Source organism: Scardinius erythrophthalmus (assembly GCF_964197995.2).
Source record: "Scardinius erythrophthalmus genome assembly, chromosome: 1".
NCBI lineage: Eukaryota > Metazoa > Chordata > Actinopteri > Cypriniformes > Leuciscidae > Scardinius > Scardinius erythrophthalmus.
The window spans coordinates 61980708-62052796 of NC_138221.1; the positions used below are offsets into that span (position 1 = coordinate 61980708).

The 72089-nt window shown below is 40.4% G+C and overlaps 2 protein-coding genes and 1 pseudogene across 3 annotated transcripts; all 3 read left to right on the forward strand.

The window, feature by feature from the left end:
- Nucleotides 1-17618: 17618 nt before the first annotated feature.
- On the forward strand, nucleotides 17619-23508 carry LOC308702808 (tripartite motif-containing protein 16-like). The gene is made up of 5 exons (XM_081385911.1): nucleotides 17619-18253; nucleotides 20574-20669; nucleotides 20765-20998; nucleotides 21895-22054; nucleotides 22732-23508. The coding sequence occupies exons 1-5, from the start codon at nucleotides 17681-17683 to the stop codon at nucleotides 23247-23249; spliced, it is 1581 nt and encodes a 526-aa protein (XP_081242037.1). The 5' UTR covers nucleotides 17619-17680; the 3' UTR covers nucleotides 23250-23508.
- Nucleotides 23509-24999: 1491 nt separating this feature from the next.
- On the forward strand, nucleotides 25000-41336 carry LOC308696377 (outer dynein arm-docking complex subunit 4-like; annotated as a pseudogene). The gene is made up of 13 exons: nucleotides 25000-25119; nucleotides 25226-25298; nucleotides 31698-31822; nucleotides 35017-35170; nucleotides 35282-35343; nucleotides 35487-35864; nucleotides 37110-37238; nucleotides 37335-37413; nucleotides 38393-38479; nucleotides 38589-38785; nucleotides 38972-39072; nucleotides 39210-39246; nucleotides 41203-41336. The product of its transcript is annotated as an outer dynein arm-docking complex subunit 4-like (transcript).
- A 5466-nt stretch (nucleotides 41337-46802) lies between these two features.
- On the forward strand, nucleotides 46803-59026 carry LOC308702665 (tripartite motif-containing protein 16-like protein). The gene is made up of 9 exons (XM_081385683.1): nucleotides 46803-46927; nucleotides 47442-48208; nucleotides 49369-49464; nucleotides 49560-49793; nucleotides 50619-50778; nucleotides 51240-51287; nucleotides 51532-53302; nucleotides 53916-54228; nucleotides 54331-59026. The coding sequence occupies exons 2-7, from the start codon at nucleotides 47636-47638 to the stop codon at nucleotides 52053-52055; spliced, it is 1635 nt and encodes a 544-aa protein (XP_081241809.1). The 5' UTR covers nucleotides 46803-46927; nucleotides 47442-47635; the 3' UTR covers nucleotides 52056-53302; nucleotides 53916-54228; nucleotides 54331-59026.
- Nucleotides 59027-72089: the final 13063 nt, after the last annotated feature.

Here is a 72089-nt window from a genome sequence, read left to right on the forward strand (position 1 = left end):
AATCTGATCAAGTTCTGTTCAAGCAGACTAAATAATAATGGTCTGGAAAAGAATAGTGTCAGAATGTCTCTGTTTAGAACAAAGACCCCTTATAAATCCACAACATCAGACAAAGCATGTATATTAATGACATATAGGTATGACATCAGCAGTTTGAATAGGTTTTTGAATTTTTTTTCTGCCACACACTAAAACACGAGAGGAGGTTGGACATGCTTTTCATTTACACTATATAAATGTGACCAGATGACAGCCATCTGTTCAATACTGCATCTCTATTTGACATTTTGCCATGGATCTCCAGTGGCTAATATTTTATCTTGCCTCAGTCGGTAAGTCAGTTCTTAAATGTCTAACTGTTTCTGTTGTTGTGTTGTGCAGTTTTGCCCCTGGTGTTAGAGGATGAGTGTATGTCATGTAGTCACATGACAGATGAATTTGCACAAAAATACTGCAGTTTGGTTTGATCCAGAGCCTTTTGATTTGATATGTATATTTAATTTTGCTATCTACACTTATGAAAAATAAGTGAGCTTAATTGCATTCACTTGTAGTGTATGTCAGATCTTAAATATATTTTAAAAAACTACTTGCTGATAATATGAATAAAATAAAAGGCCACTTAAGTGCACTTAAAGAGAGACTCATATGTTTCTTAACACACTTAAAGTAACACTAAGTAACTTTTCAACCTTCATAATATATTTCCAAAACCCTTGTGATGGTACATCGACTTAAAATAGGTTGAATGACACATCTGCCATAACCTGACGGGGTTTGTATAGTTTTTAATCGTACTTTTAAACTTCGGGGTTCGGGTAGTAACACCCGCGAGAACAAAAAGAACTACAAAATTCGACTGCTTTACGGCATAGGCTACCTCACTTCCCCCAACACGTCCTCACATGCTGTTGGACTTGTAAGTATATTGCTTATATTGTATATCACTCGGACAAGCTTTCACTCGTTGGTGTGAGCTAAAAAGCACCTGGCGTTCTTGTTGATGGATTAGTGCTAGTAGAAATCTTCGGAGGCTAGCTGTGCTTGTTCGATGTCCGACGATTTGTAACGCGTTGTGTTTATTCCCCAATCGAACTCGTGTAACTGTCTGTCACACGTTATACCGTCCACAGCATTACTTGATAGACAAAAATAGTACAAGAATGAGCATCAAACAGAAACAACCCGCTTACGGGTTTTTGTTCGAGGCGCACATACAATACAGACTGCCGACAGTTAAACAGGGCGCGCGCAGCTCTTAAAGGGGCCACACCTTATTTCCACTCGTTACAGCTAACATCCAATAGTGTAAATCGCGGCAGCAGCTTCAGGTTGGTAGTCCAAAGGCATTGTTGTTTATCTTTACTTCCGGGGTTTTTCCCACCGGAGCCTCACTTTCGATTTCAAAATGGCGGCTGCGTGAAATCAGCGTATTGTTTGACCAAAACGGAAATCCTACATAATGGGGCTTTAAAGGAGAACTCCGGTCATTTTTTTTGTAAATTTGGAGTGCTGTGTCAGTACAGAGAACAACGACAAAAATCGGTGTTGCCTACACCGTGTTATCCTCTTTTTAAAATTTGCACCCTGTTGACTTAAATGGGGCAATGTTTAAACCTGCTTTTAGCCTCTTAACATCCTTGATGTGTCATTACAAGTGCCCAGCCATGTGAGTGATTCCTTTCAGAGTGAACATGGTGAATCTGACTGCAGTAGATGTGAAAGATATTAATATTAAAAATATATTAATATTAAAAATATTAATAAAATTGATGTTAATTCAGCCAGCGCACATACCTGTATTTACTTCCTGTTTTTGGTCGAAGTCCACAGTAGTCAATTGTCGAGTTCATGCGCGTGATGATAGGTATCTAAGCAACAGCATGATAAATACATGACATAAATAGAATAGAATAGAAATTACATTATTTTAGTTTATCATATGCTTGTCAGTACATTTAGCTGTGACTTTATTTATATATTAAAGGCACACTATGCATTTTTCCATTGCAGAGACGGCTCTGCGCGAGTGGTATTTACGACAGTAACGTTAAATACAAGTACTCCACAGCGACTCTAGGGGTCGTTGTTTGACAAAAATGGAAAAATGCATAGTGTGCCTTTAAAGACAGTAGATGTAATTATGCAATTACATATAAGGATGTACTTAAGTCCTACTTAAGTGGGTCAAAACACTTTAAGTTCAGCTAACTGCTTAAAGTATAATGCGTTTTCATTTAATTTTCAGTTAGCATGCATTTAAGTTTTCGCAAAACATTACATTCAGTTTGCACTTAAGTATATTCTTTGAAAGTATTATTTCTGCAATCAGTACTCTTTAAAAAGTATGCTAAAGTGTATACCTCTTTTTTTTTTTTTTTTACAAGGGTAACATCAACAGGTAAGAACAGTTATGGTCACTGTGATTTTGCAGAGTTAGACATGTTCGGTTCAACATATTTTATTGATCCTGGAACAACATTCCTGTCCGAAAATGTACTTATAACCCTATCCCTTCCCCTAAACCTAACCCTACCCATAACTTATCCCTAAAACCATCATTTCCGATGGTGAATAACACTGATGTTGAAGCACCTAACCCTGGCTGTAAGCCTAAACTTGACATAAACTGTAAACTCGACCCTCAAATCTGATTGTTTGATTGGATTATTGTTCCAGGATCAACAAAGATGTTGATGCAAAAACATGTTTTACTTGGAAAAACCACGTTCACCGAACAGGTTATAAGCATAGTTGCCTTTTATATCTTCCTTTTAGCATTGTTATTATTGGAACAAACACACTAGTTGAGAAGTATATTTATGAAAGAATGAATGTTGAACAGAGAAAAAGGTGTAAATGAAGGACATGAAGTGTCATCTGTGCAGGGTGTGTGTCTGCTGCTGAAAACTGTAGTTATAGGGCACTTATCGAGCATCTCGGCTTGGACAACAGTGACGAGATGACGTCCCTACGGCCCGTGCATAACTGGACAACTCCTACCAATATTTATATGAACCTGCTTGTGACCTCCATCACAGAAGTGGTATAAATCCAGCATGATTTACTTGAATGTCAATGACACAGGACGTCACGCCGTTGTATTATCATCACTCAACATTTCTTTCTTTCTAAAGGATGAAAAAGCCCAGAGCATCTCAACACAAATCACAATTCAATTTGTAAGTGCTTTCAGAACCCTTTTCACACAGTTTTACTCAACTTATAAAACCATGACATGTGTAATCAGATGTTTTATCTGGAAACAATGATGATAATATTTGTTGATACACTGTCAAGCTATTATTAACAGGCCATCTGAACATAATTTTTGGCGTCGCCCAATAACTATTTGACTGATGAACCAAAGCGAGTCATTGAAAGGTCTAATTTATTTTAAGTCACATATTATATATGTAGATATTAATAAATACAAACAAAGTTACACTTTAATTCTTTTTTTTTTTTTAAGCCACTTATTAAACTTGTTTCATTGGACCAAGTCGGTTTACCACAAGTTATAATTACTGTTAATGTTATACCCAAAACTTTGCAGGGTTGGAACAGTGAGTTCACCGTATGGAATCCTCATGACTTCTGTGGGATCAATGTCTCTTCAGTTAAAAAAGATATGGTTTGGATTCCAGACATCAACATAATTGAAAGGTATGACAATTTTTTTGCAATTCAGCATGGTTTGCTAAGTAACTAAGGAATGAAGGAAAGAAGGGTTTTACAAAAACTTTCAGAACTGACAACTTTCCAGCATTTAGTGAAACCAAACACGTTCTGGCTGCATGTAGCACCTACTGCTCTGCAGATCCCAAAGTTAGGAAATAAAGATCTCCTAGTCTGTTTTTATCAAGATCCATTACATAATATTATAAGTGAAAAAAAGCTCTGAATCTCCATAGTCTTTAAAGGGTTGATTAGTTCATCCAAAGATGAAAATTCAGACATCATTTTCTCACCCTCATTTTGTCTTAAACCCACAATACTTTCATTCCCTTAGAGTGAATATATGTGAATAAAAGCCTAAATTAAACCTGCTTATCATTTAAAGTTGTTATATTCCTTCAGAAGACTTGGATTAAACCGCTCAAATCAAATGGATTACTTTTACGATGTCTTTATGAACTTAATGAAGCTTGAACATTTTGTTTGAATGGACTTTTAATGGAGGGACAGAAATCTCAAATTCTATAAAAAAAGATTCTTCATTTATGTTTCGAAGATGAATGAAAGCATTGGAACAACATGAGGTTGAGTAATGGATGCCAGCATTTTTATTTTTTGGTTGATCTGTACCTTTTAAAGTTTGCATTTGATTTTATTGAACTACTTTTCTTCTTTTTCTTTCTATTTAGCATCAAGACAGAGTTTGCGACACTAGAGAATCAACATGTGCAGTTGCTTTGTCAAGGCATTGTTCTCACATCTAACACTTTAGCTCTGACCTCGGCCTGCAAGATGGACCTTCACCAGTTTCCCTTTGACGTCCAAAGCTGCAATTTCACCCTTCAGTCTCCAATACATTCAAGTACATCTGAAACTCCGAAATCAATGATGATCAGGGTTGGGCAAAATTCAAAAATGATGAATTCAGTTAATGAACGTGAAATTGAGTGGAATTGGCCCCACACACAGGATGTTGAATTGGCATTTGAATTGAAATAAAGGAAGAGAAATATATTAAATTACAATCCAGGAGAAATTAAACAATCAAAAACATCATTAATTTGGACAAAAACTGCATTTTGGTGCACAACCCTGATGTTGGCAAACATGATTTTTAACCCTAGAATGCATGAACCAAAAAAGTACACAAATGCATAAAGGGGGTCAAAATGACCCGTATTCAAATGAATGGTTTTCTTTGAAAATAGGTGTCCTATTAATTAAATAACTGATGATACACAAATGTTTTCATATATTAAACATGTTTATTTGTCCACTTTCCTTGTAGGCTATATATGCATTACAAAAGCTGAACTTTATTCTTTATAAAATTCAGTTGTTCTTTTTCTTAACAAACTCATTTAGATTTAACTTTACAAACATTTAAACTTTACTTCCCACGTCTCCCTCAGACCATGTGAAAATGATCTTTTCAGAAAGAGACAGAACATTCTAAATAAAATGTGCACATTTCTAAGCAAACTTTTGGGAAGTTTTTTTATAGCCTTTTCTGTAGCCTTTCTCTAGTCTACTCATATACTGTCTGAGTAGGTTTTACATTTGATGAAGAACTATTACAAAATATACATGTGTATAGTATGAATATTATCAAGCATGAATGTGTGTGGTATGAATGCAGTCTGAATGTACTACATCCGCCACCATTGTCATGTGAGGTAAAATGATTTATGTAATTTCCATAAATTTTACCACTCCTCTCCCATGGTTTATGGATAGTAAAGTGTCCATTGTATGTGACCTTCAGAATCATGGCAGAAATAGAAGGTCAACTGGTGAATACGGTTCAGTTTGACCCCCTTTATGCATTCATGTGGTAGTGAGACAAACAAACAAATCCCATCCTATGCATATTTGAAATTAAAGTAATTGAAATGTCTGTTGTTGATTTTCTCTCAGGCAAGGAGCTCCTAATTAACCCTTTCTCTGATGCATCATTCCTGACCCTCAGCTCCAAGAAGGCCTTTCAGACTCAGGGAGAGTGGGAACTCCTCAGTATAAATATTTCTAAAAGCAGTGCCAATCCTATAGGACCAGACCAGGATCAGCTGATATATACGGTACAGAGCAGAACGATAAGAATCACATAATTATAGATTATCATTAACGTGAATGGTGCACTTCAAATTAAACTAACTTTAGCTGGAAAATATCTTTATTCAAGAACCGCTATAAAGCCAAAACAACCCTTTGAAACAATCTACATTGTTAAAAGCGCTATATAAATGAAGAAGACTTGACTTGACTTCAAGTCACTTCAGTATAAGTCTCAACAGAAAAACAATGATGTAACTGTGACGATTAGGCTTGGACACAATGACACTTGTACTGCTCAATAAACCTGTGTAGTCTTCTCACCTGATACCTGAGTCTGGTATATTCCCTGACAACATTGTCATTTAACTGTTAAATAACACGCAGTTAAGTGTCCAAAATCATTACATTCAGATCACACTTAAGTATATTCTTTCAAAGTATATTATTTCCATAATAAGTACTCTTTTTAAAAGTATGCTAAAGTATTCTTTTTCACCTTTCAGATAAAAATTTCCTTCATTATATAGTTCATTTATATAATGTATAAATTGTATACATTATACATTATATATGTGTAATGTGTAAGTGTGAATATTTTGTATAACTTCGTAGCATGCATTTAACAGCTATTACGACACAATTTCACACAGTATTCTCTTGAATCGTTTATCTGATATTGGTATCACTGGTATTCCTTATGCCTGGTTTACTTCATACCTTTCAAACCGCACACAGTTTGTACAACTAAAAAAATTTCATTCCCAACCTTCTTCGGTTAGCTGTGGTGTCCCCCAAGGTTCTGTCCTAGGCCCCCTATTGTTCCTAATTTACCTTCTCCCACTCGGCAATATCTTTTCAAAATTCAGTATTAAATTTCACTGTTACGCTGATGATACACAGCTTTACATATCTACAAACCCTGATTCCATTCTCCCTCCCGCCTGTCTTACCAACTGCCTTCATGAAATAAATGTTTGGTTTTCTGCCAATTTCCTCAAACTTAATGGCAGTAAGACTGAAGTACTCCTCATTGGTACTAATTCTAGTCATGAAGTTTTTCATTATCCATTGACGGTTCTTCCACTTCTCCCTCCCGCCAGGTTAGGAACTTGGGGGTCATCTTTGACATTACCCTTTAATTTGAAGCTCACATTAATAACATAACCAGGTCTTGTTATTTTAATCTCCGCAATATTGCTCGCCTCCGTCCATTTCTCACTCCGCATAGTTCCTCTATTCTTGTTCATTCGCTTGTCACCTCCCGCATTGATTATTGTAACTCTCTATTATCTGGTTTACCACACAGATCTCTTCATAAACTCCAGCTGATTCAGAATTCTGCAGCTCGTATCATAACCCGGACTTCACCTATTCAACACATCACCCCATCACTTCAACAGCTACATTGGCTTCCTATCAACTTTCGGATTGAATTTAAAATTCTCCTCCTCACATACAAATCTCTTCATTACCTTGCTCCACCTTACCTTTCAGACCTCTTACAGCCCTAAACTCTCCGTTCCTCTTCATTGGGTCTCCTCCATACACCTTCTGCTCGCCTTGCCACCATGGGCCATATAGGGCCTTTAGTCGTGTTTCTCCTCGTCTTTGGAATTCTCTCCCAGTCAACATCCGTAATTCAGACTCATTAGCTCAATTTAAAGTCAAACTTAAAACTCATTTATTCAGAACTGCGTATTACTTTGTGCACTCAAGTCCAGTACTTTTTTTTTATTGCTGTTTTTTATTGACATTGTTATTTACTGTTATTTTCTGTTTTAATATTGTTACTGTTGCTACTTGTTGTATGGTGACCTTGAATGGTTTGAAAGGTGCCTTAAATAAAATGCATTATTATTATTATTATTACAAAATACGAAAACCACTGCTAGAGAAAACAAGTTTTTCAGTAATATAACTTTTGACTTAAAACCTTACAGATAAGATACAGACCTTGTAACACCTAGCTCCGGTCTCCCATGTTAATGTAAAGCTGCTCTGATAAAGCATTTAAAGAAGTTTCTGTTCTTGCAGATCACCATGCAGAGGAGACCTGTACTGTACGTCATTATTTTTCTGATGCCAGTATTGTACTTCCTTGTGCTGGATTTGGCCTCATTCTTCATCGATTCAAGTGGAGGAGAGCTGCTTAGTTTTAAAGTAACTTTGCTTCTGGCTATTTCTGTGTTACTGCTGCTTCTTAAAGACATGCTGCCCTCGACCGCCAGTAATATCCCTCTGATTGGTGAGTTCATTAGAGTAGAGAGTGTGTGTAGCAAATCAGCATATTCTAATTATTTCTGAAGGATCATGTGACACTGACTGTAGTAATGATGTTGAAAAGTCAGTATATCTATAACAGAATAGATTATATTTGCAAATATATTAAAATAGAAAACAATTCTTTACGTTATAACACAATATTACTGCTTTTTATTGCAAATGCAGCATTGGAGAGCATAAGACACTGCTTTCAAAAACATATTTCCCCCCAAAAAAAACTTCTGACATTTTTTTGTTTATTTATTATAATAAAAAAAAAATATGTTTTTTTTTTCAGGGATGTATTGTGTTGTCATCTTCACTCTCATGGGCATCAGTGTTCTGGAGACTATTTTTGTGAATTTTCTGATGGCTAAAGGAAATCAGACAGTTTCAGTAGCAGCAATGGAAAGCACATCTGCTCTTTCTGGTAAATATTCACCCAACATCTAATAACGAGGGGCATTTTATTAGTTAGTTATCCATGCACATTCCCATTATTCATCTTAATGTGATTTGGAGGTTGGCATCTTTGCTCCATGAACTTATTGTTCAAGAGCTGTAAATGCTATCTGAGCTTTCTATATCTGAACTTTTTGCAGCAGGCAGGGAAAAATGAAAATTTATTTCACTCTTTTATGAGTTCTTCAAAAGAAATTGATCCTTGATAAAACATCTTATATTTCAAATAAATACATGTATAATTCCTCTCACAGAGAGCGTAAAGGACACAACGGGCCCTTCAGACTCAGTAGCAGACAGCAGTGAAGAGCGGCTGTACACTCTTAACGTTCTGAAGCAGATCCTCATGGAGTTTCAGGCTCATCGAAACCATCAAGAGAGGAAACCCCTGTGCTGGACCAGAGTGGCAACAATAATACATGTTATCTTCTTTCTTCTGTACGTAACCTCTGTTATTGTGTTTCTGATATCACTGTCTATGGCTTGGTTCACATGAGTAAATATCCTCTTATAGGCTTGTACATGAGATGCAGGCTTTCATAACTTCCGCATGTTTCATTAGAAATATTAAAACATAGATAAGCCAATAGTTTTCCTTTTTAGTTACTGTACTGTACATTCTACTGAAGTACATTAACTTGAAAATTAGCTTCAAAAGGGGATTTTTGCAGCAATGCCATTTTCTTAGTGTGAAGATCATTTTAATAATTTGAAGAACCTTTTTTTCCGCTATATAAAGAAACTGGGAAATGGAAAGATTCCATTTGTGGGTTCATGGACCCACAGGTGCAAGAGTGTAAGTATGTAATTTGTGAAAATAAAAATTCAAATACAACATAAATTGCAATCCATTGCTAAATGCAAATTTTAAGTACATGATAAAAATGATAGTTATATAATATCTTTGATAACACAGTTTTGGTAAATTTATCTGACTTTTATTTAGGTTTATTTTTACCAATTGCATTTTTGGATGTCACATTTAAATAAGATAATAATACTATTTTGACATAAAAAATAGAAAAAGGATGAAAATATTCCATTCTTTATTATCAAGTTTCACAAAAACAGCTTCTTAAAACATTTGCTGCATTTTTTTAGGGCTAGGCAACAGTTAATCACATCTAAAATAAAAGTTTGTTTTTACGTGTGTACTGTGTATAATTAAATACACACTCATGTATATATTTAAGAAATATGGGCATGTATTTACTGTATATTTATACATAATTTATATTATATATAAATAGTTTATATATTAATAACATATTTTTCTTAAATATATGCATGTGTGTGTATTTATATATACAAAATAATTATACACAGTACACACACATATGTATTGTAAACACAAACTTTTATGCTGGATGTGATTAATCGTTGCCCAGCCCTAATTGTTTTTATTGTTGTAACAAGTTGAGCAAGCCTGAATCTGCACGGGGACACAAGGCTCAAAATTAATTTATGCACTTTCTGTGCAGCACAAAGACTGAAGACAGACAATAATTTCCTTCTTCAGCACGGCATAATCATTTGCCTGGTCCTTTGGGAGGAATAAATAGATCCGCTGTGGCTCTCCCATCTCGGTTTGATCTCAGTCCTCTCGGGTAGCTATAACCTTGAAAATATGGAGGAACGTTTATGTTTTTGGACATTGCAATGATGCCATAATAATTCTGGACATGCCTAATTCTTTGATCTTATCATGTGTATAAGATTTTAACTTATGATTATTTAATATTTATCATATATCTGTGAAGCTACAACAATTTTTCTGTAATCAGTTATTCTGAAGGATATTGAAATCACATAGTGCATAATAACATTTTGAACTCCTGCTTGACTCAGACACACACAGATATCAACACTCAGCATATGAATCTCAACAATGGTGACAATCAAAAGTTAATGTCGCAATGCATGCTGGGTTCAGTATAAAACTCCCAGCGTGCACTGCTGCATGAATAAAAAAATAAAAAAATGATTGCCACCATTGTTGAGAGACGTGATGATTTTTTTAATCTCTGTGTTTCTACAAGACAGTGTAGCTCTGTTTCGTTAAAAAAAACATCATTGTAACTCATTGCTGTAGTTTCACAGTGGTGGTAATGTAACACTTTTGATAAAGGATTGAACTCTGATTGAGATTAATGAATGAACGGGCTATATGATGATTTTGTCATCATAATCTGTATAACCGCAATCATTCACAAACCGTGTGTGTGCACAAGTGTGGCTTGCAAAAACACTGTTCAAGCAGCAAGAGAATCAGCATCCCAACTAAAGCAAACACTGATCTCCATAATGGTAACTTCAACCCATACATTTTGAATAAAAAATCTCAATAACAACTTCTGTAGATGTATGACAGAAATAAAGTTATACTTGTGTAATATATGTGTAATAATGATGTGATAATGTAATAATGTGTAATGGCTGGAAGTCATTTGTAGTTCTTGTGTTTCCCTATTTTCTGTGTTCCTCTTTCCTTCAGTGATTCTGCTTGTTAACAGCAGGTGTTCATCACTAATGCTCAACAATCACTTACATATTCACTTAATTATCTCACTGCAACACTGTGTCAATGTTACTTTTTACTCTTTGCAGTGTGGATTTTCCTGTGGGGTTGAAAGGGTTAACAGATAAAAAGACACCCACGAAACATTTTAACAGTAATAAACGGTAAGTTATAAAACAGGTTTATACTGGCAACACTGTTGCTAGTAGTTTACTGTAAAATGTAGTTCTGTGGGTCACCATTGTGCTGAAGAGTAGAGCCTGTGCTTCAGTCCAGGAGAACATCTAGAAACATTGATGATTTGCTGCATGTTGCTTTATTTAACAGGCGGTGACTGTGTAGTTGCTGGTCCAGTAGAAATCTCTTTATTTACAATATTTTTTTGTGGTTTCAGATGAAATAAGTTCACATTAATACTTTTCCCACATTATTAGTGCATTGTAAATGCTAATACATTTAAGTTGGTCAGTTTAAGGCAGTCGGTTTCTGCAAGTGAAATTAGTTAACCGAGTTCTAATTTAGTGCATTTTTACAGTAACATACTGTAGATTACAGTAAAGAACTGTACAATTAACAGTAAATTATTGGCAACAGTGTTGCCAGTATTTTACTGTAAAAAAAATAAATAAAAAACCTGGTAAGGTCTAACTGTCACGGTGTGGTGCAGGCAGAAGAAGGCGAAGAAGAGTCAAAAGTTCCAATGCAAACTTTGACTCACAATATAAATCAAACATCTACAATGACATAGATCGGACAATGAACAAGGTAACACATAGGGCTTAAATTAGCGGTCGACCGATATATCGCCAAGGCCGAAGTTTAAGTTTAAGTTTTTCTGATTGGCCGATGTGTTGGAAGCGGGACTTTTATTTTGATGGGCGACGCTGAGAACACAGCGCTCACATTCTCCGTCTTCATTAGTTTACGATCTTTGTCAGTCATATCTAATACTTTGTTAGACAGAACTGGTAAACAAAGAAAGTAAATGGTAAAGTGCATTTGCTTTTATATTATTTGTAACAGAAAAGGCAAACAATCAGGCTGAAATACTTTCTCATTTGCCGTCAACATTCAGTAAATGCGCATCTACATAATTTAAACAAATCTCTGAATACCTAATAAACATTTCATTTCACAAACCTTGCAGATTTAATCAAATCCAGCTGTGATATCTTGAGAAGTGTGCATTTGTAGCCTGCATAAACGTGTTAGTGATGGTGCGAAGTGAATGTGAACAGAAGATCAGCCTCACAGGAGACGCGATCGAAAAACTTTAAATCCTTCATTTTAAAATATGCTGGGATATATCCAGATGCCCACTGTCATATTCATATCGTTTTCACTGTGTGCTGTATCATGAATCATTCTCTATAAAGGTGCTTTGAAACAATATCCATTGTTAAAAGCGCTATATAAATAACTGTACATTTTTTTTAAATAATTAAAAATGCTGTAGTCTTAAAGGGATAGTTCACCCAAAAATGAAAATTCTGTCAGTAATTACTCACCCTCATGTTGTTCCAACCCCGTAAGACCTTCGTTCATCGGAACACAAATTAAGATATTTTTCATTAAATCTGAGAGCTGGTTCACTGCTCCATAGGCTTCTAAAGATGTTATAACTTGCTGGCCCAGAAAATGCATTAAAGACATTGTAATAAGGTTCGTAATGATGTATATATATAGGAAGGAAGAAGACAGGGGTCGGCTGACTGGGACGCTCACTTTATTGACTGTTTCTCACAAACAAAACGATGCGCACAAAGCGCCTTCACCGTGTCACAGCACAGCTTTCAGACAAAACAATATTCTCAGCACGATTTCTCTTTCGACTCTCCAGCAGCGTCCTTGTGAGGTCCCAGTCCAAACTCTCTCGTCCTCTCTCTCGCTCTCCTCGGCTTTATGCGGTCTCTCCACGCCAATTACTGCAATCAGACACAGGTGTTCATCATCTGCACTTGACCTACTTACTCACCGCTCGGCCCCCACCTTTTTCTCCCGCTCCAGACCTCGCGAAACCACGCCCCCCTCGCCACATACCCCCACCGCCCGACTCAGGCCGGGGAGCCATCCGGCCTGCAGCCTCCCCCCCCCTCCTCCTGGAGAGGAAGTCAGCCACAGTCATCTGTGCACCCGGCCTGTGGATCACCTGGAACTTAAACGGCTGTAAAGCTAGATACCAACGGGTGATCCGCGCGTTGGTATCCTTCATGCGGTGGAGCCACTGCAGGGGAGCGTGGTCCGAACAGAGGGTGAACTCCCGTCCCAAGAGGTAGTAGCGGAGTGTGAGAACGGCCCACCTGATGGCTAGGCACTCTTTTTCGATGGTGCTGTACATCGTCTCTCTCTTCGAGAGCTTCCGACTGATGTACAGCACCGGCCGCTCCTCACCCTCCACCTCCTGGGACAGGACCGCGCCCATCCCCCTGTCCGATGCGTCGGTCTGCAGAATAAAAGGGAGAGAAAAGTTAGGGGCATGTAAGAGTGGGCCACCACACAAAGCAGCCTTTATCTGAGTGAAAGCCTGCTGACACTGCTCCGTCCACTGAAACGTATCTGGTACCTCCTTTTTAGTCAGATCAGTCAACGGGCTGGCGAGGTCCGAATAATTAGGCACAAACCTTCTATAATATCCTGCCAGCCCCAAGAACTGTCTAACCTCCTTTTTGGTCTTGGGTCTTGGACAAGTTGCAACTGCTGCCGTCTTATCAATTTGGGGACGCACCTGTCCATGACCCAAGTGGAAGCCCAGATATCTAACTTCCACCCCCGGCTCTGTCTCAACGTGGTGCTGAATGAGATCTGTACGACCAGGCAGAGGCGAGAACACATCGGCAAATTCTGCTTGTAAATTCTTTATGTCAGTGAGTTGGGATGGTGAGAGGTGGTCTCCCCCAGGGTCCAGAGCGAGGGATTGAGTTTTGATAAGCGCTTCTGGACCGAGATCCTCCTCTCCGCTCACCACCATCGCCAACAACACTGACTCCACCTCCGACCATTTTTTAAGGAGATTGAGGTGGTATATTTGATGTGCCCCGCCCCTATCTGTTCGTATTACCTCATAGTTGAGATCCCCAACTCGCCGTGTGACCTCGAAGGGTCCTTGCCACTTTGCGAGTAATTTCGAACTAGAAGTGGGAAGTAATACAAGCACTTTTTCTCCCGGTGTAAATTGACGCAGTCTAGCCCCCCTGTTGTACAACCGACTTTGTCTGTCCTGAGCCTGTAACAAATTCTCCATGGATAGCCGCCCCAAAGTGTGGAGTTTTGTTCTCAGGTCCATGACATACTGAATTTCATTTTTGCTATTTGAAGGTCCGTCCTCCCAAGTTTCTCTAAGGACGTCCAACACCCCGCGAAGTTGACGTCCATAGAGAAGCTCGAAGGGGGAAAACCCCGTGGAGGCTTGGGGGACCTCTCGTACAGCGAACAAGAGGGGTTCTAACCATTTATCCCAATTTTTGGCGTCTTCCTGTACGAACTTTCGAATCATGGTTTTTAACGTGCGATTAAACCGTTCGACCAGCCCGTCTGTCTGTGGGTGATAGACACTGGTACGAATTGCTTTAATGCCCAATAACTCGTAAAGTTCGCGTATGGTTCGTGACATAAACGCCGTGCCTTGATCGGTGAGAATCTCTTTCGGGATTCCCACCCGGGAGATCAATGAAAACAGAGCACTCGCCACACTTTTAGCGGAAATAGTGCGGAGTGGAACTGCTTCGGGATACCGCGTTGCATAGTCCACCAGGACTAATGCAAAGCGGTGTCCCCGTGCTGACCGTTCTAATGGCCCGACGAGGTCCATACCAATTCGCTCGAAGGGGGCCTGCATTAAAGGAAGGGGGCACAAAGGTGCTTTTGGGTTAGCCGGTGGGTTTACCAACTGACATTCACGACAAGACGCACACCACTTGCGCACGTTCTCGTGAATGCCCTGCCAAAAGAATCGGGCCATGAGACGATTTAGTGTCGCTGTTTGTCCTAAATGCCCGGCCATTGGATTACAGTGAGCCGCCTGGAAAAGCATTTCCCGGCGGCTTCGAGGAACTAACAACTGAGTTGTATCTTGTTTTGACTGGGCGTCTTGGGTCACCCGATACAACTTATCTTTTAAAATTGAAAAATAAGGATAGGAGAGCGGTTGGTCAGGGTGGAGAAGCTGGCCATCGATGGATCGAACCTGATCAAAAGCATGTTTTAGTGTCTCATCCTGGGACTGCTCCAGGGGAAAATCATCGCGTTCCGGAAAGTTAATTCCTCCCGAAACGCTCTGTTCCCCTGAAACAGTACCCAGAGGTTCTAACTCAGCTTCACCCAGCTGAGCAACCGCCTCTTTTCCTTCCGGTTTTTCCCAAGAAGCATCCGTACACAAAATCCCTAATAATTTATTAAAGTCTGGCCAATCAGTTCCCAAAATTAACGGATGCCGGAGGTGCGGATTAATTGCTACCTCCACACTATGTTTTTGTCCCCTAAATTGAATTTCCACGGGCAATCTAGGATAATCCACCACATCCCCGTGCACACACCTTACCCTAACCATGCGGCCATTATCCAATGCCTCGGACTGAATCAGGCTTTGATGCATAGAGGTTTGGTTACAGCCTGAATCCACCAAAGCCTGATAGGTACCCCCCTTGATACTCACAGGTATCTGATACTGGCCAGCTTGATCGGGGGCAGCTCGTGGGGCGTCGGGGACCCCGATCAGTGTCCCCACCTCCATCACTGGACACCGATCTATAAAGTGACCCGGGTCCCCGCAGCGCCAACAAGCCGGCCCAGGCTTCCCCTCTGCTCTGTGGGTAGGAAGCGGGTCAAGGAATTGGCGTGGAGAGAGCGCCGCCGCCGCTTGCGGAGGACCCGATTCAGAAAACGATCCCCCTCCCCGGGTAAAGGCTCTGGATGGAGCCGCCGGCTCACTCTGGCTCCCCATCCTCCACCGTGGTAGAGGTTTCGGCGGTGGTCCTCCCCGAGTCCTGGGGAGGGGGACGGGCCTAGAGGGAGAGGGAGAGAGAGAGAGAGGAAGAGAGGCAGATGGAAGAGGTTCGCCGACCCCTGGACACGCCACCATCTGATCCTCCGCCAGCTGGATGGCCTGGTTCAGCGACGTCGGGCGGTGGCACTGGACCCACTCTGCAGTCCTCTTTGGCAGTCGCGAGATGAACTGCTCCAGTACCACTCGATCTATGATACCCTCGACGTCGCTTCCATCGGCCATCAGCCACTTGCGGCAAGAGTCCCGGAGCTGTTGTGCCATGATGAAGGGCCGGCCGGACTCGTCGAGGCTCAGGGTCCTGAAGCGCTGACGGTGTTGTTCTGGGGTCCGGCCGACCCGCTGTAGGATGGCACGTTTCAGGTCTTCATAGACCAGGAGGTTCCGGACTGGCAGTTGGTGTGCGGCTACTTGTGCTTCCCCGGAAAGCAACGGGATGAGCCGCATTGGCCAGTCCGTAGAGGGCCATCCCCTGTCCTCCGCTGACCGCTCGAAGAGGTCCAGAAAAGCCTCCGGGTCATCCTGCGGCCCCATTTTGTTCAGCGGCAGCGGTGAGGACGCAGGTGTTTGGGGGACGGCCTTAACCTCCCGGTCTATCCAGCTCCGGAACAGCTCGCGGTCTTCATGCTGGCCTCGGAGGAGTGCTTCAAAGCGATGGTCTTGCTCCTCCTTTATGGCCAGCAGCTGTCGATGTTGTTCCTGGTGAAGACCGGCGAGCGTTTGTATGATGTCCGCAAATGGCGAGGCTGGCGGGTTTTGCATGGCGGCGATGATCTTCCTCCTTCCTGGGTTTCGGCACCACTGTAATAAGGTTCGTAATGATGTATATATATAGGAAGGAAGAAGACAGGGGTCGGCTGACTGGGACGCTCACTTTATTGACTGTTTCTCACAAACAAAACGATGCGCACAAAGCGCCTTCACCGTGTCACAGCACAGCTTTCAGACAAAACAATATTCTCAGCACGATTTCTCTTTTGACTCTCCAGCAGCGTCCTTGTGAGGTCCCAGTCCAAACTCTCTCGTCCTCTCTCTCGCTCTCCTCGGCTTTATGCGGTCTCTCCACGCCAATTACTGCAATCAGACACAGGTGTTCATCATCTGCACTTGACCTACTTACTCACCGCTCGGCCCCCACCTTTTTCTCCCGCTCCAGACCTCGCGAAACCACGCCCCCCTCGCCACAGACATCATTAATATAGTCCAAGTGACTACAGTGGCTCAATCTTAAGTTTATAAAGCGACGAGAATACTTTTTGTGCGAAAAAAAAAAAAAAATAACGACTTTATTCCACTATTCATTTCCTTCTCTCTGGGCCTCGAGTTTTTTCACGTAGTGTTTTAGCGCAGCGCGTCTGTGTTGCACGTCACCACGTACAGTAGGCTCACTATTGGCTGACGCTGGTCATGTGTGTGAGAGTTTAGAATTTTGAGTTTGTCATTCATAAATAAAACTTCTCTCTGTTATTCATGTGCTTTGAACTCGTAATTCAATGTTTTCGACTCCACTAGGACACATAAACACAGCAGTAAAGTGACTCTCCTTCACCAGGAATGAGGAAGCTGCTTTACAGACACTCCTGTTTTACACATGTCACTCAAACACAGAAGCAGGAAACTATTTCAACTCCTCAGTTCAGAGAAACAGAAACAGAAGTATTGTTGAGCTGTTGTGTGTTTGTGTCTCTCTGTATTCATGCAGTAAAATGGCAGAAGCCAGATTTTCTCAGGATGAGTTCACGTGTCCAGTGTGTCTGGATCTCCTGAAGGAACCAGTGGCTATCCCCTGTGGACACAGTTACTGTAAGATCTGTATTACAGACTGCTGGGATCAGGAGGATGAGAAGAGAGTCTACAGCTGCCCTCAGTGTAGACAGACCTTCAGTCCAAGACCTGCTTTAGCTAAAAACACCATTCTGGCTGAACTGGTGGAGAAACTGAAGAAGACTAAACTTCCTGCTGACTGTTACGCTGGAGCTGGAGACGTGCAGTGTGACGTCTGTACTGGAAGAAAATACAAAGCCGTCAAGTCCTGTCTGGTGTGTCAGGAATCTTACTGTCAAACTAATTTTGACCGTCATGAGGAATTTCACTCTCGTAAGCCACACAAAGTGATTGATGCCACTGGACGACTGCAGGACATGATCTGCCGTAAACATGATAAAGAGCTAGAAATGTTCTGTATCACTGATCAACAGTGCATCTGTGTGTGGTGTAAGGAGAGTGAACATAAAAACCACAACACTGTATCAACTGCAGCACAGAGGACAGAGAAACAGGTATGAACTGAGAGGGATTGATCATGCAGAAATGAAAGTGTCTTTATTTACTCACTCATTTACTCATGTTGTCCCAAACCGGTTTGACTGAGTTTCTTCTGTTGATTGTAAATATGACATTTTGAAAAATGTCTCGTCTGTTTTGTTTATTTTTCTATTTCAATGGAGTAAAAAAGTTTCAAGCTCCAAAAAGGAGAAAAAGCATAAAAGTAATCTAAACAACTAGTGGTTAAAGAAAGAAGTACGCTTACTGTAAGTGTATTGATGCCTGAATTGACATGCACTTGTAGTGTACTTCAAATTAAAAGTATATACAAATAAATAAATAAATAAAAACTGTACTTGCAGAAAATATAATATTAATGAAATGAAAGGCCACTTAAGTGCACTTAAAAAGTGTCAACTTTCATGACTGTTTCATAAGTACACTTTATAAAGTACACTTTTTTATAATGTAAAATGAAAAGTTTTACTTTAAAGTACATTTTAATAATATTTACTCATTTCAATTTAACTCAATAAAATTATGAAATTACATTATATACTTAAATCTTACTTAAGTGGGTCAAAAAGTCTCTCTTAAGTTCTGCTAATTGCTTTATATGTAAATTTAAACAAAATTAATTAATTTAATTTAATAGCAATTAACATGCAATTACGTCGTGTCTGAAAACATTACGTTCAGTTCACACTTATTTCACAATTATATTCTTTTAAAGTATATAATTTCCAAAATAAGTGCAGTCTTTGAAATATGCTACTTTTAAAAGAGCCACATTTTTTATTCACAAATAAAATAAAATAAAATCATTGATAAACTCATGTATGTGGAGCCCAAATCAAATATGATGACATTAACCCTCTGGGCTTCTTCGTATTATAGTCACACTTAGCTTCCTCCCGCCCGAAAACGGGCGAAGCCTTAAAATCTTACTTTACTTTTTCCCAGGATAACCAATCAAATATATTTTTGTTCTATAATGTTTTCTGATTATTATTTAGAATTTTTGGAATTTTTTATGATATTTTGCATTAATTATATAATTTTTATGAGCTATTTTTTCCATTGGAATTAATATATTATTTTTTATTTTTTTATTTTTTTTTTATTTTTCAATAAATGCAACATTTCACATCAAAATAGAGTGCAGGCCTAAAAAAAAAAAATTTCAACTGAGAAGAGCGCCATCTAGTGGCTTCAAAATGTATTAATTTGTGTCATGTCCTATAACCGCCTATAGGCGGCCTATAGCTTTTTTATTTATTTATTTGATTTATTCCCATTCGGAAAGAAAAAAAAATATTACTAAGCAACCACTGAATGGAACAACACAAATTATATATCATTTTAAAGCTTAGGATCTCAGCTTTTTAATGCATCTAATTACATTTATTAACTCCTAACGAGTGCTGAGTAATCCCTCTAAAACCGAGTGTACCGCCAGCAGGCGCCACCTAGCTGCGAAAATATTCTTTACCATATTTTTTAAAAATCTTGCCTTGATTAACACAAAGTTGATGTCATTTGAAAGCTTAGAGTCTGAACTTTACAGTGAATGTATCCTTTTTGAGTTATTTGCTGATAAATAGAATTTCATTATATACTTAAATCTTACTTAAGTGAGTCAAAAAGTCACTCTTAAGCTCAGCTAATTGCTTTATATGTATATTTAAACTATAATACATTTTCATTTAATTTAATTAACATGCAATTACGTGTCTGAAAACATTTAGTTCAGTTCACACTCATTTCACAATTGTATTCTTTTAAAGTATATAATTTCCAAAATAAGTGCACTTTTTAAAATATGCTACTTTTAAAAGAGCCACATTTTTTATCACAAATCAAATCATTGATAAACTCTTGTATGTCTCACCCAAATCAAATATGATCTAAACACATCAAACTTCACTGGTGTTTGTGTCATGACATCATGGTGTTTAGTCATGTGACTGTGACATGAAAGAACCAATGAGGTTTGATGTTATTGACGTGTCACCATATTTTATTTGGCCTCTGTAAACCGCTGAGACATTCTTCTAAATATCTTCTGTTGTGTCTCACAATAGACAGAAAGTCATACAGGTTTGGAGCGACATGAGGGAGAGTAAATGATGAGACTAATGATATAAAACTAGGCACTGATGAAATACTGCTGACATTCATTTCAGGAAACCATGAATCTGTGGTTTGAACCAGACAGTAAAAACTTACCATGCAAGATCTTTAACCACTTCACCAACTCTGGATTCATGTAACTTTAATGTTTGTATGACAGTAGTTTTATGTGTCATTCCCTGTCATTGGTTTGTCCTCCAGAAACAGCTGAAGGAGACGCAGATGAAGATCCGTCAGAGAATCCAGCAGAGACAGAAAGATCTTCAGCATCTGAGAGAGGCTGTGAAGTCTCATAAGGTGAGTCTGGAGAAGAAGAGAAGTTTGAGACGTCTCAGTTTGGACTCTGTCAGTCGTGCTGAAGCCACTGTGTGATTGTGATGTGTGTGTAACAGCGCTCTGCACAGACAGCAGTGGAGGACAGTGAGAGGATCTTCACTGAGATCATCCGCTCCATTGAGAGAAGCCGCTCTGAGGTCACACAGCGGATCAGAGATCAGGAAAAGACTGCAGTGAGTCGAGCTGAAGGACGACTGGAGCGACTGGAGCAGGAGATCAATGATCTGAGGAGGAGAGACGCTGAGCTGGAGCAGCTTTCACACACACAAGATCACATCCAGTTCCTGCAGGTAACAGAGATCTAGAACAACAGGATCATAGTGGACTTGAGCAAGATCCTGCTATGACAGAGAAACATTTCATGAGAGCAGAATGAGCCGTTGACTGAGATGTTGTCAGGAATTCAGTCAGATTCAGTCAAGTGTTGTGTTATCATATAATCATCAGTCAGACTCTCATCTGATCATCTTCTGTTTAAAGAGACACACTTACAAAGCCCTGGGAAATGTACCATTAAATATTAACTCATTTTTCCTTCTGGTTTCTTCTGTCTTGATGAAATCAGTAAACTTGATGGAATCAATATCCAGCCAACTAGATTTTTCATCCTCTTTTGATGAAATCTTTTATTTCTACTAAAATAATTTCAGTAATTGGCACCAAAATTGGGTCAGGTGATCTTCAAAGTTGATAATATTGATAATGTTGATAAAATTAAACAAACAGTTTTCAATAGAAATTACTTTTTAGTTTATCATAAATGTGTGTCAGTTCATTCAGCATTAACTTTAACCACCAAAGACAATAGAAATAATTCTGAAATTAAATATAAAGATACTTAAATCCTACTTAAGATGGTCAAAAAGCTCTCTAAATATTAGCTAATTGCATTTAATATAAATTTAAACTATAAGACATTCATTTAATTAAAATAATTAAGTGTCTGAAAGCATTACATTCAATCTGCTCTTAAGTATATATATTTATATATTATTATTAAGTGTCAGATACTGGAGTTTGTAGCATTAAATGATGAATATGAAGAATGTGCTGATTGTGTGAAAGTACTGGATTGAAGCGAGTCACTGAAGAGAAGTGAAGTCAACAAGAGCCGCTCAGATCTGATATAGTGCAGGTTATTGGCTGAAGTGTGGAGATGATGAGTTTTGATTTATGTTTTCTGTAGAGTTTCCAGTCTCTCTCAGCACCTCCTGAATCTACAGACGAACCCGACGTTTCCTTCAGTTCTCTCTCCTCTTTTGATGGCGTGAGAGAATCTGTCCGTCAGCTGAGAGACAAACTGGAGGATTTCTGCAAAGAGGAGATCAAGAAGATCTCAGACGGAGGTAAAGTCCTGCGCCTCGTTTATACAGACGTGTGGAGAAAGATCCCAAATCTGAATGTACAACCGTTTCTGAAATGTTCCAACGATTTATAAAACGTCCATTTTAACAAAAATGTAATTAAATGCATCCCAGTTTTAAATCAGTTATTAATAAATTAAATTCAAGTCCATCAAATCCTCCTACAGAACGGCCACAAATATCTCTTGATGATTCAGAAATACGGACTCATCATCGTGGACAAGCGTTTATACACACATGACGGAGGATGAAATCCATGGAATTTAGGATCAATCCGATGTGTGTGTTTTATAAATGAAGCCTCTGGAGATTATTAATCTGCTCTCAGAAATGAGTCCATCATCTAATATTATAGAGCATCATATTATAAATGTCTCAGAAATGAATGTATTTTATCTTGTCATTTCTCTTCACACTGTTCATGTCTGTTTTTTTCTACAGTCACTTTCACCAACATGAATCCCAAGACCAGGAACGACTTCCTACAATATATTTTTATATTTTTATAATTTTTATAACTGATCATTTGCACAGGATATTTGGTCAGCTGTACTGAGACACTGATGATACATTGAACACTGATTCATGAAGAGTTCAGATACATTAAAAGATCAGACAGATTCATAATTCCTGTTTCTGATGTGTTTTCTCTCCATCAGATTCCCATCAGCTCACTCTGGATCTGAACACAGTGAATAAACACCTCAGTCTGTCTGAGAGGAACAGAGTGATTACTGTCACTAACACAGAGCAGCCGTATCCTGATCATCCAGACAGATTTGATCAATACTCTCAAGTGTTGTGTAGAGAGAGTGTGTGTGGACGCTGTTACTGGGAGATTGAGTGGACTGGGAGTTGTGTGTATATATCAGTGTCATATAAGAGCATCAGCAGGAAGGGACGGGGTAATGAGTGTTTGTTTGGATTTAATGATCAGTCCTGGAGTTTGTCCTGCTCTTCCTCCAGTTACATATTCTGGCACAATAACATACACACTGTTCTCCCTGTAAAGTCCATCAGCAGAAGAATAGGAGTGTATGTGGATCACAGTGCAGGAACTCTGTCCTTCTACAGCGTCTCTGACACAATGAGCCTCATCCACACAGTCCAGACCACATTCACTCAGACGCTCTATCCTGGGTTTTGGGTTGGTTCTGGATCAGTGAAACTGTGTTGATGTTTCAGAACAGATTGTAGAGAGATTTTACCCATAATACTTTGAGCTGCACGATAAATCAGTAACAGTGAGATACAGAGACTCTTATTTTAATTTTCTTTAATATCTTAACTTCTGCCACAGAAATAACAGAATAAATGTGTTTGATAAAGTTGTTGATGTAAAATAGTTATTTCCAGATATGGAGAAATGTGTCAGTGTTGTTGTTGCAAAAAGCAGTGAGCTCTAGTTCTGAATAAAAAGAAAAGAGAATTAAGGGAAAATATTTCCTCTGTGCTTTTTTTTTTCTCTCTCTGTCTTCTTCTTCTTGCTTTTCTATATGAGTATGTGGAGAGTCTGATCATCATGAGAACATGATTAAACCTGTGTAAAATCAGGGCATTTTTGTGTAGATGTAGCGAGGGCAGGGAGAGACACGATTCAAATTGCTTATATATATTTGCTTGACTCAAACAAACAATAAATAGACAGAGACAATTTCACACAGAGCTCTTGCTGAAGACACAGAAGCTGACGTTGTTTTGTTTATTATTATTTTTTTTTTAGTTCAATTACAGACGAGTACAATGCAACAAAAAACAAAACAAATACAAGACATTGTAAATACAGTTCACAATGTATAAAATAAATAATAACAACAAGAACCAAAATATAAAATGAACATGTAGCCTATGTAAAATAATAATAATAATAAAAAATAAATAATAATAATAATAAAATACAGAAATAAAAGTGCTTTATAATATCAGTTATATGAATTTGAAAAGCTTTAAAATTTTTATTGTTTTTTCTAAGCTTATTGTTTTGTGATCTCATGTTTGGAAGAGTTTCAAAGTATATTGTGAGATCGGTGTTATAAAAGGTAATATACGAGGGTTTCTTTTGAGTTATTTTTGTCTTATGAATATAAAACTTCGCCAAAATAATTAAAAGATTAATAATATAATTTTGTTTTTCAGAAGAAAAATATGGGTTTTGAAAACAAAGTAAAATGTCATGAAGTTCTAAATTAAGTCCAAAAAGAAATAGAAAAAGGGCAATACAAAAATAAATGTTCAATATCTTCAAGTGATGTGTTACAAAGTATATTTATCAAAAACAGTATTGATATATCTACTAATGGCTGCATTTACAGGATATGAATAATTTTGCACATTACTTCTTTTACTTTATTAGAAATAAAATATTTATAGGGTAATGTCCAAATGCTGTGCCAAGATATACAATAAGGTTTAAGCCATTTTGATTTACATGGAGGACTGGATCCGACATTAAAGGAATTTCTTATAAAATTGTTATTAAAACCTTTATCAAATAAGGAGAGACCAGTTGTTTATTTGTAAATGAGAAATAATTTAATAAAGTAATTAAGGCTATCCCTAATGGCATAATAATCTGAACCAAATTTTCAGATTTAGATATTAATAATACAACCTTACAAAATCCTCAACTTTTGGGGGGTCTATATATATATATATATATATATTAAGAAACGTTTGTTGAATTAAAGATTATTTTAGATAATATTTTACGTTTTATAAACGATATATCATTTATTGACATTACGCATAAACGTTTCGAATTGAATGTCGTAGTATGTGTTGGCATGTCAATCAAAGTTCCTAACGCAGTTCATTGGCCCCACTGGGTTTTGTTAGGAGCGTTTCTAGGATACGAGCGGATGGGACGGTTGCTCTTACTGATGTGTACTGAAAGGTTTTGATATAATTCTGCTTAGACTACGATTAAAATGTCCGATAACGAGGGAGAACAAGCCGGGCCAAAGAGTACCTTTACCACCTATATATCTGAAGGTGACCAGCTGTTTCAGAAGGGCGAGTATGTCAAAGCTATCGAGTGCTTTTCCACGGTGAGCTAATAACTGCGAAACACATATTGCATTGCTTACGTTCAGACGAAATTAAATTGATTGCTTTATTTTACATTTTATAAGCGTCTTCTCTGCTATCCAACAGGCTTTAAGTTTACAGCCGGATGATAAGAGCTGTCGAGGCGGCTTGGAAGTTGGCTCAAACTCTTGTCCTCACAGTAAGAGCACGCGCGACGTGGGGTTTTGGTAGTGCACGCGGGTTGATTGCGGGCGACAGAACGGGAGATCAGTTGGTGTTCTATGCTGGAAGGACCTTGTTTTTTTCCTAATTTTCTTTTTAGTAGTAGAAGTAAAATAATATTAAATTAGTGTTGAGATAAGGTAGTGATATTGGAGGCCTATGGCTTCAGGGAGTGGAAGGGATGATGATGAGGATGGTGGGTGGCATACGGTGGTTAAGGAAAAGGGGGGTTCTAAGAGGGAGGCATCGAGTGAAAGACCTGAAATGTCAGGAGATGAAGGAAATAAAGTTAGGAGAACAGGAAGTTCTGAAGAGTTAGTTGTGCTGTTTAAAGTCAAGGGAGCTAATCAAGGAGATGCAGGATTCAGAGCAATTAATCCATTAAAGGTTACTAATGCTTTGGAGAGTCAGATAGGTAAGGATTTTCAGGCCAAGATATTATATAATGGAATGTTAAGAGTTTGTTGCAAAAATAGGAAACAGTATGGTGATGCTAGAGGTGTGGGGAAGTTGGTGGTTAAGGTGGAGACTTTGGTCCCAAGAGGAAGCAAGCAGGGTGTCAAGGGAATAGTATATGGAGTGTTTGCTGGCTTATCTGAGAAGGAGATCTTAGAAAATGTTAAGGGAGCCCAAGTTACTGATGTGGTAAGATTTAAGCGTAGAGATGGAGCTGGGGATCCGCCCATCATGTTAACGTTTACAGATGGTGTATTGCCACAGAGAGTGTTTCTAGGAAGTATGGCATATTATGTGAGGGAGTACATTAAACCACCGTTGCGCTGCTATAATTGTCAGAAGTTTGGGCATGTTGCTGGATCGTGTCGGGGCAAAAGAAAGTGTGCAAAGTGTGGTGGAGATCATATAATACAAAATTGTAAGGCAGAGACTCCTAAGTGCCCTAACTGTGATGGGGTTCATGCAGCAGGGTTTCACGGTTGTAAGCACTTTGTCCAAGCTAGGCGGGTGCAGGTTGTGAAGGATCAGAACAAGGTAACTTATGCAGAGGCGGTTCAAAGAGTGGCTAGAGAAAGCGGAAACGGAAGTTCTGTTGAAAGAGAGGCGCTAGGATGCCAGGTCCCTATGTCCAATCTACCATCTGTACCTTCATCTGACATGATCATTTTTAGTAAGGAGTCATTTTTGTCTTTTGTTTCTGATGTGTTGGTGGGAACTAAGAAAGCAGCAAACCGGTCGGATGTCATTAGGTTAGTTGTGGGTGCAGCTGAAAGGTATCTGAGTATAAAGCAGGTGCCAGAAAAGTTACATCAATACATGATGGAGAGTCAGTGTATAAACAGGTCACAGTTATCGAAGGCTAGCAGTATGGAGGACGTTAGTGAGGTGGATGATGAGGATCCTCATTAATATTTTAATGTGGTATATTCTTCAATGGAACGCCCGGAGTCTGATTGGAAATGGTCAGGAGTTAAAAAGGTTTGTAGATGATTTTAAAGAAGTACCTGCTTTGATATGTATCCAAGAAACATGGCTAAAGCCCTGTCTAGATTTTGTAATTCCAGGTTATGAATGTTTGAGATTAGACAGGCTTGATAGATCAGGCGGGGGTTGTGCAACCTTTGTTAAGAATGGGTTGCAGTATAGAAAGGTTGACATTAATTCTAATATTGAGTGTTTGGTTGTGGAGGTTTGGAGTAGTATCAGTTCTATTACTGTGATCAACCATTATAACCCCTGTCAACCTTTGGTATTGTTAGATTTTGAGGAGATAATGGAGAAGGTAAGGTGTCCTGTTATATGGATTGGGGATTTTAATGCACACAATCCAATATGGGGGAGTGATTTCAGGGATAAAAATGGTGTTGTAGTAGAAGAATTTTTAGATAAATATGAGTTGGTAGTGTTAAATGACGGAAGACCAACTAGGTATAATATTGGGAGAAATACCTACAGCCATATAGATTTATCAATTGCCTCATCAAACTTAGCTAGAATTGGTGAGTGGGATGTTATAGATTCATATACGTTAGGTAGTGATCATTACCCAATTTTATGTAGGTTTGGTAGGGATTTGAGAAGAGAAGTGGAAAAGAATGTCCCTAGATATAACTTTTCTCAGGCTAAATGGGATAAATACCAGGAGAAAGCTCAAAGCTTAGTAGGAAATGTTGATAGTTAGGGTTCTGTAGATAACTGGAATACTTCAATTAGTCTCCTGATGCATGAGGCTGCTTGTTATACTATACCTGTGAAGCAGGACCCTAGGCCACGTGTGCTGGTTCCTTGGTGGAATAAAGAATGTGATGAGGCTGTAAGGAGTAGGAATAAAGCATATAGAAGGTTAAGAAAGTATCCTATATTGGTTAATGCAATAGAGTACAAACGTCTAAGGGCAGTAACAAGACGAGTTATAAAGGATGCAAAAAGAGATAGTTGGAGGAAGTTTTGTGGTACGTTAGGTCCTGAAACACCAGTAAGGCATTTGTGGGCAGCGGTACGCAGAATGTCAGGGGTATATAAAAGAAGATTGTTACCCGTGCTACAGAAGGGAGAGGTAGTAGCAGTTTCCAATAAGGAAAAAGCAGACATGTTTGTTGAGAGTTTTCAAGCTGTGCATAGATCAGAGAGTATGGGGGTTGAGAGGTGTAGGAAGAGGGCTGAATTGATGGAAGTTAATCAGTGGAAGTTAGAGAGGAGTTTGGAAAATGAAAATCCTATTAATTTGTTCTTTTCTTTAAAAGAATTAAAGGATGCAATTATGTCTGGAGCAAATACTACCCCGGGGAGAGATAGGCTGTCTTATGAGTTATTTAAATATCTGGATGATTTTGTACTTGAAGAAATCTTAGCTTTGTTTAATACTGTGTGGGCAGAGGGTCATTTGCCCAAGGAGTGGAAACATGCCGTTGTGGTCCCTGTCTTGAAACCAGGGAAAGAGGCATCTGACCCTAATTCATACCGTCCTATAGCACTCACAGCAGTGACCTGTAAGATTATGGAGAGGATGGTAACTAACAGATTAGTATATTTTTTAGAAACTAGAGGACAATTTGTTGATGTTCAGAATGGTTTTAGAAATGGAAGATCTACAATGGAGTCAGTTGCAGTTTTGGATCAAGATATTAAAAGGGCATTTAGTAATAAGGAAATAGTAGTGAGTGTATTTCTGGATATTGAAAAGGCTTATGATTCTTTGTGGAAGGAGGGATTGATGATTAAAATTTTTGACATGGGAGTTAGGGGACGAATGTTTAATTGGTTAAAGGACTTTTTAATGAAAAGAACAATTCAAGTAAAGGTTGGTAGTGTTAGTTCAAAGACTGTGGACATAGAGAATGGAACCCCACAGGGAAGTGTAATAAGTCCAGTTTTATTTAATATAATGATTAATGATATCTTTGGTGGAATAGAGAGAGGATTCGGGTTATCTTTATTTGCAGATGACGGGGCCGTTTGGAAAAGAGGGCGCAATGTAGAGTTTGTTTTAAAACAGGTTCAAAGAGTGTTAGTTTCTGTAGAGGAATGGGGAAATACATGGGGTTTCAAAATCTCTGCTTCTAAGACTAAATATATGGTATTTGGTTTTAAAAGAAAGTTACCTAAAATAGGGCTATATATGTATGGGTCTCCATTGGAGAAGGTAAAGGTTTTTAAATTTTTGGGTATTTGGTTTGAAGAGCGTATGACTTGGGCCGTGCATGTAGGTAAAATTGTGTTGAAGTGTGAAAAAGTTTTAAATGTGATGAGAAGTCTGGCTGGGTGTGGGTGGGGGGCTAATAGGGAGACAATGATGCTAATTTTTCAGGCTATGATCAGATCTGCTCTTGATTATGGGTGCTTTGTATATGGATCTGCTTCCAAAACTGTTCTGGCTAGGTTGGATGTGGTGCAGGCAAGAGCTTTGAGGCTTTGCTGTGGGGCCTTCAGAACTACCCCAGTACCTGCCCTGCTCATTGAAATGGGAGAAATGCCCTTATGGTTAAGGCGCATTAAGCTAGGGTTACAGTACTGGGTAAAACTTAGTGGGTGTAAACGTACCTTCCCCGCAAGGTGTCTGTTGCAAGAGGTTGCTGGAGATAATAGATACAATAATTTTTTTGTCATAATAAATAAGTGGGCAGGGAAGATGAGCATGGATCAGGGAAGTATCGTAGAACACACAAGTTGGTTACCTATGCCCTATTGGGTGATGCCTGAAGTGTGTGTTGAGCTTGGTTTTCTTCAGGAAAAGGATAAATGTGAGGTGGCACCAAAAATAGAGGAATATCTTAATTCAATCAGTGAGAGCACTTTGATTATTTTTACAGATGGATCTAGAGATCTAGCTAGTGGGAAAGCTGGATTTGGGGTATATGTGGAACAGTTAGGGTTGGAATTTGGTCAACGTATTTCTAATGGAAGTTCTGTTCTTACTGTTGAATTAATGGCAATTTTATGGGCTCTATGGTGGATTGAGGAAGTAAAACCTAGAGAAGTCATTATTTGTTCTGATTCTGCAGCTGCTCTAGAAAATTTAAAAGTAGGAAAATCTAAAGCTCGTCCTGACATTGTATATGACATCTTGAATGTGTTTTTTAGAATTAGGTTTGAGTGTAATATCAGTTTTTGCTGGGTTCCCGGGCATGCTGGGGTGAGGGGGAATGAGCGGGTGGATGAAATAGCAAAGGAGAGCTTAGGAAGAGAAGTAGATGTCCATGTATTATTAGGGAGAGTGGAACTGAGGGAACAAATTAAAGAGGGTTTAATAAATGAATGGCAGAGAGGGTGGGAAAAGGAAATTAGGGGTAGACACTACTTTTCCATACAACCTAATGTTAGGAAAAGAGGTTCATTTAACATTTTGTCACGTAGGGACTCAGTTAAAATGTGTAGATTGAGGTTGGGGCACTGTGGGTTAAATTATTCTTTGTGCATTGTAGGAAAGCATGTTTCTGGCTTGTGTGAATGTGGGAGTCTGGAGACAGTAGGTCATGTTTTCCTAGAATGCAGAAAGTATAGGGCAGAAAGAAATATATTCTTTATTAAATTGACAGGACTTGGAGTTAAGGCCTTTTCTCTTTTCTCTTTGTTTGGTCACAGTGTTAAGCCAGGGTTCTCAAGTCTCACGCATTGGCCGTGAGACACACGCAATTCAACCAGTTCACACGCTCACACGCCACACCGTGTATTTCTCACGCTGAAAAGGCAATGCCAACCAAGTTGTCCTACAAGCTTTATATATAACGTTGTATATGAGGCGCGGGCACACAAAGTGAAGTTTCCTGCCGCCAGCACGTATCTCGGCCAGATTGCGTTCGTTACTAGGCAACATAGATGCGCGAACACACGGAAGTTGACGGAACATTCTCGGCCACCGTACGTTCGTTACTAGGTAACCAACAACATCGCGCGAACACACGTCGTGATGGAGAAGGTAAGTTGGACGAAAGCTCGTCTAACATTTTTAAGGCTGGAACATTTCATATATAGCCCATAGTATACATTATTATTGATGCAGTCAAAAACTCTACAACTACTTTGCAACCAGGCCAGAAGCTTTGGCTCAGTTTGGCTAGCTTACATTATCTGAAACTAAGGGAAATGTTAGTGGGTATGGGAAGGAATGAAGATGTATTTCTTCATTTTATTTTAAATAAATTTAAATGTATTTATTTTATTTTAAATTATATTATATATTATACTGTATTAATAGTATTTCTGGTTACATTAAGACATACATATTAAAGCAAGAGTGCTCTGGGTAATATTTTATATCCTGTCAAAACATAACGTTACTTTAATCATTGATTGCCATGCATTTGTATTTTTCAAACACTAGCAACACAAAACACATTTCATAAGCTGGAGTGTGTACTCTTGTGTGTACACACACACACACACACACACACACACACACACACACACACACACACAAACACACTAACATACCTTAATAATATGTCATTTGTTCTCAATGTCCCACCACACAATAAATCATTATACCATTTCGACTAGACACATTCAAAATGCAAAAATATTTGTTTTTCCAAACTGTTTGGAGCAATTTGTTATATTTTTGTAATTTTTGTAACTTAGTTGTAATTTTGAAATATAACATTAAAGAGTATATTTGATGTGATTAATTGCTCTGTCATTTATCAGATTTACCAATTGTTATTTTTAATTTGTGCTGGTTAATTATGAACAAGGGGTAAAATTGGGGGGCGGGGCTCCATTAGGGCTCCTCCCCCAACCGCATGTGATCTCACTCCAAGATTTTGATAAAACTTGAGAACCCTGGTTAAGCATAAACTGATCTCCAAGGCAGTTATTCAGTTCTTACATGATACAGGACTGTATGTAAGAATTTAAGCCTAACTTTGACCTGTGGAGGGCAGTAATACGTTCAGAAGCGTCTACACTGCCGGAATACTATAAGAAGAAGAAGAAGAAGATAAGAGCTGTCTGGTCGCCAGATCCAGGTGTTATGTGAAATTAGGTGATGCAGAGAGCGCGCTGAAAGACGCCGAGACCTCCCTCAAAGACAACAAAAACTACTTCAAGGTGTGTTCATCCGTCCTTTTTTCCTTTTGTCTCATCGTTTGTTCCAAAAGTTCCCAGCAGCCACAGCTCTGACTCTGAGTCACTGTATGTGCACCAAGGGGCAACATTCTCATCTGAAAAATGAAGCCTACCCGGAAGTGCGAAAAACTGCAATACATCGAAAATCCGCTAGGGGAAGGTCCCAAAAGGGAGCAAATGTCCATAGCCCCCATGTTAAAATGTCCGTTTTCACAGCATAAATTCATGCTTTTACAGGTTGGTCCCATGGACTTTTATTGTATTTTTCGATAGGTTCCGAGTGCCTGACAACCATGAGGGCAGTGAATTTTTTTCTAACTCGTTAGTTTAGATCGTATTTAGATATAAAATGTAGGACAATAAGGGCGTGGTTAACTTTGATTGACAGCTTGATTGACAGCTGACAAGGCAGCGCCACGGAGAATGACAACATAAGAAGCGCCATTTTTTTATACAGTTGACATATAATACTACTGTTTCTGTATCATGAAATTTAGTTTTAAGAGTTTTTCAGGCGAGAATGTAGTTGTTTAAAGCTCAAATCTGTGGTTTATTTATAAAGATTTATGAAAATTGTATCCAGTTGTGAGATCCAGCGATGACCGGGTGCTCGGCGCGATGTACCCCGCCTGGAACAGCCTTTGCTCGGCTAGACGTTCTGAGGTGCCGCGGTCTCTGGCGTCTCTGTAGTGGTTAAACATGATTAGTCTTGTGTATATCTAACGGGCGATCTTTGGTCTCGTAACGTAAATCTATAATTTGTTCCCTGGGCAATCGTTTTGGCTGAGTAAGTTTCATAACTTTATATTGTTTATAAGCTATTTAACTGTACCGTTGTATGGTTAGACTAGATCGAGCGCTGACTTTTTATGTTTGACTGAATTGTTTGCTTTGTTTGTATAGCTTCTTGTAACTTTACCTTTTACTTTTATATTGATAAAACTGAAATATATCAAAAAGAGACTGGGTTGAGTTTTGTCATATTAATACAACGAATATGATCTAATGTTGTTTACTGCAACATCTGTTGTTTAGTACAAATGCACATATTGCCTGGACCATATTAAAATTTTTTATATTTTTATATTAGGCTATATTTAAAACGAAAAGAGGCAGGTTTGTGTTTTATATTTCGTTTTGTTATAAAAAGGCAAACGTTATGTGCAGTGAATAACATTTGTGTGGCTATAATGTTTAAGATTTCTTTAAATGAAAACGAAAAGAGTTAGTTTGGTGTTTTACATAGATGGTGTTGGTGTTTTATAACATATTTCGTTGCCTAAAATATACACAGAGATAAGCAGAGTGAGCTGAGTGACGCGCGCTGCGTCAGAAGGTGGGCGGGGTTAGGATTTCCCAAGATTTTCCAAGATGGCGCCGCCCATACCCCCCATAAACGGCTTCAAAACCGTTCTTCAGAAAGTCTATGGGTGACGTCACAGACGCTTTGTCCATATTTTTTACAGTCTATAGGATTGTTCAACTTCATGCAGCTCTGCGCAGACCGATCGGCGGCTGACTTAAAGCAGTGCATGCCGGTTAGAAATTTTGTCCGACTTGATACAGCCCCGACACCACGTGACTGTGACGTATGCCATCAAAGTACCGCGAGAGGGATTCGAGAGTAGCCGGAGAACTCAGCCAGCGCAGCTTCTCAAGAGCGGCTGCATGAGGGCTGATGACGACACAGCTGTTCCACGATTGGCCGGATTCACCGCATGACAACGATCACGTGTGTTTCGTGTTTATTCGAACAACTTTAGTTCCTCTAAAGCTCACAAATCAGTTTTTTATAACAGTAAACACTCTTCATGTCGTTGCGATGTTATATTGTGTCATGTTTATCAAATGAAAACTGATTAAAAAACGTAGACTCCACTTCATTGATAGTAGCTTATGTTGACCTTTATTCTTGTTCAAACAGACGCTGTATGAAGCAGTAGGCTACATAAAGTATTGAATGAAAATGTCTCTGAAACATCAGTGTATTATTTGGCAAATATTGCATTTATTTCACTTCAGCTGTGGTAAATTATGCAAACACCACGTGAGCGGCCACTACGGGAACCAAAAAAAGTGTCCGACTTCACGTCTCCGTTTGCAGCTCCTCCCCGCCTGCACGCGGCTGCTCTCGCCGATCGGGTGCATCCAGCCGCAGCCGATGTCGAACACACCTAACGATGTGCACCTGTAGTAAGACACTTGTCCTGAAGGGGGCGAATTTACTGATACTTTATCAGATGACGATTCGGTCTCAGAAAAAGTGACCTTTACATTACAAGCTTTATATATAACACAAAATATTACAAATATAACTTTGTGAATGAATATACTGTTTAGGATTAACACTAAAAATGTTAAAGATTAACATTAAACATTTTAAGGTAAAAATGACACTATAGGTGAAACAAAATCCACTAAAATGCTAAATAGCCAAGAACAGAGAGGTTCGTTCTGTGGAAAGTGTACCGTTAGCTTTTCACATGACACTTAGATTGGTATTTTGTATGCAATCCAATGAAATTCATTAATTTTTAACTGTGGCGTTTTTGGAGCCACTATATAAGCTCTCTAAAAAGCACAGTAAAAGCACATCTGAATAATCTGATGTTTATCAAAGGTTTGGGGTCACAAAGAATTTGGCTGACGATGGGGATTATTCATTCACAAAGGATGCATTAAATTGATCAAAAGTGATAGTAAATACTTAATTTTTACACAATAAAAAAAAAAAAGTGTCCGACGTTGTAAAGCCAAGAGCGATATCATTGTGCAGCGTTTACCTCAGTAAGTTGACTGAGTGGGTCTCTGAACTGGTGTGAGTGACTGGAGGCGGGGCTAATCTGAAATATTCATGAATCCGCATATACTAAATGAAGCAAGGATGTAGAGTAAAAAAAAACTTGTTCATTTTGGGTGATCAGAGATGAGTTTTCAGCAATAAAATGATTGACTACAGGGAGACTTTAAGCAGCACAACTGTTTTCAACATTGATCATAAAAAATGCTTGAGCACCAAAGCAGCATCTCAGAATATCAGAATGATTTCTGAAGGATCATGTGACAATGAATGAAGACTGGAGTTATAATAGTTCACAATATTCCTGTTTTACTGTATTTCTGATGTGCTAACAAGTCACCTGATTCTCTCTGGTTCTCCATCCTGTGTCCTGCAGGTACTGTATCAGAAGGCTGAAGCCCTCTACACTATGGGGGATTTTGAGTTTGCATTGGTCTACTATCACAGAGGCCATAAGCTACGTCCAGAGCTACAGGAGTTCAGACTGGGAATCCAGAAAGCTCAAGAGGCAATCGAGAACTCAGTGGGCAGTAAGTCCTTAGACACAACATGATGAGAAATGAGGAGTTCATGTTTTGGTTACACAACAAAGTGACTTAAGTTAGTAACCCTCATCTGCCTCTCTCTCCCCGATCTAAAAGGTCCTTCCTCTGTGAAGTTGGAAAATAAAGGAGACCTGTCTTTCTTCTACAAGTCTAACGGGGTGAGCTATCTCTTGCTCGTTCTATCTCTTCCGTTATGCCAGCTACCCCGTCACTCATACCACACCATCACACCTTTGTTTATAATTTATGTTCATTTTAGCAGTTAGTAATGCATATTTGTTTGTTTGATGCGATCCCAAAGGTTCGTCCCAAACATTTGAATCATTCTAATAAGAAGGAACCCAAAAAGCATGGCCAGAAGAAGAGCAAATATGAAAAAGCAGCCAAGCAACTTCTGGGAGAACTGTACAGTGACAGAGAATTCTTAGATAAACTTCTACACGATGAAGGTGTGTGTTTTCATGTCTTCTTTAGGACTTGTTTGATGTTAGTTTGCATCTATGATGGACCATATTCTATATAAAGTATGGCAATCTGCTCCCATACAGATCTTATAAGCCCATCTATGCTCGTCAACAAGACCGAACACTAGTGCAGCAGCGGTGGAGCCGGGTTCAACACAAGCCACCCTCAGACCCAACCCGATATGTCCTCGCCAGTCTGGAGGATATTGACAAAGGTGAACCTCTGCAGAGTTCAAAGTTCACAGCATTAGGTTCCTAACAAGAAAGTTTAGCATTAGATGCATACTCATGTTGCACATGCAAAATCATAAACTACTGTCAGAGTTGGGGGTCAGTAAGATCTTTTTTAATGTTTTTGAAATAAATATTTGATGCTCATCAAGGCTGCATTTGTTCGATCATATTGGGAAATATTATTATGGTTTAAAATAATTTCTGTTTGAATATGTTTTTAAAATGTAATTTATTCCTTTTGGCCAAGCATCATTACTCCAGTCTTCAGTGTCACATGATCCTTCAGAAATCATTATGATATGCTAATTTGATGCTCAATTTTTTTTCTTATGTTGTAAACAGTTGTACTGCTTAATATTTTTGTGGAAAACTTGATACTTTCTTTTGTAACATTATAAATGTCTGTACTCAATTTTTTAATCAATTTAATGCATCCTTGCTGAATAAAAGATTCATTTATTTATCTTATCTAAAAACAATCTTACCGACCCCAATCTTTTGAACTGCAGTGTATGCCTATGATTATTAGCTAACTGATGAGTGACTGACCTACGACAACTTGGAGATAATGTTGGAATTATGATCCTAATTATTCTCCAGGTCACTCCACAATGTGTGTGTTAGCAGACCAGATACATAACACACCCAGCTGATTATTTAAATTGTATTAATGTAAATTAATAGTGCTTGCTAAGGACATTTGAACAAACCCCTAAATATAACTATGAAACTTTGGCACATAACTGTGTACCATTTGTGCCATGGACATGAACAATACATCAAATTCTGATACTTGTTGAGAAGTGTTATTACTTTTATAAAGCTGCTGCAGATTTACTGTTGTTCAGCGGATTTTCGTGGGCGAAATCCAGTCTTTTCAATGGGAATCCAGTCCACACATTCTGGAATTTCACATGAGGGCGAAACAAATTTCACAGGAGATTCACATTTGTCACGTGGGTTCACCATGTTGACCAACAGAAAACTGCTTGATTAGAAAATTACTTCTGTGAAATTTTACTAAAATTACCAAACCTTAAGAGATTTTTTTAGGTGACGCATGATTTTTTCCTGGTGGACAATAAAACAGGCCAAAAAATCCTATAGACTCATAGAAACAATATTAGCAACACTCTGGTATCGCATGACATTTGGATTGGCAAACATTTTCAGAAAATGTTCTGTATGTCATTGGGTTTATTGAGAGTTATTTGTTGAATTGTCAGCCTTGAGTGCCGGCGATGCAGAAAGCGGCCTGAAGAAGGCCCGTGAGCTCATGAAGGCGGTGAAGGAATGGTCTGAGCAGGTGCTGCCCAATAAGAGAGAAGTGCTTGGGAACCTGCACAGCTGCATTGGTAGAGTCTGGGAATCTCATCGGCCCAATACTTAAATATATAATATCAATAGCACAAGAATCAGAGATACAACATTTTCTTTTATGTCCTGTGTAGGCAATGCATTGATGGATCTTGGGAATATGGACAAGGCTCTGCATCATCATGAGAAAGATCTGGAGCTGGCCAAGAAAGGGTGAGCGCTCATGAGAGCAGGAAAACTACCTTTTGTTTTTCTTGGTTGGTTAATTTGGCCTAGCTTTAGCCTAGCATACACATAACACATTATAGACTTCAATAATTCAATGTTAGGCTGCATAGATTAGGTCAGCCGGAACCGGGAACACTCCCCATAAATCCTGATGTACTTGTTACATTATAAGAAGGATGGCGTCTACGCTAATATTAGTCTCGCTGTTTATCTGAGGTTTACCGCAGTCTGCCGGATCCAGATCTGATGAAGGACCTGCGCCTGGACACAACGACAACGCAGTCCTGAAGTGTCAACCAGTCCCTCCCCTGTGAAGGCCTCCTTCCCTTCCCTTTACCTCAGTACAGATAAAATGTTGTCGGGATAATTCCGGTTCGCATGGCTATGCAGACGCGACAAAGAATTCTTTATTATTAATTTTTAAGGCCAGACAAGTAGTTTATTGGGTTGATTTGTAAAGAAGGACTGCACGCCTGCGCACATATATATTCAAACGCACATACCTTTGGACTGAACACGTAATGCGCATGTGCGAGACGTCTGCGTTTACGCGGGTTTGCGTTTTTGAGGTTTGCACAGAGATAACGTATAATCGTTTGCACCTTCGAACCTATTTCAGGGAGTGCGTTCTCGAGACACCAGCCACTGTTTTGTGCGGATGGGCGGCCGGAGCGCGTTAAGGGTTTTCCTTATAGAACGGTGTTGTGTTAGCGGCCCCTAAGTTAATAACTAATGATCTTCACAACGGAAGTGAATCAATCAATCAAAACTAACTTTATCTGGACAATAACTTTATCCTAGAGCTGTTGTAGAGCCTAAACAATCTGTTACTGTAATTTCCTATTATCACTGTAAAGCTGCTTTGAAACAATCCATATTGTTAAAAGCACTATATAAATGAAGGTGACTTGACTTAATAAACTGCTATTCATCAGGTGTGTTTGGTTTGTGCTTTGTGTCATAGCGACCTGACGGACAGTAAATCCAGGGCTCTGGACAACATTGGCCGTGTGTACGCACGGATTGGCAAGTTCCAACAAGCTATAGAAGTGTAAGTGCATTTGCCTTTAATTAATGTTTACTTTGGTGTTGATGTACACAGACAAGTCTATTGTAATAGTGATTTTGTTCTGTGTGTGTTTATGTGTGTGTTTGCATAGCTGGGAGGAGAAGGTGCCTCTAGCATGTGGCGGGTTAGAGAAAGCCTGGTTGTTCCATGAGATCGGCCGCTGTTACCTTGAGCTGAAGCGCTATGGCGAAGCACGAGACTATGGCTCCCGCTCGCTCACGGCAGCGGATGACATCACTGATGAGAAATGGCAGCTCAATGCCAGTGTGCTCATGGCGCAGGCCGAATGTGAGTCCAAACTACATCGCCCAGAATCCCAGGAAGTCAGCAGTTTAATGCACTCTGTGACCATGAATAATCTGATTTCCCACAATGCTCAGAATCAATAGGATGTTAATGTGGTCGTTATGCATATTTGATCTACGCCATGCTGTGCGATTACATCACTTTACATCCTCTTTCTCTCTTACATAGTGAAGCTGGGTAACTACAAGGCCAGTGTGTTACACTTTGAGAGAGCACTGGACCGGGCAAAACTGCTGCAGGACGACTCCGCCAGCGACGCCATCCAGAAGGTCTCACTCTCTCTCCCTCATCCCTCTCACCATCCATCTCGCTCGCGGCCTTTTCTATAGTCCCCTTCAAACTACATTAAAATTACGAGATTCTGAATCACACAGGATGAGCGCTATTGTTTCTGTGTATGTCACAGAGGACCAATATGGAAGTTATTGTCAGTTTGACTAAAGGTGCGATCACATTTACCATTGTTCGGCAAATGTTTGCAGGCAAATTCCAGTCATTTCAATTAGAATCCATGCGATCAGAAATTTTGCAAGAACAAAAGATTTCCCCTATGCAGATTTTGCATTGAGTTGCAATCTGCTTGGTTTGAAAGTGTGAGCCTATGCTTCATACATTGCTACTGATAATGGACAACTGACCTTTATTGCCAGCAAAATTTTGCCGAAATTTCACTAAAGTGAGCACACCTAAAGCCTCACACCTTGAGAGTCTGGTTAGTAATATTCTGCAATGTCTATTCTCTAGAATTCCCTTGAAACTGTTTCTCACTGTTAGTCACTCATTTAAATGGACAGGCAACTCCGTCAAGCCACACTACATTTTGTCTTTCGCTTAGTTTCTACTTCTATGGCATCACCCGTGGGGCTTGTGCATATTAAACATTAAAAGTGGATAAAAGGAGATTGATTATGGAAGCTAAGAAATATTAGCTTATATTATATGACAAAACCACTGTGACTTCCGTAAGGAAAGCAATGACAAAGATTATGCTTGGAGAAGCATTTTAGAAGTCATGAACATAAAAAGTTACGAAAGTGTTGTCTTAATTTTATGCCAGGAAAACAGCTGTTCTGATGTTGCATTGCACGCATTACGTCTCTGGAATCATGTTGTGTTGTGGGTAGTTAGTACATGGTGACAGAATAATCATCAATACTAGTTGTTTTGTCACAATATGAACTGATAATTTTAATATTTTACTTTAATATTTTTTGCATGTTACCTGATTCTTGACTATCCCGTTGCTCTAATATCATATTTCTTCATGTTGCTCTGCTATTATTTGACTTACTTTAATCAACTCCTCAATTTCTCGCCCTGCAGGCTCTTCGTTAAGCAAGACACAGAGTGACCCAGTAAGACGAGGAACCCATCTGAATAAAATGTCTGCAATCAAAGTCAGAACTAATGCATCCTTATTAGTGGAATAAAATCTGCCTGAGGAACATTGTGTTGGATTGCATTCAGGTGTCATTGGTTAAGGATTACTTTATGACTGCTTTCTCTGTACTTGTTTGCATATGGTAAAAATATGTTTTGCATAGTATTACATAAACAGACTGTCACAGTTTCAGAGTTATAACAAATCATGTCCAAGCGATGTTGTCCAGATACTGTTAATGTTTTGCTATAGACACACACTTGTGCTGTTTCCTTCTGTTGATAAAGAGAAATACTCATAATCCCAACATGTCTGAATTGAAAATCATTCAAATGAGTTTAGGTTACACTCCATCTATTGAGTCGATATTGACTTTGCGTATGTGCTCAACAAAAATGTCTTGGGCACATATGTTATATTTTGTGTATTCATAACATCTTAATATCTTATTCATTACGGAATTGTAGACTGTTGAATAGAGATGTGCACTTGTGACAATTTGCCCCATCAGCGAGTAAGTTGTCACACTATAATATCTGAAAATAAGAACACAAAGACTTAATTGTGAATATTGATTTTAATTTTTAAATTCAAACCAGAGCTGGAAATATAAACAATCGTGTCTGGAGAATCTGGAAAAACAATTATTTCAGTCAAAACACATTAACTGGCAAGACCACTTTACTTTGAACTTTAAACTCAAACGTTCTCTGGCTTGCACATAGATCCATGATAACAGAATGGAATGCTGCAGATAACTCACATAACTAAACATGTTTAACCTCTGAACAAAACAGATGTCCTGTATCTGACTAATCAGACTCATCTTCAGAGTCACAATTCTGACACGCATAAATTGCCTGGCCTGAGGAGCAAGCATCATGGGCCCAATTGTTGCATTTTACACATTTTACCCAGGTCTCCTTTGGACGACTGTGTAAAATTGGCTATATACAGACGAGGCAGAAGCACTCTTCATCATCTTATTATGACTCTTGTATGATTTTTCTTTTTTTAGCTGCTTTGTTCTTCGTAGGTCCAGATTTTCATAGGTCGCAGGTTCGTAGGTTGGCAGAGGAGAATTGGTGCTGGGATCTGACAGGTTGGTGCTGGAGCCTGGCAGAGAAGGGTTCTGAATGGGTCGATCTGTAACGTAAGATGGTGCAAACTCGGTTTCCAGAAATGCATCTCTGTTGTAAGGTTGAACCCCAGCCACTCTAAAGCCAGTCTGAATGTTCAAGGGGGTTGCAGTCAGAGGATAGTATATTGCCACAATCCCAAGAATGTCATAAATTGACATTGTCTTCCTGGGGTTGTTCCTCATCCAGGCATCACACAATGTTGATGTGCCTCTTTAGTAGCCCGTAGACAGACCTGTCTAATGGTTGGAGCCGATGTGAGCAGTGGGGTGGGAATGACAGCATGATTATGCCATTTTCTTTGGCATAATTGAGTCCATCAATGGACAGATGAGACTCGTGGTTGTCCAAAAGGAGTAAACAGGGCTTCTCCTTTGAGTGCTTTGTATGTTCACTGAAAATGTTTCAGGAGGTCAACAAAGTGCATGTCTTGCATCCATCCAGAGGAATTTGCCTCTCCTTTACTGCCAGGTGGCCCGTTGATCAGGAAATGATCGCGGAAGTTGACACAGGGGAAGATAAAGTATGGAGGTATACTATTCCCTGTGGCTGAGACAGCACAGGCCTGTGTGACAAGGGTTCCCCTTTCAGCAGAGGTCAATGACCGTACTTGTTTGAATCCACATCTGGCCACCACTTTGTCTGGTTTATGTACAGTGGTAAACCCAGTTTCATCAACATTACAAATGTCTCCTGGTCCAAACTCACACTTTCTCTAAGTTGTCAAAGAAAGCATTAACATTCTCTCTGTTAAAGCTACTTGTTCTGGCAAGGCTAGTTGCCTCTGGCTTTCTCATTGACAGCATTGTATGCCACTTTAAGAAGCCTGTAAACCACTCTTTGCTGGCCTTTTCTTTTTCTGACCACAAAGGCGCAAACTTCAGCTGGTGTGCCACAGCAAACTGGTAGGCAAGCTTTCTGACCTCACTTGGCGACAGACCAAAATAAATGTCAGCTGACCCAGTAATTTACTCAACAATCTTCGTTGTATAACCAACCATTGTTGTTGGCATGGTTGTCTGACTTTCAATTTCTTCTCTGGTAATCTTTTGACATTACCGAGTCAGAGTACGGTAATTTATGTCAAAATCCTTCAGCTGGTGTGCCACAGTAAACTGGTAGGCAAGCTTTCTTCCTTAATTCCTGCCTTTTGTAATGGTTCACGATTAATACCGTTCTCAATTATCTTAAAACCATCCTCAAAGTTTTATAGAGATAATCTCGCGGTAACTAAAGAGTCTATCCTTTAGTCGTGCCCTTAAGGAGTTAGACGATCAGTCTATACAAGTTCATATTCTACTATAAAAATAGAGATATCACAAGTATTATAAGTCTGTCTTTTGAGGTACCCCCTACACCTTTTTTGCAATATAACATCACCCTGTTACATGCTGCCTCTTTGGCTAGGCTATATGATCAAATCAACATACATGGTAATAATTATTTTATCAAAAACGAAACGAAGAAACAAGATGGCGCCGGTGTATGTGGCATGCCGTCTACCTATGGTGTTGTCTGTCTATGTTTTAGCTTTTATGTTATTGCAAATAACGGGTATTTTTCAACATACCTCCGCTTTGCTGGTCTATGACCGATCTCAGCTGTTATCCATTCAAGCTTCGGTTGAGACCTTCTTTAAAAATGACTATAAAGATTCGCGTCTTCCTCCACCACCACTGCTGGAGGATATTCCGTGCTGCCTGCGGCGACTTCCCTTCGTTGCTAAGCGATGCAGACGCGGCAGAAAGCGTGGGAAGCGTGGCGGAATTATTATCAGATTGAAGCGGTTTCTTGGAGCTCGGGACTGTATTGGGTCCTCCAGACAAACTTCGCTGGAAACAAAGGGGCGGAACATCACTTGGCGGTCGTGGGAAGCTGTGGGTAGGTGGCTTGTGCCGGCTATCCCCGAAAGAGTGGCTGCTCCTGGCCGCATCGCGGTGGTTCGGGTTTACGAGAGAAGGGTAAACCAGCATAATCTTCGGCCCCTATGCCGTGAGCAGCAGACGACCAGCAGTGAAGCGCGATTGAACATGGCGTTACTGAATGTACAGGCGGTTGGAAACAAAACCTTTATCCTGAACGACTTCATGGCGGAAAACAAGCTGGACTTCTTGTTTTTGGCTGAGACGTGGATGAAGGTAGGAGATGTTTCACCGATGTCAGAACTTTTGCCGCAAGACTGCTTATACTTTAACACACCGCGAGAAACCGGGCGTGGAGGTGGCATTATGACTATTTTTAAGGATGATTTTAAATGTCAACAAATAGTGCTGGCCCGTTACAATAGCTTTGAACTCCAAGTGTTTCAGATTATGTCAACAAATCCTATTATTATTGCACTGGTGTATCGCCCTCCCAAGGTAAACAAAGATTTTATTTCGGAAATTTCAGATCTTTTAGGCAGACTGGCAACGCAGTTTGATCGTTTTTTAATCCTTGGGGACTTGAATGTACATCTCTGCTGTGCTAAGGATGCAGTCTCAAAGGAGTTTGTGAATGTGATGGACTCGTATGACTTAATACAATGGGTAAATGGGCCTACTCATAGATTGGGTCATATGTTGGATCTGGTTTTATCTCATAACCTGGCCATTCAGGACTTAAATGTTGAGGAAGTGCCTTTTTCAGATCATAAATCAGTGTTTTTTAATCTGTCGATTGCTAAGACTTTAATGAGGCCTCGGACAAAAAAGTGGATTAGAAAAATAACTTCTGCGACGAGTGGTGAGTTTGCAGAACTCTATGATAGAAAGTATGCAACCATATGCTCGGAAACTACACTCTGCTCTTTAAGTGTTGATGAACATCTCTTGCAATTCAAATCTGTCTGCTCGGAAATTCTTGATGTTATTGCCCCGCTCACAGTTAAACAGACTAATCATACTTCCCTGCCATGGGTAAATGATAACATTCGCACCCTGAGACGATTGTCTAGGCAGGCGGAGAGGAGATGGAGAAAATCTAAAATGCAAGTGCATTACGATTTGTTCAGAGAATCTTTGGGTGCATTTCAGAAGGGATCAAAGGATGCTAAGCACAAATTTTTTTCTGAGACGATCTTAAAGAATGCTAACAATCCCAAAGTATTATTTGATACAATCAATGCGGCTATAAATCCTTTACAAAATTTGCATTCGGACTCCTTAACTATTACCTGTGAAGAGTTTCAAAACTTTTTCAATGGGAAGGTTGAGAACATCCGGGCTCTTATACCACAGGTAGGGACTGATGCTCCCTCTCCGTCACCTTTGATCTCTCCTAGGGAGTGGAGCGATTTTTATCCACTGACTCGATCCGCTTTAGCAGAGATTGTTGCACACTTGAAACCATCCTCTTCAAAAGAAGACATTCTGCCACCTCGGCTTTTTAAGCAGATCTTAGATACTATAAATATTAATCTACTAAACTTAATTAACAAATGCTTAAGTCAGGGCGTTTGTCCAACTGACTTTAAACATGCTGTTGTGTCTCCTTTGTTAAAACGACCAAACCTCCCTATGGACAACCCAAATAATTTTAGGCCGATTTCAAATCTACCGTTTTTAGCTAAGGTGCTAGAAAAAGTTGTTTTTAAGCAACTTCAAGACCACCTGTGGTTGAATTCCATAACTGAGGTGTTTCAATCTGGATTTAAGTCAAGGCACAGCACTGAGACTGCACTGGTGAAGGTGCTCAATGACATTTTCTTGACTTTGGACAAAGGGGAAAATTCTGTATTGATGATTCTTGATCTCAGTGCTGCATTTGATATGGTGGACCACAATATTTTATTGCAGCGTCTAGAGGCTTGGGTTGGCCTAAAGGGGAATGTCCTTAAGTGGTTTTATTCATATCTTGCTGATAGATCTGTCTCTGTGTGTGTAAAAGATTGCATGTCCCGGAGGTCTCGGTTATCGTGTGGGGTCCCCCAGGGTTCGATTTTAGCTCCTATTCTGTTCTCTTTATATATACTTCCCCTTGGGTCTATTTTTCGGAAACACAATATGTCTTTTCACTGCTATGCGGATGATGTTCAGATTTATTTTTCGGTAAAACAGTCAAACAGTTATACTTTCGGTAACCTATTAGCCTGTATTGAGGAGGTAAAAGACTGGCTGGCAGCTAATTTTTTAAAACTGAATGAAGAGAAAACGGAGGTTATAGTTTTCGGCTCAAAGTCCCACTTAGTGTCTGAGCGATTAAAAGATACTCCCCTGGCGGTTGAAATCTCTGAAAAGGTCAAAAGCCTTGGTTTTATCTTGGACTCGGAGCTAAAGATGGATAAACAAATAAATTCGGTGGTTAAATCTAGTTTTTTTCACTTAAAACTTTTAGCAAAAACCAAACCATTTTTATCTCCAACAGATTTTGAAAGAGCTATTTCTGCGGTCGTTTTTTCGAGAATGGATTATTGTAATTCACTGTATGCTGGGATTGACAAAAAAGCTCTGGCACGCTTGCAAAACATACAAAATGCTGCAGCCAGGTTGATTAAGTCAGCGAAGAAAATGGATCATGTTACACCTCTTTTGAGATCCTTAAATTGGCTGCCAGTCGAGTATAGAGTGCATTATAAGATCATTGTCTTGGTTTTTAAAGCACTACATAAATTGGCACCACCATATCTTTCTGAGTTGTTGTCGGTATATATTCCGTCTAGGTCATTGAGATCGGAAAATTTAAATCTCCTTGTGACTGTCAGAACAAACTCTAAACGGAAAGGTGACAGAGCGTTTTCTCGAGTCGGTCCTACACTGTGGAATAACCTCCCGTTTTCTGTCAGATCAGCAAAGTCGTTGGCTGTCTTTAAGACGTTGTTAAAAACCCATTTATTAGATGTTGCATGGGGTGCAGGCTGAAGTGTCCTGGCACTTTTGTGTGTGTTATAGTATAGCTGTCTCTTGTCATATGTTTTTACTTTCAACTGCTTGTTTCTATGTATAGTTTTTTAATACGTGTTTTATTATATTGTCTGTAAAGCACCTTGGGCAACTTCTGTTGTATAATGTGTGCTATATAAATAAATAAAGAAAGAAAGAAAGAAAAAACAATGCTCACCCCACGTGCGTCTCCTGCACAAAGGACTTCCTGATCCAGGCAGAAGAGAACGGTACTCAAAGAATCCAAGGTCCAGTCAAATGATTATAAAAAATGTTTAACAAACTTTATTAAAAATAATCAAATGAAAAGGATACTTGTTACAGATTATAAATGAGTACTAATTAACAGATTTAAAAAATAGCTAAAGATAGCATGCTTATTGCGTCTAGTAAATCTGCGTACTAGACTGTTGGTTGCAAGGAAGAGCAATAAATCTTCCTTTGTTTGCGTCTTATATAGTCTTGAGTTCCTTTGAACTCAGGTTCTGCCTTTAAAATAGTTTTCCACACACTTATTCCAGCAAAGCTCTAAAAAGCAATTCTAACGGCATAGCATCTAACAGTTGTTGATACTGATCTTCCGCACAAGCTCAAGCATTTCGGCTTCCGTCATCTCATGCAGGGTAGGTGGCTTCCTGTCCTGTTGCATCACCCCAGAAACGACGTTTGCAAAGGAAATGTCACCTTCACACACTCTGTGGATAGAGTTCTTCACACTTTCTTTCCTTCCTTCAAAAACCTTATTGCAAGTACAAATAAATACAATATCACAATATTTTTTGATCATGTTCTATGTGTTTGTTTTGTATGTCACATGTGACGACTTGCCCCAAACTGACGTGTGCTAATGTTGGCTAAATCTCAAAGTTAGCTCAACATAGCACTTTAGTTAAAGTATCAAAAGACACATTATTGTCTCCTCTATTTTGTGCAAAATAATAATTTTTAACATTAATACCTAACAAAGTTGTATTGCATAAAATGTAAAGTGCAAATGTTTTACTTTTTAAGTAGAAAAATAAGAAGATTGTGCTAACCTCAGATTAGAGGGATCTTGACCACATGTGAACAGGAAGTTGACTATAGAAGAAGAAGTCACACAAAGTGGCTATTTGATTTTTGAGACATAGCCTGTAGTGTTGGAGTTATGAACAGTGTGACAACTTACCCCGCTCTCCCTACTGTATAACGCAGAATTTAAGGTATTGATTTATTCATGTGCTTGGAACTCGTATTTACAATGTTTTTGACTCCACTAGGGCACATAAACACAGCAGTAAAGTGACTCTCCTTCACCAGGAATGAGGAAGCTGCTTTACAGACACTCCTGTTTTACACACGTCACTCAAACACAGAAGCAGGAAACTATTTCAACTCCTCAGTTCAGAGAAACAGAAACTGAAGTATTGTTGAGCTGTTGTGTGTTTGTGTCTCTCTGTATTCATGCAGTAAAATGGCAGAAGCCAGATTTTCTCAGGATGAGTTCACATGTCCAGTGTGTCTGGATCTCCTGAAGGATCCAGTGGCTATCCACTGTGGACACAGTTACTGTAAGATCTGTATTACAGACTGCTGGGATCAGGAGGATGAGAAGAGAGTCTACAGCTGCCCTCAGTGCAGACAGACCTTCAGTCCAAGACCTGCTTTAGCTAAAAACACCATTCTGGCTGAACTGGTGGAGAAACTGAAGAAGACTAAACTTCCTGCTGACTGTTACGCTGGATCTGGAGACGTGCAGTGTGACGTCTGTACTGGAAGAAAATACAAAGCCGTCAAGTCCTGTCTGGTGTGTCAGGAATCTTACTGTCAAACTCATTTTGACCGTCATGAGGAATTTCTCTCTCGTAAGCAACACAAAGTGATTGATGCCACTGGACGACTGCAGGACATGATCTGCCGTAAACATGATAAAGAGCTAGAAATGTTCTGTATCACTGATCAACAGTGCATCTGTGTTTTGTGTAAAGAGTATGAACATAAAAACCACAACACTGTATCAACTGCAGAACAGAGGACAGAGAAACAGGTATGAACTGAGAGAGATTGATCACACAGAAATGAAAGTGTCTTTATTTACTCACTCATTTACTCATGTTGTTCCAAACCGGTTTGACTGAGTTTCTTCTGTGGAATATAAAAGAGGATATTTTGAAGAATGTCTCGTCTATTTTAGTTTATACATTGAAAGTCATTGAGAAAGTCATTGGAGTGAAAAGTTTCAAGCTCCAAAAAGAAGAAAAAGCATAAAAGTAATCTAAACAACTAGTGGTTAAAGAAAGAAGTACGCTTAAGTGTGTTGACATATTTAAAAAAAAAAGAAAACTGTACTTGCAGATAATATAATATTAATGAAATGAAAGGCCACTTAAGTGCACTTAAAGAGTAAATGTTCATGACTGTTTCATAAGTACACTTTATAAAGTACACTTTTTATACTTTTTACATTATATACTTAAATCTTACTTAAGTGGGTCAAAAAGTAATTCTTAAGTTCAGCTAATTGCTTTATATTTACATTTAAACTATAATACATTTTCATTTAATAGCAATTAACATGCAATTATGTGTCTGAAAACATTATGTTCAGTTCACACTTATTTCACAATTATATTCTTTTAAAGTATATAATATTCTTTTATAATTTCCAAAATACACTCTTTAAAATATTCTACTTTTAAAAGAGCCAAATTTTGAATCACAAATCAAATCAAATCATTGATAAACTCATGTATGTGGAGCTCAAATCAAATATGATGACATCAAAAACATCAAACTTCACTGGTGTTTGTGTCATGACATCATGGTGTTTAGTCATGTGACTGTGACATGAAAGAACCAATGAGGTTTGATGTTATTGACGTGTCACCATATTTTATTTGGCCTCTGTAACCCGCTGAGACATTCTTCTAAATATCTTCTGTTGTGTCTCACAATAGACAGAAAGTCATACAGGTTTGGAGCGACATGAGGGAGAGTAAATGATGATACTAATGATATAAAACTAGGCACTGATGAAATACTGCTGACATTCATTTCAGGAAACCATGAATCTGTGGTTTGAACCAGACAGTAAAAACTGACCATGCAAGATCTTTAACCACTTCACTAACTCTGGATTCATGTAACTTTAATGTTTGTATGACAGTAGTTTTATGTGTCATTCCCTGTCATTGGTTTGTCCTCCAGAAACAGCTGAAGGAGACGCAGATGAAGATCCGTCAGAGAATCCAGCAGAGACAGAAAGATCTTCAGCATCTGAGAGAGGCTGTGAAGTCTCATAAGGTGAGTCTGGAGAAGAAGAGAAGTTTGAGACGTCTCAGTTTGGACTCTGTCAGTCGTGCTGAAGCCACTGTGTGATTGTGATGTGTGTGTAACAGCGCTCTGCACAGACAGCAGTGGAGGACAGTGAGAGGATCTTCACTGAGATCATCCGCTCCATTGAGAGAAGCCGCTCTGAGGTCACACAGCGGATCAGAGATCAGGAAAAGACTGCAGTGAGTCGAGCTGAAGGACGACTGGAGCGACTGGAGCAGGAGATCAATGATCTGAGGAGGAGAGACGCTGAGCTGGAGCAGCTTTCACACACACAAGATCACATCCAGTTCCTGCAGGTAACAGAGATCTAGAAGAACAGGATCATAGTGGACTTGAGCAAGATCCTGCTATGACAGAGAAACATTTCATGAGAGCAGAATGAGCCGTTGACTGAGATGTTGTCAGGAATTCAGTCAGATTCAGTCAAGTGTTGTGTTATCATATAATCATCAGTCAGACTCTCATCTGATCATCTTCTGTTTAAAGAGACACACTTACAAAGCCCTGGGTAATTTACCATTAAATATGAACTCATTTTTCCTTCTGGTTTCTTCTGTCTTGATGAAATCAGTGAACTTGATGGTATCAATATCCAGCCAACTAGATTTTTCATAATCTTTTTAATGAAATCTTTTATTTCTACTAAAATAATTTCAGTAATTGGCACCAAAATTGGGTCAGGTGATCTTCAAAGTTGATAATATTGATAATTGATCAAATTAAACAAGCAATTTTCAATAGAAATTACATTGAGTATATTTTAGTTTATCATAAATGTGTTATAAACATTAATTAATTTATTTAATTCATTACATTAATTTAATTAAAATAATTATTTTAATTATAATTTTAAAATTAATTAAGTGTCTGAAAGCATTACATTCAATCTGCTCTTAAGTATATATATATATATATTATTATTATTATTATTAAGTGTGAAATACTAGAGTTTGTAGCATTAAATGATGAATATGAGGAGAATGTGCTGATTGTGTGAAAGTGCTGGATTGAAGCGAGTCACTGAAGAGAAGTCAAGTCAACAAGAGCCGCTCAGATCTGATATAGTGCAGGTTATTGGCTGAAGTGTGGAGATGATGAGTTTTGATTTCTGTTTTCTGTAGAGTTTCCAGTCTCTCTCAGCACCTCCTGAATCTACAGACGAACCCGACGTTTCCTTCAGTTCTCTCTCCTCTTTTGATGGCATGAGAGAATCTGTCCGTCAGCTGAGAGACAAACTGGAGGATTTCTGCAAAGAGGAGATCAAGAAGATCTCAGATGGAGGTAAAGTCCTGCGCCTCGTTTATACAGACGTGTGGAGAAAGATCCCAAATCTGAATGTACAACCGTTTCTGAAATGTTCCTATGATTTATAAAACATCCATTTGCACAAAAATGTCCTTAAATGCATCCCAGTTTTAAATCACAGTTATTAATAAATTAAATTCAAGTCCATCAAATCCTCCTACAGAACGGCCACAAATATCTCTTGATGATTCAGAAATACGGACTCATCATCGTGGACAAGCGTTTATACACACATGACGGAGGATGAAATCCATGAAATTTAGGATCAATCCGATTTGTGTGTTTTATAAATGAAGCCTCTGGAGATTATTAATCTGCTCTCAGAAATGAGTCCATCATCTAATATTATAGAACATCATATTAGAAATGTCTCAGAAATGAATGTATTTTATCTTGTCATTTCTCTTCACACTGTTCATGTCTGTTTATTTCTACAGTCACTTTCACCAACATGAATCCCAAGACCAGGAACGACTTCCTACAATGTGAGTCACTAGAAAACAAGCAGAAAAACTCACTGAATGTGTTCATGTTCTTCCTGTAGAAGGAGAAATAAATCATGATAGAAGAGTTTTATAATTGATCATGTAAATGAGTTGCACAGGATATTTGGTCAGCTGTACTGAGACACTGATGATACACTGAACATTGATTCATGAAGAGTTCAGATACAGTAAAAGATCAGACAGATTCATAATTCCTGATTCTGATGTGTTTTCTCTCCATCAGATTCCCATCAGCTCACTCTGGATCTGAACACAGTGAATAAACACCTCAGTCTGTCTGAGAGGAACAGAGTGATTACTAACACTGGCACAGAGCAGCCGTATCCTGATCATCCAGACAGATTTGATCATTGGTGGCAGGTGTTGTGTAGAGAGAGTGTGTGTGGACGCTGTTACTGGGAGATTGAGTGGACTGGGAATGGTGTGTATATATCAGTGTCATATAAGAGCATCGGCAGGAAGGGAGAGGGTTATGAGTGTGCGTTTGGACGTAATGATCAGTCCTGGAGTTTGGAGTGCTCTTCCTCCAGTTACACATTCTGGCACAATAACATAGGCACTGATCTCCCTGTAAAGTCCATCAGCAGAAGAATAGGAGTGTATGTGGATCACAGTGCAGGAACTCTGTCCTTCTACAGCGTCTCTGACACAATGAGCCTCATCCACACAGTCCAGACCACATTCACTCAGCCGCTCTATCCTGGGTTTTGGGTTTATTACCAAGGATCATCAGTGAAACTGTGTTGATGTTTCAGAACAGATTGTAGAGAGATTTTACCCATAATACTTTGAGCTGCACGATAAATCATAACAGTGAGATACAGAGACTCTTATTTCCTCTTCATTACGTTAATACTGATGAACTTCACTGAAATAAAACAGAATAAATCTATCAAATCCAATAAGGGGAGAGAGTGTGTGTGTGTGTGTGTGTGTGTGTGTGTGTGTGTGTGCGTGTGTGTGTGTGTGCACTTCAACTAACTGTTTTGATGAAAACCTTTCATTTGTTTTGTTTTTTTGTTTTAAATACATACATAATTTTTATTAACAAACATAACTAACAAAATAATCTTTCAGTTGAAATAAAACAGAAGGTTCATTACAAAATGAAAAGGAATAATGAATAATGAAATAACAGAAATGGTTGTGAACAATGTAAGGAGTGAAGATGTGTAAAATGACATTAGTAGTGGAGAAAATAGTGCTGGAAAACAATCACAGTTCATAATGTGAGGAAAATTGTGATGCAGAAGATGAGGGATGAAGAAGCACTTTCTGAGATTTCAGATATTGGGTCACAAGGAAATCATGAACTCTTTACAAGAAATAAATGACTTTCACAACGTTTGATAAAGTTGTTGTCAGTTTTGAGTGATGCTGCAAAAGAATCATTGAATCAGAGCTTTCATTGTCTCAAGGCACACTATACATACTAAACATATACATAAACATATACATAAACATATAGGCTATTAATAAAATTACTATAAACAGTTTTAACAGTGTGTGTGTGATGATTCAAAAATGATGAATCATTCGAAATTCATATTTGCGAATAAACTGAATCAAAACAAATTCTGCTAATTAAAGGGTTAGTTCATCCAAAAATATTTTTCTTACACGAAAGCATCGCTTCGCTTCAGAAGGCCTTTATTAACCAGAGCCGTGTGGAGCACTTTATGATGGAGAGATGCACTTTTATGATGGATAGATGCACTTTTATGGACTTCAAAACAGAAACAACCATTCACTGCCATTATAAAGCTTGGAAGAGCCAGGACATTTTTAATGTAACTCTGATTGTATTCCTCTGAAAGTAGAATGTCATACACACCTAGGATGACTGAGGGTGAGTAAATCATGGAGATGGGTCTGTCTGCGGACTGCAAGAGAAGGGCGTAACTTGAAGTTGTCCAAGTCACACAGAACCACGCGATATGTCAAATTCAAAATGAGATGTTGTCGGCAAGATGGCAGCTCGTATAGAGACAACGGTAAGATTATTTTCCAGAGATAACCATTTAAATGGAGGTGTATAAGTCATATTGCCGCTTTTTACATTGCAGCGAGGGCAGAGCAAAGCGTTTGAGCTTGTCAATCTGTGTCCATTTGAATGTCCCACAGATGCCAGCAACGCAACACAGTAGTAGATCGCCCTGGAGTGATTACTTGCCATTATTAAAATGTAAATGCATGGGTTAGATGTCACCTAATAGATGTAAATGCATAGATGTTGCCAAATTGAGTGTTTTCTATACCAGTTTACGACAGTTTCCTCTTTGATTTTTGTGCAGCTGTGGTGCTTTTGAGTGACGATTCCTCATTTGTCCTTTATCTGTCCATGTTTGGGCCTAAGTTATGATTCAAGTCCAGGTTCTAGTGCTAACATTTAATCATCATAAAATAATATTTACTTCTACAATAGACTAATGTTTTGTTTTAGACAATAAGTGTTTCTTTTAATTTCACAATTTCTTGATGTGGTGGCACACTACTAAAATGAATACTGAGGAAACACTGATACCAGAAAATTTAGTTAATAAAAAATAAATAAATAAAAATCTGAACATATTTTACACATGAACCCCTCTCTTCTTTTGTCATCAGGAGTGGTAAACTGGAACACATTTTCAGAGGAGCATTGAAGGACCTGCAGAGCTCCGTATCTAATCTCCTGTTGCATTCAATGCAATTCTCTCTACAAAGACTGTGAAATACAGGGGATGTGGACAGAGGGGAAAACTACAAGGATTAGATCCTTTCTGAGATCTGATGTTCTATTGGATGTAATGTTGCAGCAGTGGCCCAGAACAGACAATATTAGTGCCAGAACATATTAGTGTAGTGAAGATGTGAGAGAGAACCCAAAAGCGAGATACGGCAAAAACAGTCTTTAATATAATCAAGGAGCTGTCCACAGGTAATCAAACAAACAGAAAAACTTTGGTTAAGTCTGTAGATAACAGAAAATGCCAGACGGCTGGAAATGTCAATGTGAACACAAATCTTCTCTTTTGGACAGCACAGCGCAGGAAGCGGCACAGGATCCCATGCAGAGGAAAGCGACCGACGGGAGAACAGAGGGAGCAGGCGGCTGGATGCAGGCGCTGAACAGGTACTCTGCGTCTAGTAAGCTGGATAGAGTTCAGAGAGCGTGTAACAGCAACAACAGATTAATACCCGTAGTAGATGATGCTCCAGCAAGAGCGGAGACAGAACAGGACAAGACAAGACACGAAAGGTAAGAGAGTAGCGAAGCGCATGTAGGTATAATGGAATAATCTGACAATGAGACAGGAAAAGAGAGAGCTAGAAAAAGCAGAAAGAATTAGTGGGAAAGAGGGAACAGGTGGGGGCAAATTAGCGCGGAGAGGAGGAGAGTGGAAACAGCTGAGAGTGATGAGACAAAGGGAGAGAGTGTGTGTGTGTGTGTGTGACCAAAAGAGGGAGACAGAGAAGGAGAAGGAACCAGGATCATGACAGTGATCTCACCCTGTTCCAAGTGCGCTTACAGCGGCTGATAAAGGCCTGAATGGACGGAAAATTAGATTCAGTGTCTTGTGACAAAAATAAAGGAGGTTGGTAAACGAGACAACTGTGAAAAGGCGAGAGACCTGTGGCAGAAGATAGGAGAGCGTTATGTGCATATTCTGCCCAGGCGAGTTGCTCTGACCAGGACGCGGGATTACGAAAGGCTAGGCTGCGAAGGATGCAGGCAACAATTTGGTTGGCCCGCTCGGCCTGTCCGTTAGTCTGGGGGTGAAAACCCGACGAAAGGCTGGTGGTAGCCCCGATCAACCGGCAGAACTCTCTCCAGAATTGCGAGGTGAACTGCGGGCCCCTATCCGAAACAACGTCAGTGGGCAGACCGTGAAGCTTAAATACATGATCAACCATGATCTGGGCAGTCTCTTTGGCCGAGAGGAGTTTGGTGAGCGGAATGAAATGAGCAGATTTTGAAAAGCGGTCGACTACAGTTAGGATGACTGTATTACCAGCCGAAGAGGGGAGACCGGTGATAAAATCAAGACCGATATGGGACCACGGACAAGTGGGTACAGGCAAGGGCCGAAGCAGACCAGCGGGGGGAGAATTTCCTGCCTTGGTCTGGGCGCAAGTAACGCAAGAGGCGATGAAGCGGTGCGTGTCACGATCCAAAGTAGGCCACCAAAAGCGTTGACGGATAGAAGCGAGTGAGCCCCGCATGCCGGGATGGGCAGCTAATTTGGAAGAATGTCCCCACTGAAGGACAGCTAGACGCGGAGACACGGGAACAAAAAGAAGACCCTTAGGATAATTGCTCGGAACGGTAGTTCGAGAAAGAGAACGTTTAACCAGCTTTTTGATTCCCCAAACGGTCGCACCCACTACCCGGCTGGAGGGAACAATAACCTCCTGGGTCGCGGTAGAGGTAGAGGAGTCGAAGAGGCGGGAGAGCACATCAGGTTTAGTATTCTTAGAACCGGGGCGGTATGAAATCGAGAAATCGAAGCGCGTAAAAAACAATGCCCAGCGCGCTCGACGAGCGTTCAATCTTTTAGCGGAACGAATATATTCCAAATTCCGATGATCAGTCCACACGATAAAAGGGATGGAGGATCCCTCTAACCATTGCGGCCATTCACCTAAAGCCAAACGAATGGCGAGGAGCTCGCGATTGCCGACATCGTAGTTTCGTTCAGCTTGAGAGAGACGGTGCGAAAAGAAAAGCGCAGGGATGTACCTTTCCGTCAGCGGCGGAGCGCTGGGAATGGACCACTCCGACCCCCACCTCAGACGCGTCGACCTCGGCGATGAATTGTCTCGCAATGTCGGAGGTGAGCAGGATAGGTGCGGTGGTAAAGAGGGTCTTTAGCTGATCAAAAGCTCCTTGAGCAGGTTCTGACAATCTAAAACTGGACTTGATCGAGGTTAAAGCAGTGGGGGGTGCGGCCACTTGGCTAAAATTTCGTATGAAACGACGGTAAAAATTAGCAAAGCCGAGAAAGCGTTGAAGCGCGACACGAGAGTCGGGTACGGGCCAGTCAGTGACTGCCTGGACCTTAGCCGGGTCCATACTGATCCCCTCTGCCGAAATGACTGAGCCCAGGAACGTAACTGAAGACGAAAAGAGCACTTCTCTGCCTTGACATAGAGTCGATTCTCTAACAACCGTTGGAGGACATGGCGAACGTGTTGGACATGAATTTGGAGGGAGGGAGAGAAAATCTAAATGTCGTTGAGATAGACAAAAACAGAGATGTTTAGCATGTCTCGAAGGACGTCATTGACAAGGGCTTGAAATACTGCGGGGGCGTTGACCAAACCGAAAGGAAGAACCCTGTATTCAAAGTGACCGAGGGGCTTGTTAAAGGCGGTCTTCCATTCGTCCCCTTCCTTTATACGAACTAGATGATAGGCGTTACGGAGATCGAGTTTGGAAAAGAGGCTGAAGGCTGACGACATCAGTGGCAAGGGGTAGCGATTCTTGACAGTGATCTCGTTCAGCCCCCGATAGTCTATACAAGGATGCAAAGAACCATCCTTCTTCTTAACAAAAAAAAAAAAAAAAAACACCCCGGCAGGAGACGAAGAGGGGACAATGGTACCGGTCAGACAGATAACTTTCAAGCGCCTTGCGTTCAGGAGTTGACAAAGAATACAATCTACCCCGCGGGGGCGTTGTTACCGGGAGAAGATCTATGCTACAATCGTACTGGCGATGAGGGGAGTGAGAAGTGGCCCGGGAACGACTAAAAACCTCCCGCAGATCGTGATATTCCTCCGGAACTCCAGACAAATCACCCGGCTCCTCCTGAAAAACAGAGACAGAAGAAATGGGAGGAACAGCAGAAGTTAAACACTCAACATGACATGACAGTTTCCAGGACAAAATAGAGCCGTTGGACCAGTTAATTTGAGGATTATGTAGAACTAGCCATGGATGGCCTAGAACCACAGGAGTGAAGGGCGAATGGAAAATAAAAAAAGAAATAGTCTCTGTATGGTTTCCCGAGACAGTGAGAGTCAGATGAACAGTTTCTTTCTGCACCCTAGGAAGGGTACTGCCATCAAGGGCGAATAGGGGGGGTAGAGTCTTTTAACCCTCTGGGGACCAAGCTGTTTTTGGGGTCGTTGAGATGTTCTGACATGCTCTGACATTTGTGCTTTTTTCAGTTATTTATAAACATGTTAATGGCAAAGGTGTAAATTCACTCTATATAGCACAAACAGGCCTACCATAATATGCGAGCAACGTGTATGTAGATGTTTGTATTTTTAAGAGAATAATGTTTATGCGTGGTTTTTGGAAAAAATTAAAATGAAAGTTGCTGAATTAAGACCACAAAACACATATTAAATATCTGTCCACAAGACTTTTGATTAATTGATGTTGTCCCTTTGAGTTCTAGCTTCAAAATGATCTGAAAATCATCCTGCCTAATCTTTCACATAAAACACAACATTGATTTAAACATTGTAAAACAGTTTTTTTGTCAGAAGAGGTTTATGCGTGGGAGTGGTAATGGGTCATCAATATTAATGAGATTCAGACCAGGGGTGTGACATAGACGCTCCCCCAAGTGCTAATTGGGCCATCAAGTGAGGCAGCCTTAAAGAATGAGGAGATTCAAATGTTTTGTTTTTCAATCTGTTTTATTGTAATTTTGTAAAAACAAAAGGTATCTCACAGTAAATGCTTATGCTCCGTTGAGCTCTAAGCAAATCAAATGTGACCAAAATAAATAATGCATAACTGATGGACATTTAGCAATGCTGATAAAGCAACACAATATAAGCTCTTTTATATTAACATTACCAATCAATAATTGTTATATTGTGCATGCATAACACCACATTTTTTGCAAAGCCACACAGGCACATATAGGCTACATTTGTATCATCACGAAGTATATAAACAAAAATGTAACTAACATCTGTAAAATAGTAGATAAATATGTACTTACTCTTTTTGATTTCCGTTGCTACGGCGTGTCCTGCGAGTTGCAGTGGAAGGCGAGAGTGAACAAGCTACTTTCCTTTTAAAAAAAGTTAAAAACTGTTATTATCATATATTTTACAGAGTACCATTCCAGCACATGCATAACTGATGGACATTTAGCAATGCTGATAACATAAAACATATGTAACATCAACCAATCTCCAAAAATAAATAATAAAGTCATACAGGCTCATATTATTAACACTAAGTATAAACAAAATGTAACTAACATCTGTAAAATAGTGGGTAAATATGTACTTACTCTTTCTGATTTCTGACTGTGTTGCTAAGCGCACTCCGAGTTGCAGGCGGACGTAGTGATGACGCTACATTCCTTTTAAAAAAGTTGAAGAATATTATTACATAAATATAACTATAGTAGAATTAGTCTATAATGAATAACTGATGTAAATAATTTTAGACGCGTGCAATAAGCCTATATGCGTGTCAATGGGCCATTACCGGAGAGGCACACCGCAAACATTAGCCTAACACATTTGTGCACTTCATTAACTGGGTATATTTACACATTTCAGCACATTTACACACATTTACAACTGATATTTGCGAGCATGCATCGTTAATGATAATGAGGCAGCATTTATATAGTCAAAATATAATCTAAACACCTACTAGGCCTACTTTCTAAATTCTATCTTTCATACATAATGATCTAAACATATCATTTAGGCTACACATACAAATACAAATTTCCTAACCAAGGGGTGTAGCATATGTACACAAAAAAAAAAACAAAAAAAAAACATTTTTGACGTTGAAATGGTACGAGATATTAAATTCATGGTATAGATATGCACTTTCATTAGATCGTGTTGAATATAGGTAGATAGCCTATCAAATGTCAATACTCTGGATGGCAAGTCCACCCAGTATAATATGTAAGCTCATGTTTTGAATAGCTTGTCAACTAATGCAAGTAAGAATAAATACTTACTCATCCGAAATTCTATCCACGGCTGGATCAAGACGCTCTTCAAAATACAAACGGTCGTCATCAGAGTATTCGCGCTCCTCTTCGGATGAAAATGTGGACTCTTCGTCGCTAGTATCCAGGACGAACTGAAGGGCTTCCGCACCGGTGTACCGTGTCATCTTCCCAACGCGCAGGTGACTGAATGATGAAACTTGAAGCTTTTAATGTATTTGCTTGGGGGCGTTTACCTGTTTTGCATAGACGGCTTAACACATTATCTTATGAATAGCGCGCTCCGTGAGTAGGCGTGAACGAATTAAAGTCAATAAGCTCGTAATGAGCTCTACTGGAATCGCTCTCTTTTTATACAGATTACAGAAGCTGATAATATTTGTTTTTTATATAAATTACTTCATTTAAAAGCTGCGATCTCAAGCTTTATGCCCGTGGGTCTGTTTGCCTGTTTGACTGAATTTTCGCGGAGTTATAGATCATTTTCGAACGCGTTTCAAACAGGAGTTTACTGACAGAGAGAAGGCAGAAATCGCATCATGTTAAAGTTTCTTTATTTGTCAAAAAGCAAAACACTTTATTTTTATTGTGAATATACAGAAAAAAAATAGAAACTGAACAGGATCGATTGATGTATTACACGAAAATGAAAGATCAAAATTAACAGAGCATTTAGTGTTTATTTTCATTGCTAAAAAAAAAAAAACGAGCAAAACGCGCGGGCGCGTTTTTGGTCCCCAGAGGGTTAAGTTTATGAGGGGAATACCTTGCTCACGAGCCCACGCCTCGTCGATGAAGTTCCCCTCCACCCCCGAGTCGACCAAAGCCATGCAGGAGACAGACGAGACTGGCCAACGAAGAAGCACGGGAAGAGTGGTGCAAGATTTAGACGGTGAGACCCTGGAAATAGCGCTAGCCAGTAGCCCTCTGCCTACTGATGAGCTCTGGCTTTTACCGGGCACGTCGAGACGAAGTGGTAAGCAGAAGCACAGTACATGCACAGGCAGTTGGTTATACGTCGCTCGCGTTCCTTAGAGGTGATGCGAAGCCCTACGAGCTGCATGGGTTCGGGGTCCGTATCGGAGGATCGTGGAGTGGTAACGGCAGTGGGAATCGAGAACAGAGCGGATTCCATGCTGCGGGCTCTGCGACACAAATCAAACCGTTTCTCAACACGGATAGCCAGGTCGATAAGAGCGTCGAGTCGAGTGGGTAGCTCACACATGAAGATCTCGTCCTTGAGCTCTGAGTTTAGTGCCTCCAAAAAACGAGCGATCAGTGCTGGCTCATTCCAGCCGCAGGTTGTAGATAAGGTACGGAACTCGAATGAAAAATCAGCAATGGAGTCTTCGTCTTCCCTGCCGAAGAGTTGAAAGTAGGCGTGAAGCTTCCTCATCGTAAGCGGATCGGTCAAAGACACGGATCATCTCTTCTTTGAATAGGGAAAAGTTGAAAACGCAGTCCACCTCGGCCTCCCAATTCGCCGCACCCCACTCCCGAGCCCGTCCCGCGAGGAGGGAAATGACAAATGCGACCCTGGCTCGGTCCTTAGCGTAGGTTGAGGGCTGGAGAGAAAAAACAACCTCGCACTGAGTCAAAAATGAGTGCCATTGAGTGGGCTCACCCGAGTAAACAGGAGGGTTGTTAATTAGGGGCTCGGGAGAATCGCGAATCTCAGGCGAGATGGAAGGCTCATGACATATCTGATGGAACCGTTGAGTGAGGTCCGACATCTGGGCAGCCAGAGACTCGACAGCCTGTCTTGCGGTGGAAATGTCCTCCTCGTGCTTGCCTAGCAAGGCGCCCTGAAGCTCGACAGCAGCTTGGAAAGGATTGCCGCTCGCTGAGTCCATATCTGGTCAGATTATTCTGTAGTGAAGATACAGAAGAGAGAACCCAAAAGCGAGATACGGCAAAAACAGTCTTTAATATAATCAAGGAGCTGTCCACAGTTAATCAAACGAACAGAAAAACTTCGGTGAAGTCTGTAGATAACAGAAAATGCCAGATGCAACGAGACAGGAAAAGAGAGAGCTAGAAAAAGCAGAAAGAATTAGTGGGAAAGAGGAAACAGCTGAGAGTGATGAGACAACGGGAGAGAGAGAGAGAGTGTGTGTGTGTGTGTGTGTGTGTGTGGGAGACAGAGAAGGAGGAGAAGGAACCAGGATCATGACAATTAGATTGGGTTTGCATAAACCCTCATTGTGATGCCTATCATGTCATGTCATGTCATGTCATCTTCGTCCGCTTATCCGGGGCCGGGTCGCGGGGGCAGCAGTCTAAGCAGAGATGCACAGACTAGAGGTCTACACAGTGAACCCGAGACCCGTTGACCCGGGACCCGACCCGGGACCCGTACGGGTTCGGGTATATATTTTAAATGATCAGCCGGGTCCGGGTCGGGTCCGAATTTATTACTTCGGGTCCCGGGTCTGTTTAACATTGTGTGTAATACCCGTGCGATCGGAGTCATTAGATCAGATTCGGAGAAAACCCGGTCGTGATTAGACACAGCTTATGTTTTTTTTGTAACTTACAACTTGTAAAATTAGGACACTCAAAATAAATTGCGTTAAAAAGCATATTTTAGGTTGATCCAGCTAGCGTGCATGTGCAGTCTCAAGCGCGTGTCATGTTTCTATGGCAACCAGTTACCAGAGCTTCAGTGAGGGACCGCCAAACCGCGCTTTAGATTTTACAATATAAATTAACCGTCTTGTTTAATCTTAAAGTTTTAGTGGTCAGATTAGGACTCGATGCAGAGCAGAGAGCACAGAGATGATAGCAAATAAATAACGTCAGCGGCCATGGCACTGAACGAGCAATCGTTATTATAACGTTAGTTCAAAAGGGCAAACAGTCAAAGTTATTATGCGAGTTAACTCGAGTCAGAATGTAAGTTAACGTTACATGTGCAAAGTTGCATTTGTCATCCGTCACCGTGACATCAAGTGGACTTTTGAAGCTGAAATAATGAGTGGATTAAGCTTGGACTTGGAATAACGAGAGAGGAATAACATGAATAACTTTCTTGTCGGAGGATTGTAATGCATGATCACAGCCAGTCAGGTAACGTTACAAGGAAAGGAGAGGAGACTACTAAGCTACCACGGCTTAAATTAGGTAAGACAAAAAGTTGTATTTTTTGCAACAGGTTTATTGACTTGTAATAGCAGTTTAAGGTGGAATATGTGACAATCGGGTCCAGTCGGGTCTGTGTCTTCCCGTCGGTTTCGGGTCCAGCTTTCAAATAATAGACGGGTCCGGGTCGGGTCCAGTTAGGCATTTCTCGGATCTGCACGGGTCCGGGTCCAGCTTTTGAAATAATAGACGGGTCCGGGTCGGTTCGGTTTAGCACATTACGGGTCTCTTTCGGGTTCGGGCACGAATTTTTGGACCCGTGAAGACCTCTAGCACAGACTCCCCTCTCCCTAGACACTTCCTCCAGCTCTTCCAGGGGAACACCGAGGCGTTCCCAGGCCAGCCGGGAGACATAGTCTCTCCAGCGTGTCCTAGGTCTTCCCCGGGGTCTCCTCCCAGTGGGACATGCCCGGAACACCTTCCCGGGAAGGCGTCCAGGAGGCATCCGAAACAGATGCCCGAGCCACCTCAGCTGACCCCTCTCGATGTGGAGGAGCAGCGGCTCTACTCTGAGCTCCTCCCGAGTGACCGAGCTTCTCACCCTATCTCTAAGGGATCGCCCAGCCACCCTACGGAGAAAGCTCATTTCGGCCGCCTGTATCCGGGATCTTGTCCTTTTGGTCATGACCCAAAGCTCATGACCATAGGTGAGAGTAGGAACGTAGATTGACCGATAAATCAAGAGCTTCGCCTTGCGGCTCAGCTCTTTCTTCACCACGACAGACCGGTACATCGACCGCATTACTGCAGAAGCTGCACCGATCCGTCTGTCAATCTCCTGTTCCATCCTTCCCTCACTCGTGAACAAAACCCCAAGATACTTAAACTCCTCCACTTGAGGCAGGAACTCTCCACCAACCTGAAGTGGGCAAGCCACCCTTTTCCGACTGAGGACCATGGCCTCGGATTTGGAGGTGCTGATTCTCATCCCAGCCGCTTCACACTTGGCTGCAAACCGTCCCAGTGCATGCTGAAGGTCCTGGCTTGATGAAGCCAACACGACAACATCATCCGCAAAGAGCAGAGACGAAATCGTGTTGTCACCAAACCCGACACCCTCCGGCCCCTGGCTGCGCCTAGAAATTCTGTCCATAAAAATTATGAACAGAACCGGCGACAAAGGGCAGCCCTGCCGGAGTCCAACATGCACCGGGAACAAGTCTGACTTACTGCCGGCAATGCGAACCAAGCTCCTGCTTCGGTCGTACAGGGACTGGACAGCCCTTAGCAAAGGACCCCGGACCCCATACTCCCGGAGCACCCTCCACAGGCCGCCGCGAGGGACACAGTCGAATGCCTTCTCCAAATCCACAAATCACCCAGTAGAGAGTATAGAGCTGGTCCAGTGTTCCACGGCCTGGACGAAAACCACACTGTTCCTCCTGAATCCGAGGTTCTACTATCGGCCGTATTCTCCTCTCCAGTACCCTGGCATAGACTTTCCCAGGGAGGCTGAGAAGTGTGATCCCCCTGTAGTTGGAACACACCCTCCGGTCCCCCTTCTTAAAAAGAGGGACCACCACCCCGGTCTGCCATCCCAGAGGCACTGTCCCCGACCGCCACGCGATGCTGCAGAGGCGTGTCAGCCAAGACAGCCCCACAACATCCAGAGACTTGAGGTACTCAGGGCGGATCTCATCCACCCCCGGTGCCTTGCCACCGAGGAGTTTCTTGACTACCTCGGTGACTTAAGCTTGGGTGATGGATGAGTCCACCTCTGAGCCCTCAGCCTCTGCTTCCTCAATGGAAGACGTGACGGCGGGATTGAGGAGATCCTCGAAGTATTCCTTCCACCGTCCGACGACATCCCCAGTTGAGGTCAACAGCTCCCCACCTCTACTGTAGACAGCATTGGTAGGGCACTGCTTCCCCCTTCTGAGGCGCCGGACGGTTTGCCAGAATTTCTTCGAGGCCAGCCGATAGTCCTTCTCCATGGCCTCACCGAACTCCTCCCAGGCCCGAGTTTTTGCCTCCACAACCACCCGGGCTGCAGTTCGCTTGGTCTGCCGGTACCCGTCAGCTGCCTCAGGAGTCCCACAAGCCAACCAGGCCCGATAGGACTCCTTCTTCAGCTTGACGGCATCCCTTACTTCCGGTGTCCACCACCGGGTTCAGGGATTGCCGCCTCGACAGGCACCAGAGACCTTACAGCCACAGCTCCGAGCGGCCGCTTCGACAATGGAGGTGGAGAACATGGTCCACTCGGACTCAATATCTCCAGCCTCCCTCGGGATCTGGACGAAGCTCCGCCGGAGGTGGGAGTTGAAGATCTCTCTGACCGGAGACTCGGCCAAACGTTCCCAGCAGACCCTCACAGTACGCTTGGGTCTGCCGAGTCTGTCCAGCCTCCTCCCCCGCCATCGGATCCAACTCACCACCAGGTGGTGATCAGTTGACAGCTCCGCCCCTCTCTTCACCCGAGTGTCCAAGACATACGGCCGCAGGTCAGATGAAACGACCACAAAGTCGATCATCGACCTATGGCCTAGGGTGTCCTGGTGCCACGTGCACTGATGGACACCCTTATGCTTGAACATGGTGTTCGTTATGGACAAACTGTAACTAGCACAGAAGTCCAATAACTGAACACCACTCGGGTTCAGATCAGGGGGGCCGTTCCTCCCAATCACGCCCCTCCAGGTGTCACTGTCGTTGCCCACGTGGGCATTGAAGTCTCCCAGTAGAACGATGGAGTCCCCAGTCGGAGCACTTTCCAGCACCCCTCCCAGAGACTCCAAGAAGGCCGGGTACTCTGCACTGCCGTTTGGCCCGTAGGCACACACGACAGTGAGAGACCTATCCCCGACCCGTAGGCGCAGGGAAACGACCCTCTCGTTCACCGGGGTGAACTCCAACACATGGCGGCTGAGCTGGGGGGCTATAAGCAAACCCACACCAGCCCGCCGCCTCTCACCATGGGCAACTCCAGAGTGGTGAAGAGTCCATCCTCTCTCAAGGGGTGTGGTTCCAGAGCCCAAGCCGTGCATAGAGGTGATCCCGACTATCTCTAGTCGGAACCTCTCTACCTCACGCACAATCTCAGGCTCCTTCCCCGCCAGCGAGGTGACATTCCACGTCCCTAGAGCTAGTTTCCGTGTCCAGGGATCGGGTTGTCGAGGCCCCCGCCTTCGACTGCCGCCCAATCCTCTCAGCACCGGCCCCTTACGGTCCCTCCTGCAGGTGGTGAGCCCACGGGAAGGCGGCCCCACGTCGCTCCTTCGGGCTAAGCCCGGCCGGACCCCGTGGGGGGAGGCCCGGCCACCAGGCGCTCGCATACGAGCCCCAACCCCAGGCCTGGCTCCAGGGTGGGGCCCCGGCTGCGCCATACCGGGCGACGTCACGGTCCTTGATTTAATTTGTCTCATAAAGGGTATTTTGAACCACTCTTAGTCTGACCCGTCGCCTAGGACCTGTTTGCCTTGGGAGACCCTACCAGGGGCATATAGCCCCGGACAACATAGCTCCTAGGGTCATTCGGGTACTCAAACCCCTCCACCACGTTAAGGTGGCAGTTCAAGGAGGGGCCTATCAATTAAAAGATTTTGTTATGGGTGTGCGTGTTGTTCATTTGTCTCAAAAGTATCATAAGATGTGTTTTACGGCAGTGCATTTAGCTGTTCATTAGTGCTGTTGATATCAGTCAACATTTTTAATCATCAGCAAATCAGGCATACGAAAAGAAATCAAAAGATGTTTAAAATTATTTATGTAAAAAAAATAAAAAAAATAAACATAGAAATAAAACCCAATTACAAAAGGATATATTAGTGCTTGCTCCACACTCTGGTTGAGGTGGGACAAATAATTGATAAAACAATACATTGCAATATGGTTTCTTGCGATACATTATTAGCTACCCAGGCACTAATGCCTTCGGCCCGAGTTCGTTTTGTCACAAGTGGGCCACTACTAGAATTAAGGAACTCTTTTTTATATATACCTAGATGTTTGCGATGATAATTACGTAACGTTAAAATCATTCGGTCGTGGAGGTAGGCTACGCTTGATGAGAAGGCCTACGGTCTCTTTTTAGGATGATTGTGTATTTTTTTATTAGAAAAACTGCTGAGCTGTATCCAGTGCACTGTTATCTTGGCTAATGATATTATATTTAGTTATATTCCATTTTGTTTGCTCAAATTTACTCAGTCAATTCGTATTTTTCAACGAGTGATAAGTCGAATCGAAATCGAATCATTGGAGTTGGACTAACGTTACGCTTTCGGCACTATAGATAGGCTGTCTGATATATAGGCAATTCTTTCTGATTTGATTCACTAACCTTTCAAAAGAGTCATTTATTTGTGAATCGAACTGACCACCACACGGTTGCTGCATTACATCCGCGGGTACAACAACTCATTATTAGGCCTACTGACATGTAAACTGGCCAACCATCAGAGGCGGACAGAGTACACAGCTTCATTACTTGAGTAAAAGTACAGATACCCCTTGCTAAATTTTACTCAAGTACAAGTAAAAGTACTACAGTCAGATGTCTACTTAAGTAAAAGTACTAAAGTACTTGTTTTTAAAAGTACTTGAGTATCAAGAGTACAAGAGTACATTTTCTAAATATTGCATTACTACTGCCACAGTGCTTACACTGGTAAACACAGAAAACACTTGAAGCGAAAACTGTCATTAACTTGTTCAGAAAATTGAAATAGTCTGGCGAGGTGGGGCCACGGGTTCGGGATGCGATATTTTTTTTCCCAGGATGGTAGGGGAAGACTCATGAATATTCATTAGGGAAGTCATCCCTGATTGGTCTGATGACCTACCCCTAACCCCACCCCTAAATCTACCCGTCACTGGGGTTAAGACCAATCAGGGATGACTTCCCTAATGAATATTCATGAATATTCCCCCCATCCTGGGGGAAAAAAATACTCCCGGGATGGACCTGCTGCCTCTTCATCCATTGTTTCGTCCATGGTTTCGTCTCTTATGTAAATCTGACCATGGAGTTGACTTTGGCGGAAAGCTGAAGGTGATTGCTGATAGGCTGTCCCAATCAGTGGCGCCTGCTCAATCCAATCACATTTGAGAGGGAAACAACAAATTGAGGGTTTCCGAGATGCTTTTTTTTTTTTTTTTACTGTGTACTCACAGTTATGGATAGAAATGTAGTGGAGTAAAGAGTACAATATTTGCCTCTCAAATGTACTTGAGTAAAGTCATGAGTACTCCCCAAAAATTATACTCGAGTAAAGTAGCTACAGATCCCTCAAAATTGTACTTAAGTACTGTACTCAAGTAAATGTACTCCGTTACTGTCCGGCTCTGCCAACCATCAATGAGAAGGTAAGCGTCTGTATGAACCAGCCAATGAAATTAGATCTTTTGGAGCCATGGCAGTTAGTTGGCGTGTAGTATTTTACTAGATCAATTTATTTGACAATTAAAATGAATATTTCAAAATTCTTCAAACAAAAAAGGAAGTAAAACACCCCCAGCCAGCACTTAAACGCCAAAATACAACAGCTTTAGTTTAGGTATCTGTAACTTTTAATCATGGTATTATATTTCTTATTCGTTTTTACATTGTGTCTGACTCTGATTTACATTTTGAACATCTAACAGTTGCGCAGCACAGTCTATAGGACACACACACACACGCATTTAGAGTGGTTATATGTTTAGTTAGAATGGTCTGTGGCAGACTTTTCGTGTCAGGGCAACAATTCAATAAACAAGATAATAAAAAAGAAATATTTTGCTAACGAAAATGGTTCCAAACAAAAAATGTTGTTGTGTTCTGCAGCAACACACAGCGGTGTTTACTGAATGAACTTGCTTGAGGAAATGATTCACTGACTTTAAAACACTTCTTACTGTTTTTCTGAACGAATCATCTGTTTCGAACGAATCGATTGAATAAATGACTGACCGACTCACTCATTACGGCAGTGGCTTGCCGCCACCTAGTGGCAAAGTACCATTCTAATTTTTTCCTCATTTCATATTTCTGTATTCCAAATTTTATATTTGATACATTAGACTCATAAGATTATTTATGCAATTTGTAAGTGCTGTGTAAATGCATGTACAAGTGCTCCTTCAAAAATAAGTGTATAGAGCATTTTTAATTATACTTGGCTTTAAGTGTTTGTGTGTGTATTATATGTGAGTGTATGTATAAAGTAAGAATAAGGTAGCCTATAAAATATATTATGTGCATGAAGAATGGGTGAAGATTTTTTTTTGTTATTATAGCGATTCTTTATTCACCTTTTTTTGTCTATTCTCACAAAAATCATGTTGTTAAGTGAAGGCTGTTTATTAAAACAATAATAGAGCTGAGCTTGCTATTTGACAATGTCTCAGATGAGTCAGCAAGGAAAGAAGAGGCTTTAGAAGGTATTAGAAGGGATGATCTAGGAACACTGCAGACATACAGACAGGCCCAAAACACGTGAAGCTTCAGCAGTTTCCCTTTACCCAATCTGGAACACAGCAGAGAGCTTTTAATAAGACTTGGCCAGATGAATTTCAGTGGCTTGAGTATTCCGTATCCAGAAATTCTGCATTCTGCTTTTCTTGTCGTCTCTTTGGGAAGCATCATATCCGAAACAGCAAAGACACATTAACAAGTGCAGGTTTCTCCAACTGGAAAAGGGCTTTAGAATCATTCAGAGAGCATGAACAAAGTAGTCTTCGTAAGGCTTCCATGACATGCTGGAAGAGCTACAAAACAACTCAAACACATGGAGATATTACAGAACAGCTTCACAGAGCCAGTGTAGGAGAAATAACTGAGAGACGTGAATACCTCCATCGTGTTGTAGCTGTGACGTCATTTCCGGGGAAGCAGGGGATTGCAATCGGTGGACATGATGAACAGAGCCAGAGTCAAAATCAGGGAAACTTCCTTGAGTGCATGAAACTTCTCACACAGTTTGACCCATTTCTACAGCAGTACAATGCTCATCCCAGGCTACCTGCCTGTCTCACTCATCGCAAAGTGAAATGATTGCATGTATTTCAGAAGAGGTCACAGAAAGCATCATAAAAGAAATGAGAAATTCAAAGATGTATGCTCTGATGGCAGATGAGGCACCGGACAGGCACTCTGAACAGCTGGCAGTATGTGTGCGTTACGTTACGTCTGAGGGCAGAATCAAGGAAAATGTCCTTGGTTTCAGCAAACTGTTCTGTTTTGATGCACAATCCATCACTGATGCAATAGAGCAAACATTGAAATCACATAAAATTGACCATTGTGTGTTGCACAAGCATATGACGGGGCTGCAGTCATGAGAGGAGCTGTGAGGGGCGTACAGGCCCGTTTTAGAGAACGTCATCCAGAAGCAGTGTACCTTCGCTGCTATGCACATGACTTAAATCTTGTGCTGTGCCATGCATGCAAACCAATACCAGAAGCCACCAACTTTTTTTTGATTTACTGGAGAGCCTTTATTCATTTTTCAGTGCATAGTTAATCACCAAAAGTTGACTGATGTTCAAAAACAGCTTGGACTACAATCATCTGAGCTGGTACAGCTGTCAACAACACATTGGGCATGTCAGGTGAAGTCTGTGAGAGCTGTAATTGACCATTTCTGTGCTATTCTGCAATGTCTTGACAAAATTTCAACACCAATGGCTGTAGGCCTCCGGTCCAAACTCAGCAACTTTAACACTGTCTACATGATGTTTCATAGACGTCTATCCATCACTGAAGGCCTCCACAAATTCCTACAGAGGGAAACCGTAGACCTGGGACAAGCAGTTCAATACAAAACAGCGACTCTCTTAAAGAACAACGCACAGCTCTGAGTGCTTACAGAGTTATGTTCAAAACAAAGGCCTTGTGTGAGGTAAATAACATTCCAGAACCTTCTGCTGGTTTTAGACAGAAACAGAAGAGGCTTGATGATTATGTGGTAGAAACAGCATATAGGACAACCTCAGAAATCAGTTCTTCACATGACAACATGTGTACATTGTACTACCCTTGCCTTGACCGAATGATGCGAGAGATTGACATCCGTTTCTCGGGAGTAGGAGGATTTATTTTGTTGCAACACTCCTGTGGGGAGCTCTGAAACGGAGAAGCGTTATAGATAAGTGGGTAACACTTTACGGTAAGGGTACATGAATTATCATGAATTCATGTATAAATTCATGCATGAAATATGCATTCATTCATGCATTAATATCTCATGAATCATCAGGAACTAACACGAGTTCAACGTTTTTCATTCATGACTTCATGGATGAACAACACCTTAATTAAAACATTAACTAAGATGAGTACATCATCATGAATTATGATTTATAACACATGATCATGATGTTTTCTTTGTTCACAAAAAAAAATTGGTCTTTACCACCCATTGTGGATAAAGCTATGGTTATGGTACATGAATCATCATGAATTCATGCATAAAAAAACATTAATTCATGCATGCAAGACTACTCTTCGAATTATTAAAGGAATGTACAAAAATCCACATTACCTAATGCATGCATACAGGCTAGAACAGTAAATCAATTAATGTGAGAACTGTTTTCCTGAAATAGCCTGCAGGTAAGTGGACAGACCCCAAAATTGGCCAATCACAGCACATAACATACAAATTCTGTTGGCATTCAAATACAGTAGTCATCATTAACTAAGCATTATCTATCAATGACTTCATCATGTGTGTGGCCCCTCAACTAAAGTGGTGACTCGGTCCTTTGAAACACTGATGAACAATGTGTTTTCATTATGATCTGAGTTATCCAGCATGTTCATGTCTTCTTCATAGCCTGCAGGTAAATGGACAGACCCCAAAATTGGCCAATCAAAGCACATAACATACAAATTCTGTTGGCATTCAAATACAGTAGTCATCATTAACTAAGCATTATTTATCAATGACTTCATCATGTGTGTGGCCCCTCAACTAAAGTGGTGACTCATTCCTTTGAAACACTGATGAACAATGTGGCATAGGCCTAACTGTGAAATGAATATGAACATGAAAGTTCAAGCCTTTGCAAACAATGGACTGTGGACACAAATGGACTTTGATTTTAACTTTACTGCTTTATTCTTAAATGGTATAAACCAGTTAAAAACCATAAAGCTGTTTAAAAAAAAAAAATGCCACAAACAGCTTGATCTCTTTTTGGGTAAAGAGTCACCTTTTAATGAATAAAGCTACTGATGTGGACTCCTCCTTATCATGAAATTGTAAAACAGCTTTATGGTTTTGTAAAGAGTTTTCAGATATACAGGCACTTAAAATAAAGTTCATGGTGTATGTACTGAATTCCTTCTCAGCTCTTTCCAGCTGTTTAAGAATAAAGCAGTAAAGTTACAGCCTGTGGTCTCATTAATACGTAGGTATTACACGTCATTTTCAAAGATAGAAAGCGTACTTTTTTGTACGTTTGGATATATGCTGAAACGTATAATATGGATGTATCTGCAACGTTTAAACGTAACATTACGATTTAACAGCTAAAAAACGTACCTTAAACTATTTACGAATATTTCATATCATAAAGATATCTGTATAATTTCCCTTTGACCATTTTATAGATTATAACTGTAATATCTCTTAACCCTACTCCCACACCTAAACATACCCATTTCATAGACAATATTAAAAGGATAAAATGTAATGGACAGATATGTGTAGGGAAATGGTAGTTTTATTAACAATATATAATATATATATTTTTTGTGAACAAAGAAAACATCATGATCATGTGT

Bases quoted from the DNA above. Each gene is read 5' to 3' on its own strand.
- LOC308702808 (XM_081385911.1), top strand. From the start codon at position 17,681: ATGGCAGAAGCCAGATTTTCTCAGGATGAGTTCACGTGTCCAGTGTGT. The intron at 18,254-20,573 runs GTATGAACTGAG...TTTGTCCTCCAG, and splicing joins CACAGAGGACAGAGAAACAG to AAACAGCTGAAGGAGACGCA. The intron at 20,670-20,764 runs GTGAGTCTGGAG...TGTGTGTAACAG, and splicing joins AGGCTGTGAAGTCTCATAAG to CGCTCTGCACAGACAGCAGT.
- LOC308702665 (XM_081385683.1), top strand. From the start codon at position 47,636: ATGGCAGAAGCCAGATTTTCTCAGGATGAGTTCACATGTCCAGTGTGT. The intron at 48,209-49,368 runs GTATGAACTGAG...TTTGTCCTCCAG, and splicing joins AACAGAGGACAGAGAAACAG to AAACAGCTGAAGGAGACGCA. The intron at 50,779-51,239 runs GTAAAGTCCTGC...TTATTTCTACAG, and splicing joins CAAGAAGATCTCAGATGGAG to TCACTTTCACCAACATGAAT.